Consider the following 72,089-nt stretch of genomic DNA (forward strand, 5'->3'; position numbering starts at 1 on the left):
TCAAAGGGAAGTAATGATGTTGTACCATAATCCAGTATCCACCAACCTATTACTAAGAAACATGGATAATATCAACATCCCAATTGCCATAAGATCCAAACTGATGGCGAGAAAGAAGAGAACTGTCAGATCCAAGGAACAGTGACTTTATGATGACTCTCACAAGAATAAAGAAACATTCTAAGGTATGATTCTGAAATTCACATTTCTACTTATCTGTAAGGATAGTTTTTTAAAACCTACAGTCTTTACAATAAAAACCAAGACACTGGCATCAAATTTCTCACATTATTCACACATTAAATCTTATCCATACTTAAATGAAATTGTCACTATTTGAGAAATTTCTTCATTAAACTGCCAAATTCCCAACTTTGGTAGTGGCTTTAATGAAGTAGAATATGTAATACAGTTTGCTCTCCCACTCACACCAATGTGGGCAGCATTTTTTATCCACTGATTACTGTTCACTGGCAACATAATGATAATGTCTACTACATAAACCAGCAAATCTCTAGGCAGCACTGGTCCAATAGAACTTTCTGTAATGGGGATTGCATTAAATTTGTAAATTGCTTTGGGTAATATGGACATTTTAACAATGTTGATTCTTCCTAGCCATGAGCATATATGTTTTTCCATTTGTTAACATCTCCAGCTACTTCTTTTCTCAGAGTTTCATAATTCTCTTTAGAGAGATCTTTCATGTCCTTTATTAGGTAAATTCCCAAATATTTCATCTTCTTTGGCACAACTATAAAGGGAATAGAGTCCTTGATGTTTTTTCAGCTTGACTGTCATTGGTATATATAAAAGCTATTGATTTGTGGGTATTGATTTTGTATCCTGAGACGCTACTATATTTCTTGATCACTTCTAAGAGTTTTGTGGTTGAGTCCCTGGGGTTTTCCGGGTATAAAAATATATCATCTGCGAAGAGTGAAAAAGTTTGATCTCTTCTGACCCTATTTGTATATACCCTTGATTGCCTTCTCTTGCCTGATTACGATGGCTAAGACTTCCATTACAATGCTAAAAAGCAGTGGAGACAATGGGCAACCTTGTTTGGTTCCTGATCTTGGTGGAAATGTACTATTATGAAACCAATTTACAATCACTCACACTTTCATATGAAGAACAGATCACAACTATGGCCCAAGATGAAGGAGGGAATGGGAGAGATGGGGGGAAAGGGGAGGGCAGATCGAGGGAGGGTGAATGGTGGGATCACACCTATGGTGTATAATGCAAGGGTACATGTCGGATCTATTAGTATAGAATATAAATGTCTTAACACAATAATTAAGTAAACGAGATGAGGTATATATTAACCAGTGTAATATAGGCGTTCCTAATTCTATATGAAATAAGCATGTTGTACCCCATAAATGCATTAATGTATACATGATCTATGTGCTTATTATTTAATAAAAAAATAATAAAAAAAGAACTTTCTGTGATGAAAATGTTCTATATCCTGTGCTTTCCAATAGTAAGTAGCCTCTAGCCACATAGTGGCTATTGTGTACTTCAAGTATTGCTAATGCGACTAAAGAACTAAACTTTACATCTTATTTAAGTCATTTAAATAGTCCTGTGTGGCTAATAGACAGTACAGCTCTTGCATACCTAAGAAGAAAAACACACATACACATGTTTCACTTAATATCTAACTCACATTTATTAAAAATTGAAGATTACAGAAAAGCATAAGATCTGAACAAGTGTAATTAGCTTACCTTTGACTAATAAATGAAAGTATTTAATACCACAAAAGGAATTTTGAGAATGACTATTACAACCTCTGAAATAAAAGCAGCTATTTTTCAAAGAGAGCAACCACACACCTCCCTCTAGTGGCAAGAGATAAAGTTGCTGCTGAAAAGCTGAATTGCTCCTTTATACATAAAATTGCTCACAGGTATTTCTTTTAGAAAATTATAACTTACAAAGATTCTAGATCAATATATAAGGAAAATAGATCTTATTTTTTTGTCAAAAAATAGATCTAATTTTCACTTACTATGAATGCTAATCCTCTAGAAAGATGATCTCTCCAGAAAAAAATATTTTGCCAATGACATTTGGGAAACTGAAGCCTTCACAAAACAAGTTTAGAGTCTTAACTAAACTGTGAGAAAAGAAAGCAATTCTTCTCTGGTGGTAAATGTTCTTGGATAGAGCATGAAAGGAGATGACTCAGAAGTATGAAGTAGTGAGCAGCAGTAGGGTTTGTAAAAACTCAGGTATATCAAAAGAAACAATAAAAAATGGTATTATTACAAGGGTTCTTAATAACCAAAAATCTTTTCATTCTGATATTCAGTTTCAGAAGACAGCTCTGCCACATTGCCAGTTTTAATTACAACCATACATACTCATTTAGATTTAACTACTGAACTACTTTCAAGTACAAGGAGGAACTCAAAATAGAAACAGCTTGTTTTACAGCTTTGTTATTCCCTCACAGCTTCAGGAAAAACAAGCTTTTATATACACTATAGTAAGTACAGAATGTACAGAAGACAGTGATATATACAAAAGTGCATTAATATAGCAATACATTGAGCATGAATATAGGAAAAAAAAATCCCGATTAACATTCTGATACATTATTGTATTTAAGACTACTTGAAGATTCTCCAAACCAGTCAACTTCCTACTTGCTTTGGTTATGATATTGATGCTACATAATTAATCTCTGAAACTAAAAAACAAAAACAAAACCCCACATTTTGAAATTTTTAACCATCTGTGCAATGTTTTATATATACTTGTGTTTATCATTAATAGCTTTTGACAACAGGCCTATTATTACAACAAAAAGACTGAGTGAATAATACTTACATCTAAGAGTACCCGAATAGGAAATTAAATTGATACACTATAGGAACAGCCATTATCTGCTCCATTCCTAGAAGCCTCAGCTAGATAACCTAACTGCAAGTCTTAATCGAAATCCAATAGGTCAGCTACTGTTAAAGAGCAATCAGATCCACAAAACAAGTCATGGCTTCAGGCCACTGTTCCTTAGAACAATTTAGAAAAGTGATAACTTGTCATTTATACATATTAATTCTACAACTACCTTTACACAGTCAAAATGTATATGTATAATTAGAGCAATTTTCCTCTTTTTTCATTTCTATCCCTCACACCACAAAAATGAACACAGATTTTCACAGGTTTCATTGACCACAAAGATGTAACAAAGTAACATGACAATAAAGAAAAAAGTACTACCTGCTGAATTCAGAGAATACCAAACCATTTTTTTTGAGTTCAAAATGAATGTCAGATTAAAATTTAATTTACCATTATGTGAATCTATGTTAAACACTAATAATAATAACCTTAATTTAAAAAGATAATTGGAGGGAGAGCTGAAAACAAATAGTTTTAATATTAGGAAAAATAGGAAAATAAAATTTTAGTCAGATCTTCAGCTACACCGTGCAACTTCCTTATCACTCTTAATAGCCAGTCAGAAGAATTTTCAGAGTTCTTTCTAAGCCTTTGGAGTAAGTAGATTATTTTCTAAGAAATAAGACTCAAACATTCGAAGGAGTTATGTTCCAAATACTATGATGACAGAAATGACTAGATCAAAGTATCTCTTTAGAGGGTTCTCACCCACTTAACATGATTTCATTTTTAAGATAAAATTTATCTTACTTTAGTAGACTTAAAACGAATCCAAAGTTACCACAGTACATGTGTATACAAACACTTATTTTTTAACTAACAGTCCTTTTCAGGATTAAAATTACTTCTAGTTTAAATCTGTTGAATGTCAGGGCACTCAACACTGACATTATTATTATTTGAACACAACTGGGGATTTTCCTATCAACTGCCTCAAACTGTACACTGACTTAAAGTAACCTCTCCTCCTTGATTCTGAACAAACATTTTTCTTGAAGACAGTTGTACTAAAAGGTCATTTGTTAAAAGGGGAAGGTAGTGTTCCAGCTATTTACACAAATGAATTCAAAGAATACATAATGTAACTAAGAGATTCAACTTGCTATATAATCTCTGTGTAAGTACTTTTGTCTATACCTTGAAAATTATCACTCCAGATCTAAAAGTTATTTGGTTTTAAAAAATATCCTGGCCTGTGACCCTCTTCAAGAAAAAAAAATATATTAAGACATACTTTAGATAATTTTCGAGGTTTTTCAATGATCTAGGTGGGCCAAAAATAAAGTTAAGCAAACGAAATTTAAGATCTGCAGGTTTTTGCTTTGTTTTACAATCTATTACCATTGATTGGCGCAATTTAATGGCTTTGTTTACTGATATCTGACACCATGGGCACTATATAAAATGAATTATAACATTTAGATTGTTTTTGAGTTTGGAAAAAGCCTGATATTGACAAAAAGTACAGAGTTCACCACCCTTAAGGCACATGAGGTTATACAGAGTAACCTATGAACAAAATGTCTCTGCTAGAGAACCTGGAAACAAACATGACTTCTATATTGGTTATGTATGTCCTAACATTTTTGGCTTAACTATGAAAATATTTGATAAATTTTACAATTTTTAAAGCTCATCAGAATCTATATACCTTTATACAGCTGTTTCTTGTAATTTTTCTTTTATGAGGATAAGATTTAGCACTTTTAAAAGCTAAATAAAATGGGACATCCACCCAATCTATAGAATCATTATTTTAGAAGTCAATTTCTGGGATTAATTCAGCCATTATCTAATTTGTGCAAAGAATGGAGGAAACTGGACAAAACTGTTATAGCCTAACAAAAAATCAAGATGAAGAAGTCCTACGGATAAAAAAAAAAGTATTTTCCTAAGTTCTTATTTTGGGACAGAATGAACTAGTCCTATTTACCCCACTACATATTATAGTATACTGCCTTTCTTTAATTTTTGCAAGACCATGGAAAATACATGCCATCTTGTTTAAGTCAAGGTTCATCCTTTAAAAAGCTATGGTAGGGACTGACACACTACAAGATCTCTAATAAAATGTATTTGGATGAATCCGGAGGCAATTTATCATACCTTCAGTTAATAAGGTTTATTTTTAAAAAGGGAGAGAATTACTGGCTCCAATGTCAGCTCCCTTACAGATGAGAACCAACAATGGAGCAAATAAATATTGCCTTTTTATTAACTGGTAAATTAGGGTTTATATATAAAAAGAAATATTGAGTTGGATTTATTTTAAGCTAGAATCAGAGATATTCCTGATTAAATAATTTATTAAATTCCAAAAATGAGATTATTCAAACTTGAATTACCTACATGAGGCTTTAAAACAGAAAAAAAGTATAGCATGTTAACAAAGACAAAAGAACTTTTTGTTTATGTCTTCCTTTTTCGGGGTTGGCTTCTTGTTGGGAGAGGGATAAAGACTTTTTAATCTCCCTCTTGGATCATAAGCAAGCCCAAGTCGTTTAATGTTTTTTCTTTCAATCAAAGGAAATATTTTCAATCTCTTCCAGACTGACTTTATGGGCTATCTCTAATTTATAGTATTATAAGAACAGTGCATCAGACTTACACAAAATTTCACGATGTAATTCGTGTTTGTGCAAACCTTTACAAAGTAAAAATTGGTGCTGTGATACTTTGGTAAACTTGTTTAATAGTATCTTAAATTAAATCTAAAGTAATAAGACTATTTGATTGTTGGAGGAATAGAGGAATTGTTTTGAAATTACATCAGACTTTAAGATTTTCTTTTACTGTCAAGTAAACAGTTTGTAAGTATTTGACAGATAAATACTGCTCTATGGTCTCTAAAAGGGGCCTATTTTCCTTTAAAAATAGGTAAAGAAGGTAGGCAATCATTCTGTTGGATTCTGCTTCTGCTAAGAGCAGTAAAGAAATATATTTGCTCTTCCTACACTTGGCAAGGAAAATAACAAGATTGACTCCACCTTCTGAAGAGTATTCTGGAGTCTATCCCCAAACTCTTCTTGGGCCCTCTAAGCTCATTAAGAGTATCAAAGAGCAGATAGCGGGAAAGTCAGGATTGTTCCAATTGAAAACAATAGACATTTACCTTTATTTTAGTAAAAATTTAAATTATGACCTTAGTAGTCTTCAAAATGTTACAACCATACCACAGACCTCAGCAAAGCTGCAATGCATCAATTTTTATCCTCAGTTTTCATTCTTTAGTATTTAGGAAACCAGAATGAAATAAAAAAATTTAATACACTTGATTATAAGCAAAGTTTAAGCCTTTATATCAACTAAGAATTAAAGTTATTAATCTTTTTCTGAACAAGCTACTCAATATAACTAAAATTAAAAAGTAGAAATCCTATTAACTTCTGGATTCCAGAGTTTAACAAATATTGACTAAAACTCTTCCTACAGAACCATGATTACCTACAATACAAAGAATATTATCAAAGTCAGAAAGCAGCTTGATTGTCAGTAGTATTAGTTTTCATCTTCTTTAACCCATGTGAATGTTCAAGACGTAGGAGAAGAAAAGGAACCACAAAATTCCCAATGTTCATAACAACAAACTCTCTACAAAAACATGTAAAGATACTCTATGATTTCACATTTAAAATTAGGGTTCTATTAATAACCAACAACCTAAAGTTTCTATATCTTATTACTCTGTATATATCTAATTTACAGAGATTAGCAGAACTGTAAGGGTTTCCATTAGATAATTTTGAATATTAACCAGGTCACATGCCAGAAGCTATTATTCCAAATATTTAAAAATTAGAGCTGTGCTGGAAAAAAAATAAACCAACAAAAAATTGAGAGAGATAAAGAGACTTATTTTTTGCCTCTGAGACAATTTTACAACTTAAAATTTCAGTAAGCAATGGAAAAGCAGAACTGGTTCTTTTGCCTAATTGCTTTTCCATTTGAATATTAATCAACATAACATCAAGTCTAAAATTCAGCTACTAGTAACATTTCCTCAGTAGTCATAAGTTACAAAAAGAATACTGAATTTACATAATGTGAAAAAAATAAATCTAACAGGAAAAAGATTAGGGCCTGTTATTATACCTTTGAGTTAAGAATGAATGAAAATAGAACTAAACCTAATGAAGGCACTATTGTAAACAGCAATCCACACCTTGCCCACTCCCACACCTCAAAAAAAGATTTCTACCAGTTATCAAGAATTATGCTATGGCCCCTTAGAAAAAGTAAACTAAGAAATTATAACATTAAGAAGGGAACAGAGTTATCTTCAAACATGTATGTATGCTGACACAATAAACTATTTGTCAGCAGTACTTTGAAATCTTCTAAACTGTAAAAGTACTAAGGTCTTTGAAAAAGCCTGCTTAACCACCATAATGTTTAAATAGTCAAAACACTTACCCAAGTCAGTGGTTCTTAAACTAGAATGTGCCTAAGAATAACCTGGCACTTGTTAAAACACATTGTTGGGCCCCTTCACTCAGGTTTGTTTCACTAGGTCAGGGGTGGGCCCAATAGTAGGCATCCTAACAACTTCTCAACTTCTCAGGTAATGCTGAAGCTGCAGGTCCCTGGACCACCCACTAAGAACAACTGGCTTAAATTATTAATGGTATATCAGCACAGCCCTAACCAAAATTTTGGTCAAGATGCATGTAAACCAATAAGGATAGAATACTTTAGTGCTTAGAAAGAACGCTGATCAATTCATCCTTACTACATCAAAACGTCAACATCTGCTTCATGGTCTTCCTCAGTCACTTTCAAGGACAGCACCTCTTCATTAAGGAACAGCCCGCTTAGCCTCTCCTTCCGGGCCTGCCTCTGCTCTTTCAGCTGCCTTTTACGGAAGGCCTTCTGCTGTAACTTTCGCTGTTTGGATCGCTTCTGTCAAAATAAAAATTTCTAAATCAGTAAGGTTTGAGTTCTTTGTATATTTACCCCCAAATGTTTTATGAACCAATTTCTCCATTTTCTAAATTTTAAGAGCTGTTAGTATGATCCTTGTTCCAATTAAGTAAGCCACTGGCTTAGACTTGAAAATAATTCTTCAATATTCTACTTTTATGGTATTTGACCAGTACCTTCTGATTAGGAAGGGTTAAAACTTGATAATTTTTGTTAGTTATAAATAACTAGATATTTCAAAGACTTACTTTTTAAAAAAATCCAATTACGGTACATTGGTGTCAGTGCATGGTGAACATACCAATCAATACTAGGGAACACTACTGAAAACCAGTGTAGAGAACATGGCCCAAATCACTAATGATTATGATTCTCAAGTACCTTTCATCTAAGAACACTAGCAATTTTACAATGGCTGGGGAAAAAAGTCATGCCTGTTTCATACTGGGAAAATACCATCTAAAAAGTCCATTAGAAACCCTGAGAGTACTCCAACCCTTGTCACTGGTGAACTGATGCCAAAAAGGAATGATCACATGTCCAGAGAAATCCCTTGGCAACCAACAAAGCTAGCTATGTTTCTGCTACTTCACTAAGAACCAGAGAAGGAATCTTCAAGTCACCACTGGGTTCCCAGAGAATTAAACATTCTCTTATCATCCTTAAAATGGCTCTCTAGACTCTTACCACTGCAAGGAACTAAACTGCCCTGCTAAGCCACAGCACCATTTTATATATGGTTACATTTTCCCTTTTTTAGTGTCTGACAATATATTTTTTTCAATAGTGAAAGAATAGATGGAAATTACAGAAAGCATTATTACATTTTAAAATTAGCTAAGAAGAAACATTCAAGATTAAAACATTAAGAAAACAGACACACACAAAACATACAGGACATTCTTAGGAGCTAATAGACAGCATCAGCAACATAGTGAGATTCGCTCAGTAGTGAGTTGCAGTCAATATTGCAATCTTGAGAATAACTCCTTATTTCCACCAATTTATCTTACTTAAAACAGAAACAAAAATCAGGTTAAATTGAATGTAACAATATGGTTGTGGGTCAAAACAGCATGTTAAAGCACTCAGGCTAGAGTGCTTAGTTCAATAGCAGAGCATCCTGCTTGCACAATTAAAACCAAAACCCACAGGCATCAAGACAGCAGGATCACTTTAACTCTTTAAGAAATTTATGTGAAGGAGTACTAATGTTAGTACTGAAAGGTAAAGTTTTGTATTGATTAGACTTTTTACTTTTGAATCCCGAATCCGCTCTGCTGCACTTGCAGACAGGTTGCTGTCACTGTGTGCTCGACTCATGTTGGCACTGGAGTTTGAAGCAGAGTTTCCAACACTGGACCCACTGCTGCTTGCAGAACTGACCATGCTGGCACTGCTGCTGCTGGCGCTGGCACTGGCACCGCTCACTCCACTGGTGCTTGCACAACTAAAGTTGCTTCTCTTCCAGGCCTCTCTTGCAGGCCGTTGGCGAGGGCTATGCTCCTTGATATAGTTTCTGACCTTGGGATACACAGACAAAAATTGGTTAGTGTTTTACCCTTTCTACCCTCAAAATTCTGGGAGGGAAAAATTACATTGTACTTAATCAAAAGTGCTGTAGATTCATAAATAAGAAAGAACAGAAGGGCAAATGAAATCTCTAAATTTAGAAATAAGTACCAGAAAAATGGACAATATTCAAAATTCTAGAAAACATGAGCTAGATTTTAAAAGCATATAAAATATGGGCGGCTCAGTCAGTAAGGCGCTGGCCCAATATACCAAGGGTGGTGGGTTCAAACCCGGCCCCAGCCAAACTGCAACAAAAAAATAGCTGGGCCTTATGGCAGGCGCCTATAGTGCCAGCTACTTGGGAGGCTGAAGCAAGAGAATTGCCTAAGTTCAGGAGTTGGAGGTTGCTGTGAGCTGTGACGCCACAGCACTCTACCGAGGGCGATAAAGTGAGACTCTGTCTCTTAAAAAAAAAAAAAAAGCATATAAAATATAATCAGTAACTGGAAGGCTACCGGCCTTCATAATTTAAGATTGCAAGAAAATAACACAATAGAAACTAGCAACAATACAACATAGATGAGATAAGGTGGAGATAAAGGTCTCCACTTCAGATGATTAAAGTAAATTTCAGATTATATCTAAGATCAGAGTGTTTCCTAAATCTTAGCTAAGGGCCAACAGTACTTGTCTTCAAATACAAGATATCAATTTACCATACTAATGAAAAATGAGCTGGAATGTAGAAAATTATACTACGTTGTGAGAAATATTGAAATGTGAGAAATTTTTCATAAATAATGACAAATGCAAAATAAACAAACAAACCAAAAGTAGAACTTAAGGAAAAAAATATTCGTTCAATCATGTACTAGAGAAAAAGAGCAGCAAAGCAGCTTTTAATAATTGGTATTTGGATAGTCAATTAGTCTCCTGTAAGTTGAATTAGAATAAATCTATCTTAGCCTAATCACCCCTTATGTGGTAACATTAAGTTTCAAAGCCTATATAACTGAAGAGCAGGTTCTAGATCCACAGTGATCCCAGAAAGGTACTGCCAGATGTGATGTTCGCAAGTCCTCTTAAATCTACATGTTCTCTAATATTACTGTGATTTTTGCTAATATTACATTTTATAGCAGTAATTTTAACCTTGTTTATCTATGCACTTACAATGATTACTCAAGTCTACATTTTAGAAGATGGTGGTATTTTCAATAGGTAAACAATCTATATTTTCTTTACATACCTGCTTCAGTTTTTCATCTGTGAGACAGTTAAGTTCAATAATAAACTCACTGTCTGTTGGGGAGATTTGAGCAGAAGGATCAATGATTTTAATAATGTCAAGTTGCTCCCGAAGACCCATCTCAGTACTGACTTTACGACTCAGATATTCAATATATTCCACCTATGTGATAAAAAATTACAACAAACAATATCATTGCTAAAACCTCTGATCCTTTACAATGTCAATTATGATGTGTTTTATATATTAGAAGCACTTAAGATTATACCCCAAAATACAGTTAAATTACTAAATCTAAATTTGAGACACATTTACTCAATAACTTTAAATAGGCAATAAACTGAGCCTCATATATTCTCCACATACATGCTTTTAATTAAGAATGTGGAGATATTTACCTGCTCATCATTTGTCATTGCACTCCAAGGAAGTTCATCTAAATTCCGGTGCTTGTTTTTCTTTTTAGGAAGCAGGCAAGGTGAACTTGGAATACTGGGTATGACATCAGAAAGCACATCACTCCCACTGGCAATGTCGCTGCCTGGTAACTTTATAAAAATAAGGAGGGAGGGGGTAGGGAAAGCAAAATGTTGTAAAACTACATTTTAAACATCACAATATATCACATGTTGATTAAATCAAACAATAATGATTAAAAGGTACTTTACTATAAGACTCACGGCAGATACAGAATCATTAATTCTGACCTAAGCCTATTTTATACAAAGCTGCAACATCAATATACTTTGTATATATTGACTTTTTCACTGAAAGATGTTTTCCAAAAGCTTAAAATCATAATCAAGACTTGTTAAAATGGTAAGAGTCCATGATCATCATCAAGGCTTTTAATTTATACTGTGAATGTGACTAGAGCCCAGACAACTTAACGAATAACCAGCTTTGGTCACCATTTCAGGATACCTCTGTGATCTGCCACTAACTGGATTTGTGTCAGTGACCGTGCTAGACATATGGCCAACATAAAGACAAATAAATCATGGTCCTTGTCCTCAAGTTTGTATGAACTTCAAGGCATTAAAATTAATTTAATATATGCTGCAAACCAGGGGTCCTCAAACTTTTTAAAAAGGGGACCAGTTTACTGTCCCTCAGACCGTTGGAGGGCCGGACTATAGTTTAAAAAAAAAACAAAATCCTATGAACAAATCCCTGTGTACACTGCACATATCTTAGTTTGAAGTAAAAAAACAAAAACGGGAACAAATACAATCACACCGCCTCATGTGGCCCGCGGGCTGCAGTTTGAGGACCCCTGCATAAACACTTTAAGGACCAGAAGTATCATTAACGAAAAATTAAAAAGAAAACGGTTGAAGACAAAGTATAGACAAAGGAGAAATAAAACCAAGCTAAATGCACAGAAAAATCAATTTAAAGTGAGATAAACAGCAAAAATATCTTCTATAATATATTGCCCATTAAACACAGTGGATATAATTTTTAACAGCTTAATTGATATATAATTTTATACACAGAAATGCACATATTTAGTTGTATAATGTATACAATTTGATGAGTTTGCACATACCCAAATGCCCATATACCCATTTACCATTATCAAGGTAATAAACATACCTGTCACCTTCAAAAGTTCCAATGGATTTAATTTTAAATAAATGCATTTAAGTTATTCATCAAAAACAAAGTATTTTCTTCTACAAAGTACATAACAATGTTCAGAAATACTGGTTTCATTTTTACAAGGTACAAAACAGCATCTTTTTAAGTTGCATCTATAGAGTTTGCAATCGTATCTGAACTCTGGTAGGGTTTTGAAACTACAAAAAGAGAAGAGTTACTTTATGAAAACTATTATAATCACATGTACTTGATCTCCTATTGTATACACAGCAGTATAGTAGGTACAGAGGATTCAAAGGAATTTAAGTCTTTACACAAAAACTTTATACTCTATTTGAGAAGGTACTACAGTAACACAAACACGCAATTATAAACATAGTACATAATGAATACTAAGGTTGAGATGGCCTGTCATCAATGGAAATATCGAGCAGCCAGTTAAAGCTGCAGGATTAAAGTTGGGAGAGCTACAAGGGACTGTAGGCAGGGATGGGAAGTCAATCCTATAGAAAAGAAGAGTGAAGCCACAAAGACGGGGTCAATCACCACGTAAGATGACTATGACATTCAGAATGAAAAGTAAGTTGAGAGAGACCATTCTTTTTTTTATTATTATTTTTTATTAAATCATAACTGTATACATTGATATGATCATGGGGCATCATACACTCGCTTCATAGACCATTTGACACATTTTTGTCACAGTGGTTAACACAGCCTTTCCGGCGTTATCTCAGTTACTGTGCCAAAACATTTACATTCTACATTTACCAAGTTTCGCAAATACCCCTGTAATATGCACCACAGGTGTGATCCCACCAATCCCCCTCCCTCTACCCCCTCCCCCCCTTTCCCACTTCCCCCTATCGTTAAGTTGTAGCTGGGTTATAGCTTACATGTGAGAGTCCCAAATTAGTTTCATAGTAGGGCTGTGTACATTGGGTACTTTTTCTTCCATTCTTGGGATACTTTACTAAGAAGAATATGTTCCAGCTCCATCCATGTAAACATGAAAGAGGTAAAGTCTCCATCTTTCTTTAAGGCTGCATAGTATTCCATGGTATACATATACCACAATTTATTAATCCATTCGTGGATCAATGGGCACTTGGGCTTTTTCCATGACTTAGCTATTATGAATTGGGCTGCAATAAACATTCTGGTACAAATATCTTTGTTATGTTGTGATTTTTGGTCTTCTGGGTATATGCCCAGCAGAGGAATTACAGGATTGAATGGCAGATCTATTTTTAGATCTCTGAGTGTTCTCCATATATCTTTCCAAAAGGAATGTATTAATTTGCATTCCCACCAGCAGTGCAGAAGTGTTCCCTTTTCTCCGCATCCACGCCAACATCACTGGTCTTGAGATTTTGTGCTATAGGCTAGTCTCATTGGAGTTAGATGATATCTCAAAGTAGTTTTGATTTGCATTTCTCTGATGATTAAAGATGATGAGCATTTTTTCATATGTCTGAAGGCCTTGCGCCTGTCTTCTTCAGAGAAATTTCTCTTCAAATCCCTTGCCCAGCCTGCGATGGGATCCCTTGTTTTTTTCTTGCTGATGCGTTTGAGTTCTCTGTGGATTCTGGTTATTAAACCTTTGTCAGACATCCCTGCAAATATCTTCTCCCATTCTGAGGGCTGTCTGCTTGCTCTGCTTACTGTGTTCTTAGCTGTGCAGAAGCTTTTTAGTTTGATCAAGTCCCAGTAGTGTATTTTTGAAGCTGCATCAATTGCCCGGGGGGTTCTCCTCATGAAATACTCACCCAGACCAATTTCTTCAAGGGTTTTCCCTGCATTCTCCTCTAGTATTTTTATAGTTTCATGTTTTAAGTTTAAATCTTTACTCCAATGAGAGTCTATCTTAGTTAATGGTGAAAGGTGTGGGTCCAATTTCAGTCTTCTGCAGGTTGCCAGCCAGTTCACCCAGCACCATTTGTTAAATAGGGAATCTTTTCCCCACTGAATGTTTTTAATTGGCTTGCCAAAAATCAAATAGCAGTAAGTAGCTGGATTCATCTCTTGGTTCTCTATTCTGTTCCAGATATCTACTTCTCTGTTTTTGTGCCAATACCATGCTGTTTTGATCACTATCGATTTGTAGTAAAGTCTGAGGTCTGGTAGTGTGATTCCTCCTGTTTTGTTCTTATTTCTGAGTACTGTCTTGGCTATTCGAGGTTTTTTCTGATTCCATATAAAACGAAGTAATGTTTTTTCAAGATCTTTAAAATATGACAGTGGAGCTTTAATAGGGAGTGCGTTGAAATTATATATTGCTTTGGGTAGTATGGACATTTTGATAATGTTGATTCTTCCCAGCCATGAGCATGGTATGTTTTTCCATTTGTTAACATTTTCAGCTATTTCTTTTCTTAGAGTTTCATAGTTCTCTTTATAGAGATCTTTCACGTCTTTTGTTAGGTAAATTCCCAAATATTTCAACTTCTTTGGCACTATTGTGAATGGGATAGAGTCCTTAACTGCTTTTTCAATTTGACTGTTGTTGGTGTATATAAAGGCTACCGATTTATGAATGTTGATTTTGTAACCTGAGACGCTGCTCTATTCCTTGATCACTTCTAGGAGTTTTGTAGTAGAGTCCCTAGTTTTTTCCAGATACACAATCATATCATCTGCGAAGAGTGAGAGTTTGATGTCTTCTGACCCTATATGGATACCCTTGATCGCCTTTTCTTCCCTAATTGCGGTGGCTAAAACTTCCATTACAATGTTGAAAAGCAATGGAGACAATGGGCAGCCTTGTCTGGTTCCTGATCTGAGTGGAAATGATTCCAATTTAACTCCATTCAATATGATATTGGCTGTGGGTTTGCTGTATCAGTTTGCCTCTATCAGTTTAAGGAAAGTCCCTTCTAGACCAATTTTCTTGAGTGTTCTCATCATGAAGGGATGCTGGATATTATCAAAAGTTTTTCTGCATCAATTGAGAGAATCATATGGTCTTTGTTTTTTAATTTGTTTATGTGCTGAATTACATTTATAGATTCACGTATATTGAACCAGCCTTGAGACTCTGGGATAAAACCAACTTGGTCATGATGTATAATTTGTTTGATGTGTTGCTGGATTCTGTTTGTTAGGATCTTGTTGAATATTTTTGCATCTATATTCATTAGTGATATTGGTCTATAATTTTCTTTTCTTGTTGGGTCTTTTCCTGGTTTGGGGATCAGGGTGATGTTTGCTTCATAGAACGTGTTGGGTAGTCTTCCTTCTTTTTCTACATTTTGGAACAGGTTGAGTAATATAGGTATTAATTCCTCTTTAAACGTTTGGTAGAATTCTGACGTGAAACCATCTGGTCCCGGGCTTTTCTTTTTAGGGAGGTTTTGTATAGTTGATGCTATTTCTGAACTTGATATGGGTCTGTTCAACATTTCTACTTGATTCTGGTTAAGTCTTGGAAGGTGGCGTGCTTCCAAGTATCGGTCTATTTCCTTCAGATTTTCATATTTCTGAGAATAAAGTTTCTTGTAATATTCATTAAGGATTTTTTTGATTTCTGATGAGTCTGTGGTTATTTTGTCTTTGTTGTTTCTGTTTGATGATATTAGAGATTTTACTCTTTTTTTCCTGATTAGGTTGGCCAGAGGTTTATCTATTTTATTGACCTTTTCAAAAAACCAGCTTTTTGATTTATTGATCTGTTGTATTATTCTTTTGTTTTCAATTTCGTTTAATTCTGCTCTAATTTTGGTTATTTCTTTTCTTCTACTGGGTTTGGAGTTGGAATGTTCTTCCTTTTCCAGTTGCGTGAGATGTCCCATTAAGTTGTTAACTTCCTCTCTTTCCGTTCTCTTGAGGAAGGCTTGCAGTGCTATAAATTTCCCTCTTAGAACTGCCTTTGCAGTGTCCCAGAGGTTCTGAAAGTTTGTGTCTTCATTGTCATTTTGTTCCAAAAAATTGGCGATTTCTTTCTTAATCTCATCTCTGACCCAGCTATCATTCAGCATAAGGTTATTTAACTTCCATGTTTTTGTATGGGTATGCAGATTCCTGTTGTTACTCAATTCGAGTTTTATTCCATGATGGTCCGAAAAGATGCATGGAATAATTTCTATTCCTTTAAATTTACTGAGGTTAGACTTGTGACCTAAAATGTGGTCAATTTTGGAGTAAGTTCTGTGGGCTGATGAGAAGTATGTGTATTCAGTTTTGTTGGGATGAAATGTTCTGTAGATGTCTGCTAAATCTAAATATTGGATGGTTAGGTTTAAATCTAAGATTTCTTTGCTCAGCTTCTTTCTGGAGGATTGATCCAACACTGCCAAGGGAGTGTTGAAATCTCCGACGATTATGGAGCTGGAGGAAATCAAGTTACTCATGTCTGTTAGAGTTTCTCTTATAAATTGAGGTGCATTCTGGTTGGGTGCATAGATATTAATAATTGAGATCTCATCATATTGAGTATTACCCTTAACAAATATGAAGTGACCTTTCTTGTCCTTCCTTACTTTTGATGGTTTAAAGCCTGCTGTATCTGCAAATAAAATTGCAACACCTGCTTTTTTCTGATTACCATTTGGCTGAAATATGGATGACCATCCTTTCACCCTGAGTCTGTATTTGTCTTTTAAGTTGAGATGTGACTCTTGTATGCAGCAAATATCTGGCTTGAGTTTTTGTGTCCAGTCAGCTAACCTATGCCTCTTTAGAGGACAGTTTAAGCCATTCACATTGATGGAGGGTATTGATAAGTCTGGTGGAATTTGGGGTATCGAGTTTTTCAAAGGTCCAGTGGACATTTTTAATCCTTTCGCCAGTGTGGAAGTTGGAGTTTGATCCGAAGTTTCTGAGTGAGTTTACTTTTGTGGTATAGGATTGGGTTGGTCATTGTGGAGGATAGGTCTGAGAACATCCTGAAGAGCTGGTTTACTTATGGCAAATTTTTTCAACATATGAATGTCATTGAAGTATTTAATTTCTCCATCATAGATGAAACTCAGTTTAGCTGGATACAAGATCCTGGGTTGAAAGTTTTTTTGCTTTAGGAGATTAAAAGTTGATGACCAGCCTCTTCTGGCTTGAAAAGTTTCAGCAGAGAGATCTGCAGTTATTCTAATATTCTTACCTTTGTACGTTATAGTTTTCTTTCGCCGGGCTGCTTTGAGAATCTTCTCTTTCATGTTAACTTTAGTGAAGCTAATTATGATATGTCTGGGGGATGACTTATTGGGGTTGAATCGTGCTGGGGTTCTGAAGCTGTCTGCTATCTGAATTTCAGATTCTCTAGGCATGTCTGGAAAATTTTCTTTCATAATTTCATGCAGAAGGGCCTCTGTGCCCTCGGAGGCCACTTCATCGTTCTCAGAAATTCCTATAATTCTTATGTTGCTTTTTTTCGAATTATCTGAGAGTTCTCTGAGTGAGTGATCCGTTTTTGCTCTCCATTTCTCTTCCTCTTTGAGAGATTGGGAATGTTCGAAGACTTTATCTTCAATGTCAGAAATCCTTTCTTCTGCTTGCTCCATTCTGTTACTGAGGGATTCTACTGTATTTTTCGTATCTTTGAGGGCTGTAAGTTCTTGCTTCAGTGTGTCTAAGTCTTTGGTGGTTTTGTCTTTAAATTCATTAAATTCTTGAGACAATTTTTGAATTTCTCCTCGAATTCCTAATTCCATTTTATTAATCTTGTCTGCAATCCAAATTCTGAATTCGATTTCTGACATCTCAGCCAGTTGTTTATGAATGGGATCTTCAATCACATCTGCCGTATCTTTTCTTGGGGGTGTTGATCTATTCTGGTTATTCATGTTACCAGAGTTTTTCCGCTGATTCCGCCCCATGGTTATTTTACTCCCTTTGGTTTTTCCCCTGGGGTTTTATCGAGGGCCCGTACAGTGTTGTGGCCTGAGAAACTGGGGCCCTGTCTGGTGTGGTGGAGCAAAGTGGTTCTCTCTTGTTTTCAGCTGGTTTCTGTTCGATCCTATTGCAACTTCTACTCTGGCTTGAAGTCTCCGCTGTGTGGAAAAATCAGCAATTAAGTCACTCCGCCCGCCCACCTCTGGCCCCAGTTGGAAAAGGAGAATCAAACCTTCCTACAATCGCACACCCAGGGCACCGCCTGAAAAGTCCTCAGTCTATTAGCCCATTTCAAAAGGTCCAAATCAACTGTCTCAATCGGCACTTGTCTCAGGTGGGAGAGTTCAAGAGGTCTCTGGGAACTGGATCACAGGGGCCTGGTGACTCCTCTGACACGGCTCACCCCAGTGCAGCGTGGAGTCAGGAGGAGCCACCCAGCAAACAGAGCTGTCTGGGAAGGTTGACGTCTCCTTCCCCACTTTGCCCCTTCGTCGGACCCAGTCACTGGTATCTCTGCAGATGGCTAACCCAGTTGCCTGTAGTGAACAGACACTCCAGGGGTTTGCACCTGCCTGAATCGCAAGGAAGTCTGCCAGGCCCCCGCAGACTGCCGCTATCTAGCAGGAGGAGATGGGGCCTGACATCTTTGAGTGTTTGATGCAGGTGATGGGAAGGAGGTGTTCACTCAGGCTTAGCCCCGTCCCTGATGGATGCTGCTAACAGAACAGAACAGAACAGACAACTTTGCGGTTCTGTCTCTGTTCCTGTAGTCGCCTACAGAAGACGGGCTGTTTTGAGTTCAAACGTCTTTGCTGCTGGAGATTTGTGTCTGAACACCTCTCTGGGTTGGCCCACCCTGGTAGCTTCCCGGGTTTGTGAGCCGTGTCAGGAAATCCCCCGCTCACCGGTGGCCTCCTCTGGTTGCCCAGGGAGACAGGGGGTGTGGCCTCAGAATATCCAGAAGTGAGCGCTCTTTTGTTTGCGTCCTTGTGATCACAACTTGCCTCAGCAGTGTTGATGTGCATTCTTCAACCTTCTCTCTTGGTGAGGCTCAAGTCCATCAGGATACTTACTAAATTCCTGTCCCTTAACTCTCCTTCTGGACGGGAGCCTCTGTTGAAAGCTGGCTTCAGTCTGCCATCTTGTCTCCCTCCTCGAGAGAGACCATTCTTTCTGTAAGTAGCTGCTCCTCTTTAAAAATCCACATTTTCACAATGACAGTCATTGACAAATACAAGTACATAAGTCACTTCCAACAATTTGACTTCTTTTAAAATCTCATTAACGAACATTGCTTGAATTGTTCACCACTGGTCCTAATCTTATCTTGTCAATGTTATGGAAGTATGATTGCTGAATACCAACAGGAAAGCTATCTCTTTTTCAGACTTTAATGGGAAAAAATAAAATGCTTTCGTATTTTCCCTTTGACTTCAAATCTCATTAGCAATCTCCTTGGGGTCCCTAAAACAAAATGAGACACTCCTTACCATATGAAAGGCCTCCCATACGTCAAGATCCTTTGATAAATAAGGTAAAAAATGGAACTCTTAAAATACCTGCATTTCAAAATTGAAGAAAAACTGTCATCTGAATCTTTAGTGAGTATCTGCTAGGTGCCAGACCATATGCTAAGCACTTATAATTGTATCTTTAATTCTGTTTATGTGTTTGTTGAGGGAGGTGGTGTAAAAAGGCAATTAATGGTTCTTTGACCATTTAAGTTTTTTCAGGGAGAAGTAAAAAGATGCCAGAGTTCCAATCCCAGCTCCACTGCTCACTAGCAGTGTGAACTTCTGTCAGTTTTTCTTTGAGGCCGGGTGCAGTGGCTCATGCCTGTAATCCTAGCACTCTGGGAGGCCGAGGCAGGTGGATTGCCTGAGCTCATGAATTTGAGACCAGCCTGAGCCAGAGGGACCTTGTCTCTAAAAAACTAGCCAGGTATTGTGGTGGGCACCTGTAGTCTCAGCTACTTGGGAGGCTGAGGCAAGAAAATTGCTTAAGCCCAAGAGTTTGAGGTTGCTGTGAGCTGTGACGCCGTAGGACTCTACCAGTTTGACAAAGTGAGACTCTGTCTCAAAGAAAAAAAAAAAAAAAAGATGTTTTTCTTTGAGCCTCAGAGTTCATAGTAAAATGTGGTTAATACTATCAATCTCTTGGCTCGGCTCCCATAGGTCAGTGGTTAGGGCACCAGCCACATACACCGAGTCTGGCAGGTTCAAAACCTGGCTGCAGCCTGCTAAACAATGACAACTGCAACAAAAAATAGCCGGGCGTTGTGGCAAGTGCCTGTAGTCCCAGCTACTCAGGAGGCTAAGGCAAGGGAATCACTTAAGCCCAAGAGTTGGAGGTTGATGTGAGCTGTGACGCCACTGCACTCTACCAAGGGTGACATAGTAAGACTCTGTCCCCCCCCCCAAAAAAAATACTATCAATCTCAAATGATTATTGAGAGGTTTATGAGATTAACATGCCTGATACAGAGATGAAACTCAGTAGAAGACATTTTTCTTTTCTTGCCCCTTGCCATTATTTTGGATTCTTAGAAAAGGTAGCATAGGTCAGACAGGGTAGTTCATGTCTGTAATCCTAGCACTCTGGGAGACTGAGGTGGGTGGATTGCTTGAGCTCATGACTTTGAGACCAGCCTGAGCAAGAGTAAGAGCCGTCTCTACTTAAATACAAAAAAACTAGCTGGGCATCATGGTGGGTGCCTGTAGTCCCAGCTGCTCAGGAGGCTAAGGCAAGAGGACTGCTTAAGCCCGAGAGTTTGAGGTTGCTGTGAGGTATGATACCATGGCATTCTACCCAGGGTGACAGGGTGAGGCTGTCTCAAAAAAAAAAAAAAAAAAAGAAGAAGAAAAAGAAAGAAAGAAAAGGAGGCATCAACCCTCAGAGAATGCCACGTGTTGCTAAACTGGCTAGGTTAAGTTTAACAAGGCAGTGTTTCAGAAGAATAGAAGGGGAAAAAGAAAAAGGCATTTAGATAAGGAATCATAGATGGGGAAAAAAAAAACCAAAAAACAACAAAACACAGGCCGAGGAAACATATCATAAATTAAAACAGAAAATCAGTGCTAGGGATTTACAAGTTCAACAGAAGACCCAGAAGCTGTTATACGATATGTAGAAGAGGGCTGATAACCTATTTTCTAAGAAGTAACTTGATGAAAATGGTCTTTAGGGAAGATTAATTTAAAAGCACTATGGGCATAAAATACAGTGAAGTAAGATTAGAACTAAACAGAAAGCTCTTGTAATCTAAGCCTGGACTAAGACAAGCAAAAATGGAAAGAAAAATCAAAGATGTGAAGATGTGAAAAATTTCACACGAGAGACAATTTACAAAGCTATTTGACAACTGAATGGATAAGAGTAATAAAGAGACAGATGTTGAGACCAGAAGAAAACTGCTGACAGGTCATACAACCCATCCAGAGTGGTATCTCAATTTTTACAAAAATTCAGCAAAAGAACTGAAGCAAGTTTACAGATCTAATCCAAAACCCTCAACTTTACAAAACTAAGGAAAAATGATGTCCAGAGGGGGTTATACAATTAAATGGAAGAATCCCAAAGTAGGACACAAGTCCAGGGCTTTCAACTATGCCAGACATTCTTGCCTTGAAGACAGTTTGGAATGAGAGAAGAAGGCAAGTTGGGATATAGAGAGCATATAGTAATAATGGGAGAAGTAAGCACAAGTGTCCTTTAGACAGAAAATAGTCATTTTCCACTATGATACATGTCACAAAGGAGAGATTTTTTTTCCATGGAAACATTGTAATTGGAAGTTGCATCACTGTCTAAGAACTCATCATCAGATAATAGGTTAGTATTAAATAATAAGGTCATCCAAGTGGAAATGTCAAGTAGTCAATTGGAGATATGGGACTATAGTAGCAGTTATACAGTAGAGTTAATTGTATGGGCTCCTATATATTTATTAGACCAGCAATTTTTCACTTTATAACTGATAATGTATCTCAGAATAAAAATGATTAATAACTCCCATTCCATATTTTTCATGGACAGTATCTGGCATATTTATATTATAATCAGTAATTGTGATACTCAGAAAGAATTAAATCAAATCTCTGCCATATTTTCTGCAGGAAGCTACAGAATTTTATGACTAAGCTCATTTCTGTAACAGCTAATGTGTAATTTCGGACTGCACCTCTAGGTTTCAAGTATGACAGAATTACTCACTCTTTAAATTTTCTAACATTTCCTGCTCAACAACAGAAATAATTTCTTAAGCTCTGAGTCTGGTCAAATATACCCTTAATAATGAAAGAATTGCAAGGAGAGAAAACTATCAACAAAATAGAATGCTAAGATGCTACTTCATTCTAAGATTAAGATCTCTGATCAAGTAGTTAGTATTTCTCTTCCCAGAGAATCTATAAATCATTTATATTTCTATTACTTAGTAGTACTAGAACATCTGTTAAAAGTTTTAAACATATGTAGTTTTCAATCACAACATAATACAAATTTTTAAACTATAGTAAATTATTTTTAGTCTGTATTAATCCTAACATATAATTTGTAATTTTCTTCTCAAATATTTATTGCTCATCATTATAAGGTCCCACAAAACAACATTTTAAACCTTTAAATATTTAAATAGCAAATATCCATGATAACAGAGTACCTATACTCCAATTTCAGAAGTGAGAAAACACATCACTAAGGCAAGATTTTTGTTCCAATGTCATAGTCACTCAAGTACATTAACAGTGAGTGGTTGGGGATGGTTTTTTACTCTACTCATGAAATGACTAAAGAAGCCATCAACCACAATTTAAAATTGCCTGCCATCTTGCAACATTATGGATAAGACTAACTAAATCACATGACACAGAAAAAATATCTCAGCATTATCAGCATTCAATCTGATTATGTTTTACTAAGAATCCTTACAGTGACTTTCTTTTCTGTTATTTTTTTCTTTTTCCTTTTTGAGACAGGGTCTTGCTATGTTGCCTGACTAGCATACAGTCACAGTTCACTGCAACCTCAAACTCCTGGGCTCAAGCAAGCCTCCAAACACAGCCTCCCAAGTAGGTGGGACTATGAGTGTATGCCACCATGCTCTGCTAATTTTTTTTAAGGTCTTGTTGAGATGGAGGTCTCACTATGTTGCCCAGGCTAGTCTTGAACTCCTGACCTCAAGCAATCCTCGCACCTTGACTTCTCAAAGTGCTATGCTTACAGGCATGAGTCACTGCACCTGGCCTGATTTTAAATACAAAGCATGCACTTAGATAAAAGTGACACTGAATAATAAAATATCTGTATAAAGGTGGTCACTGTTGTGATATTTTTATATTTTATATATTATTATTTATAATAGAAAGAATATAAAACAAATGTAAATACAGGAATGGTTTCACAAGTTCTACTACATCTAATTGTAAGAATATTATGTAGCCACTAAAAAATTCATTATGAATATCATGAAAAAGTTTATGATATATTAAAAGAAAAAATTTTATTATAAAGTTATCCAGAAGAGGAGAGAACATTTCCTGACTCCTATGAAGCCATTATTACCCTGATACTAAAGCCAGGCAAAGACACAAGAAAACTACTGACCAATAACCCTTATGAATATAGATGCAAAAATCATTAACAAAATACTATAAAACTATATTCAGAAGCAGAATGAAAGTTCTCCCATAAGATCGAGAAAAAGAAGCAGGCTCAATTTCAGTACTTCTATTCAATATTGTACTTGAAATTTAGCCAGGGCCATTAAGAAAGAAGTAAATGGAAGGTAAAATATTGGGGGCAGAGCAAGATGGTGGACTAAAAGCATCTCCCTACTAGCCACTTGCTGCAAGGCAGGGAAAGAAAACTCCAGCTACCTTTGGCCAGGGTAATGTACCTGGAGACATCACTCCAGGGGCACATTAAAGCAGTAATGGACCACAGAAGCCAATGAGGAGGTCTGGATATGAGGAAAACTAGCACAGAAGGCAAGTATATGGGAATGGGTGGCCTGCCCCCCAAGAACTGGGGACAGGCAGGAGCTGTCCTACAGTTTTTTGATTTTGGGCCAAATTGCTTGCTGGAGCTGCCTTGGAAGGCATAAATGAGTGGACAGACTTGAACAGTGCCGAGCAGCTGGGTTTAAATACTGGGTGGGGTGGATCTCCCATCTGCTAGCGGGGCTGCCATTGAGAAGGCTGTGTGGGAGAAATGGTCAGCTGGGTCCTGGTGCAGGGCCAGCTCTGGTGTACCTACTGAAATTGGGAATCCACTCTTGCATTCAGCTGAGCAGCTCCGGCACCACGGAGGATTGTTGTCATGGGACACTGTGAAATGTACCTCGTAAGGAATCTGGTGAGAGCTTTAAGACCCAACCACCAGGGGACTGAATGCTGACGAAAAAACCAGGCCCTGCCTGAGGGCAACTAAGTCAAGAAGACAGGACCCTATCTCCTTAGCAACTAGAGACTGGTTTCCAGCACTCATTGTTCACAACAAAATCAGTGGTTTGTTCCCCATCTCCTAACACCACAGTGCCACCTGATATCCAGACAATATATTGCTATATACATGTATACATAGCTATATCTACATATAATATACATACATATATAAATATATACACACACATACAGTTATACATATTTTTCCCCCATTTCTCTTTTTTATTGTTGTGGTTGTTACTGTTTTTTGTTGTTTGTTTAGCTTTGGTTTGGTTGGTTGTATTCTGATTTTTTCATTGTTACTTTCTTTAATAGCAAGGGCTCCCTCATTTTTGTTAGGGTTTTTAACCCCTTTTACAAACTTTCTTTTTTATTTCCCTTCTCTTTTTCTCTTTTGGCATAGATTTTTATACTTTTCTCATCTTTCCCACATACATTTTTCATATGACAGCTAAGAGATCCCCTTTTCCTTTATCTTATATATGTTTAATTTTCTTTATCTATTCTCATTTCTTTTTTTTACTTTCCTTGTGTCTGAGGGCTAGGGGTCACAGCCTGGGTCTGACTCAAGGAAGTCACAAGCTTATCATAGTCCAGGGTGTCCTTCTAACTTTGGATTTTGGAAAGACAGTATTGCCAGGTGCCACTGTGACATACTGCTGAACTTCTCATTTGTTTTTTTCTTTTCTTTCTCTTTCTATATTTGGCAGAGGTGAGGTCTTGCTTTTTTGCCAAGGCTGGTGAGGAGCTCCTGGCACAAAGCGACCTGATCAGCACCCCCCACCCCACCAAAGTACTGGTGCTGTGGGTGTGGCCACAGCACCCTGGTCCAACACTATTTTTCCTGTTGCTCTCTTTCTGTCCTTCTTCTCTCCTTTTCTCCAATTCTATACTTTCACTCCTCCTTTTTTTTCCTCTTTCTCCCTGCTTGCTCTTTACCATTCTATTCCTTTTAGCCTTATATCAAGAGGGCACTTCAGCACCTAAGCTGAGACAAGGTAATTCGAAAGAAAAGGAGGCAGTGAAAAGGAAAAATAGGGGAAGGAAGTGAATGAGAAGAAAACACACATGAGAAGAAAGCAACAGAAAAATTCTGGCAACATCAAAAACCAAGAGAGTATATATAGAAAAAACTAATAGAACTGCAAAAAACAAATAGACAAATTATAGTCAAAGATTTCAACACTCTACTCTGATAACTGATACAAATAAACAGAAAATTGGTAGGAATGCAGAAGATTAAGAACACTATCATAAAACTTGCCTTAATTGACATTTATGTAAAAATCCCATAAAACAATAGCATTTTTAAAAAATGTATGTAGAATATTTTTTTTAAACAGTTCCAGCTATAGGTCATAAAGTAAGCCTCATAAATTTAAAAGGATTCAGGTTATACAGAGTTTTGTTCCACCACTGTTATGCAACAGTGGAATTAAATTACAAATCAATAACAGAAAGATCTACAAGAAAATTCTCAAGTATTTGCAAAATAAATACCACAATCCCAAATAACACTGGGTCAGAAAAAGAAATCAAGAAGAAAACTAAAGTGTTTTAAACTGTATAAAAATAAAAATACAACACTCATAATTTGTGGGTTGTAGATAAAGCAGTATTTAGAAAGAATGTATAGTATTAACCAACTATATTAATAAGAATTGTCTCTACTTTTACCTTAAGAAACTAGAAAAAGAAGAATAAACTAAATCCAAAGTTAAGTAGAAAAAAAGGAAAATCAGAGAAAATTAAAGAAATACACAACAGAAAAAATAAATAAAACCAAAATCTTGTTCTTTAAAAAGATCAATAAAATAGATAAACCTCTAGTCAATAGATGAGAGAGGAAAAAAGAGAATACACAAATTATCAGTATCTGTTATGAATGTGTGTTATCACTACAAATTATATAGCTATTAAAAGACTAATAAGGAAATATTATGCAGAATACTTAGCCATGAGTTCAACAACATACATTCCTTGAAAAGATAAAAATTATAAAGTTGACTGAAGAAACAGATAACCAGAACAGTCCTATATCTTATGAAGAAGTTAAATTTCTAATTTAAAAGCAATCTCAAAGAAAAAACTTTTGGTCCAGATAGCTTCCCTGGTGACTTCAACTAAAAATATTTAGGCAAAAAATAATGTCCATTCTACAGTATTTCAAAAACTGGAGCAAAGAAAATATTTCTCAACTAATTCCGCAAACATCACATTAAATATAGAGAAACTACAGATCACTATCTCTCATGAACACAGGTGTAAAAATTCTAAACTATAGTTTAGCAAACTAAATCTAATGATATAGTGAGAAGATAATACATCATGACCAAGTGTGATTTATCTCAAGAATGCACAGTTAGTTGGGCTAACATTAAAAAATTAACCAATGTAATCCACCGCATTAATAGATTTAAAAAAGAAATGATATTAACATCTAAATTGTTGTAAAAAAAAAAAAATAAGCCTTGAAAAAAATCCAGTCTTTTCTTGATCAAAGTTTCAGCAACCTAGGGATAGAAGGAACTTCCCTACCTTGAAGAACATCCACAAAGCATATTACAGCTAAAACATACTTAATGGTGAAAGACTGAATGTCCACTATGGATTTCTAGTTAAGGTCATCCCAGAGGTCCTAGCCAAGGTAAAAAGGCAAGGAAAAATCAAACAAACAAATAATCCAGATTGAAAAAAAAGAAGAAAACCTGTTTCCATTTGAAGATGAGGAGATCAACTATTTAGAAGATCTGATTAAATCTATAAAAAACCTAGTAGAACCAACAAATAGTTTAACAATGTTGCATGATTCAAGATTGATTTAAAAATATTAATTGCATTTATATGTACTAGTAAAGAGCAATCTGAAGTTGAAAGAAAACCATATAATTTGCAATATGATCAAAATAATGAGATAGGGACAAATCTGACAAAGATTTATAAGATCTGTATGTCAAAAACTACAAACCTCACTAAAAAAAAAAAAACAACAAAAATAAGCCCTAAAAAGATGAAGTATAAATGCATAGAGGAAATTACACCATATTCAGTATTTTTAAGATATCAGTTTTCTCCAAATTAATCTGTAAAATCAAGGCAATCCCAATTCTAATCAGCAGCAGGCTGATTAGCAGGCATTGCTTTTAAACTGACAAACTGGTTCTAAGATTCATATGAAAATGGAAAGGACCTGTAATACCTAAGACAACTATGAGAAGAATTAAGTTGGAGAAATTACCCTATGTGACTTAAAGAATTATAGATTTGCAGTAATCAAGACACTATGTTATTGCTTTATAGTTCAGCATAAAGAGACCACAATGGAATAAAATATAAAAAGTAGAAATACACCTATATAAATACGGTCAGATGATTTTCAACAAAGTTACAAAGGCAATTCAGTAGAAAAAGACAGTCTTCAAAAAACAGTGTGGTAGGGCGGTGCCTGTGGCTCGACAGAGTAGGGCACTGGCCCCATATGCCAGAGGTGGTGAGTTCAAACCCGGCCCAGGCCAAAAAATGCAAAACAAACAAACAAAGAAAAACAAACAAACAAACAAAAAAAAAAAAAAAACCCACAGTGTGGTAACTATTAGATACCAAAATGCAAAAACATGAATTCTCTCCATACTTCATACCATACATAAACTTAACACAAAATGGATAAGAGACTTAAATGTAAAATGTAAAACTTAAAACTAAAAAACTTCAAGAAAAAAAAAAGAGAAAAACTTTATAACCTTGGATTAGGCAAAATTTCTTAAAGGTAACAGTAAAATTATTATCCATAAAATAAAAATTAATAAATTGGGGTTTATTAAAATTAAGAACTTCTGCTTTTCCAAAGACTTTTAAGAAAAGGAAAGTACATGCCACAGATTGAGTGGAAACATTGGCAAATCACATATAATAAAGGAATGAAAGAGCGCAGGAAAAAACAAAAACACATATTGCTTAATTCCATTATGTCAAATTCTAGAAAATGCAAATTAATCTATAGTCACAGAAACAGATCGGATTACCAATAGGTAAAAGGAAACTTTTTGGGGTGAGAAATATGTTCAACACCTTGACTGTAGAGATGGTTTCATAGGTATAAACTAAAACTTATCAAAATTGTACACATCAAACTTTTGTAATTTATTGTATATAAATTATACTTCAATGAAGCTTTTTAAAAGACAAAACACAGAAAATATGTTCTAGAGCTACGTCTGAGAATAAAAAAAAGTATGAAAATATGTATACAAGAAAATATAAATAAATACAGAGGGTGCCAAAAAACAAAACAGGTCAGACATGGTAGCTCACGCCAGTAATCCTAGCACTCTGTATTGCTTAAGCTCAGGAGTTCAAGACCAGCCTGAGCAAAGGAAGACCCCATCTCTACTAAAAATAGAAAAACTAGCTGGGCGTTGTGGCCTATGTCTTCTAGTCCCAACTACTTAGGAGGCTGAGGCAATAGGATCACTCACACCCAGGAGTCAGAGGTTGCTGTGAGCTATGATGCCATGGCATTCTGCCCAGGGTGGTACAGTGAGACTCTTGTCACAAAAAAATAAAAAATAAAACAAAAACAGAACAACCACTCCAAGGGACCAGGAGACAGCTACTGCAGAGGACTCAAACTCTAAAGAAGTAATGGAAACAATGGAAAGAGAATTTAAAACATGGATGGTAAAAGGCAATAAAGGGAATTTATGAGAAAGTGGAAAAACAGAACCAAAAAAAACAAATGAAAGATATGAAGAAAATAGAAAGGATATGGTAGATCTTAAGGAAATGAAGGATTCAATTAGGGAACTTAAATAAGCAGTAGAGGCTTGGCACCTACCTGTAGCTCGGCAGCTAGGGCACCGGCCACAAACACTAGGGCTAGTGGGTTCGTACCAGTTCTGGCCTGCCAAACAGTGACAACTACAACAACAAAAAAATAGCTGGGCATTGTGGCAGGCACCTGTAGTCCCAACTACTTGGGAGGCTAAAGCAAGAAAATCGCTTAAGCCCAAGAGTTTGTGGTTGCTGTGAGCTGTGATGACACAGCACTCTATGGAGGGTGACATAATGAGACTCTGTCTAAAAGAAAAGAAAAAGAAGCAGTAGAAAGTATCAATAACAGATTAGACCATGGAAAAGAAAGAATCTCAGAGCTAGAGAATAAAGTTCATGAGCTCACCCAGGGTAGTGGGCGAAAAAAAAAACAAGAGAAAGCAGAACAGCTTATGTGACTTCAAGAAGTGTTCAAACATACAAATTATAGGAATCCCGAAAGAGGAAGAAGATGTCCTAAAGGAACGGAAGCCCTACTGGAGGATATTGTCAATTAAAATTTCCCAAGTTTCACAAAAGATTCTAAAACATTCCTTTTAGAGGGATATCAAAACCCAGATTGTTTCAACACAAACAGAGCATCTCCAAGACACACTGTAATGAACCTTTCCAAAGTCAAGACAAAAGAGAAAATTCTGTAAGTAGTCAGGAGTAAGCACCAACTGATCTACAGGGGCAGATGCATCAGGTAACAGTAGATTTTCCAGCTGAAATTTCCTAAGACAGAGGAGAACGGTCATCTACTTTTAACTTAAAATAATTTTCAGCCCAGAATTCTGTATTCTGTTAAACTAAGCTTTAAAAATAGATGGAAAATTCAAATATTTTACTGACATACAAACACTGAGGAAATTCACCACAAGACCACAATACAGGAAATACTTACACCTATTCTGGACAGTGACCATCACGATAGACTACCAGCAAACTAAATACCCAGAAACTAAAGGACAAAACTTAGTTTCCACAATGGTGCAAAGGACAAAACTAAGCAATGGTTTGTCACAAAATAAGATGACTAGAACTCCACACTTATCAATTTGCTCAATAAATGTAAATGGCTTGAATTCCCTACTAAGAGGCACAGGCTGGCCAAATGGATAAAAAATCCCAAGTCATCCATATGTTCTCTCCAGGCAACACAACTAACCTTGAAGGACAAACCAATACTCAGAATAAAGGAATGGAAAATAGTATTTCAGGCAAATAAAAATCAGAAGAAAGGAAGGGTCACAATTTTATTTTTAGATACAAGTAGACTTAAAGCAACTAAAATTAAGCAAGACAAAGATGGTCATTTCATACTGGTCAGTCAAAGGAACAATACAAAAGGACATTTCAATTCTAAATATTTATGTACCCAACATAAATGCTCCCAGATTTATGAAACAGACCTTGATTGGTATGAGCAATATGACATCCCATAATGTCATAATACCTGGTGACTTTAACACCCCTCTGACAGAACTGGACAGATCCTCTAAACAGAAACTAAACAACGATACAAAGGTCTTAAATGTGGCCCTAGAACAAATAGATTTAATAGACATACAGAACATACTACCCCACAGCTAAGAAATATACACTCTTCTCACCAGCCCTTGGAACATACCTCAAAATAGATTATATCCTAGGATACAAATTAAACCTCAACAAAATTAAAAGAATTAAAATTATACCTTATATCTTCTCAGACCACAAGGTAATAAAGGTGAAACTCAACTCCAACAAAATCTTTCATCCCCACACAGAGGCATGGAAGTTAAACAACCTTATGCTGAATGACAGTTGATTCAGAGGAGATTAAAGGAGGAAACTGTTAAATTCCTTAAATACAACAACAATGAAGCTACAAGTTACCAAAACCTGTGGGATATTGAAAAAGCAGTCCTAAGAGGGAAGTTTATTGCATTAGATGCTTACATCTGAAAAAGAGAGAAAGAGAGCACATCAATAAACAAATGAAGCATCTTAAGGAAATGGAAAAGGAAGTACAATATTATCTCAAACCTAGCAGAAGAAATAAACAACATTAAATCAGAAATAAATGAAACTTAAAACAAAAGAATCATTTACAAAATTAATGAAACAAAAAGTTGGTTCTTCTAAAACAAAATCAATAAACTTTTGACCAGATTAACTAGAAATAGAAAAGTAAAATCTCTAATAACCTCAATCTGAAAGGATAAAGGGGAAATAACATATCAGAGAAATATAAGAGATTATCTTTGACTACTACAAAAAACTCTATTTGACAATGTGGAGGAAATGGACCAATACCTGGAATCACACTCTCTCCCTAGCCTTAACCAAGAAGAAGCAGATCTCTTGAAAAGACCAATATCAAGCACTGAGATCAAAAAACAATAAAAAATATTCCAATAACAACAAAAAAGCCCTGGACCAGATAGCTTCACAGCACAATTCTATCAAATCTTCAAAGAAGAGTTTATACCCATCCTGCAGAAACTATTCCAAAACTTTGAGAAGGAAAGAACCCTCCCTAACATGTTCTATGAAGCAAACATCACCCTGATATCAAAACCAGGAAAAGACCCGACTAAAAAGGAGAATTTCAGACCAATTTCACCAATGAATGTAGATGCAAAAATACTCAACAAAATGTTAGCTATTAGATTACAGTTCCACATTAAAAAATTGTACATCACAATCAAGTAGGCTTCATCCCAAGGATCCAAGCATTAACATACACAAATCCGTAAGTATAATTCACCATATAAACAGAAGCAAAAACAAAGACCATATGATCCTCTCAATAGATGTAGAAAAAGCATTCAACAAAATTCAGCATCGTTTTCTAATAAGAACACTTAAGAAAATAGGCATAAATAGCATATTTGTTAAACTGATTGAAGCAATCTATGACATACCTACAGCTAATACCATACTGAATGGAATAAAACCGAAAGCTTTTCCACTTAGAAATGGAACAAGGATGTCCACTGTGGCCACTACTGTTCAACACAGTATTGGAAGTTTAAGCCAATGCAATCAGTCAAGAGAAGGATATAAAGGGCATCCAGATGGAGACAGAGGAGGTCAAACTCTCTTTATGGCTGACAACATGATATTATACTTAGAGAACCCCAGAGACTCAACCACAAGACTCCTGGAAGTAATCAAGAAATACAGTAATGCCTCAGGATATAAAATCAATGTCCAATTCCTTTCACAGTACCTTCAAAGAAAAAAATACCTAGGAATATACCTAACAAAAGAGGGGAAGGACCTCTATAAAGAGTATTATGAAACCCTAAGAAAAGAAAAGGCACAAGACATTAAGAAATGGAAGAGCATATCATGCTCCTGGCTGGGAATAATCAACACTGTTAAAATATCTATACTTCTCAAAGCAATCTATAGATTTAATGCTATCCCCATTAAAATACCAACTTCATACTTTGAAGAACTGGAAAGAACAGTTTTTTTTTTTTTTTTTTTTTGGTATGGAACCAGAAAAAATCCATATAGCCAAGTCAATTTTTAGTGATAAAAACAAAGCTGGAGGCATCACCCTACCAGACCTTAGGCTATATTACAAGTCCCCAGCGATAAAACCAGCATGATATTGGCACAAAAATAGAGACATATTCATCACAATGGTTAACATAGCCTTCCTGGCATTATCTCAGTTACTGTGCCAAAACATTTACATTCTACATTTACCAAGTTTCGCAAATACCCCTGTAAGATGCACCATTATGAAGCGAGTGTATGATGCCCCATGATCATATCAACATATACAGTTACGATTTAATAAAAAAAACAAAAAAAATAATAAAAAAATAAAAAATAAAAATAGAGACATAGACATTTGGAACGGAATAGAAAACCAAGAGATGAAACCAGTCTCTTATTGCCCTCTGATCTTTGTTAAACCAAACAAAAGCAAACACTGGGGAAAAGAATCGTTATTCATTAAATGATGCTGGGAGAACTTGATAACCACATGTAAAAGACTGAAACTAGATCTGTACCTTTTACTACGTACACAAATTGATTCAAGATAGATAAAATATTTAAATCTAAGGAATGAAACGATAAAAATCCTAGAAGTGTGGGGAAAACTCTTGAGGATGTTGGCCTGATGAAAGATTTTATGAAGACGACTTCCATGGCAATTGCAACAAAAACAAAAATAAACAAATGGGACTTAATTAAATTGAAAAGCTTCTGCACAGCTAAGAACAATCAAAGCAAACAGACAACCTTCAGAATGGGAAAAGATACTTGCAGGGTATGAATCTGACAAAGGGTTGATAATTAGGATCTATAGAAAACGCAGATTACTCAACAAAAAAAGAGCAACAATCCCATCTATCACTAGGCAAGAAATATGAACGGAACTTTCTCTGAGGATAACATACAAATGGCTAACAAACATATGAAAAAATGCTCATTGCCCCCAGTCATCAGATAAATGGAAATCAAAATCACCCTGAGACATCAACTAACCCCAGTAATACTAGCCCACATCACGAAGTCCCAAAGTTGCAGATGCTGGCATGGATGTGGACTGAGGGAAACATTTTTACACTGTTTGTGAAAATGCAAACTAATACAGACTCTTTGGAAAGAAGTATGGAGTATCCTCAAAGAACTCAAATTAGATTTCCCATTCTACCCCACAATCCCACTATTAGGCATCTATCCAGAAGAAAAAAAATCCTTTTATCAAAAGACATTTGCACTAGATTGTTTATCACAGCTCCATTTACAATCACCAAGACATGAAAACAACCGAAGTGCCCATTAATTCTTAAATGGATTTACATATTGTGGTATATGGATATCATGGAATACTATTCAGCCATAAAAAGTATGGTGACTTTATATCTTTTGTATTAACTTGGATGGAGCTGAAACACATTCTCAGTAAAGTATCACAATAATGGAAAAGCAAATATCCAATGCATTCAATACTAATATGAAGCCAGTAGACAATCTAATTCACCCCCATAAAGGAGAAAAACTCATTTCAATTCAAGTTGGGGGGAGTGGGAATGAGGGAAGGGGGAAATGGGGAGGCTTTTGGGTACTCCCACTTAATGGGCACAATAAGATGTGTATGGCACACCTTTGGGGTGTAGGACACAACTACAAAAGGGACTCTACCCAAGAAATTCAAATATTGTGACCTGGTTGGTTATATCCTTACATTAACCTAAAAAAAAAAAAAAAGAAAAAAAAGAAAGAAAGAAAGAAGTAAATGGCATTGTATCAACCTGGATACCTTGGAGAACATTCTCTTTAGTAAAGTATCACAAGAATGAAAAAGCAAATACCCAATGTACTCAATACTAATATGAAGCCAGTAGACGAACTAATACATGCCCACAGAAGAGAAAAAGTCATTCAATTCAGGTTGGGGAGGGGGGAGGAGGAAGAGGATTGGTGTACTCCCACCTAATGGGCACAATGTAAGGATATATGGTACCCTCCACTTTACCTAACAAACAAAAACAATGTAACCTAATCGTTTGTACCTTCATATTAATTGGAAATAAAAAAGAAGTAAATGGCATTCAGATCAGAATAAAAGAGAAACTATTTCTAGTCATAGATGACATGATCTTAAATATAGAAAACCTGAAATAATCCACACAGGGAAACAACTATTAAAGCCAAAAAATGAGTTCAGCAAAGCTACAGGATACAAAATCAATACGTAAAAATCAATTGCATTTTTATATATATACCAGCAATGAATCCAAAAATGAAACATAAAAATACCATTTACAACAGCATCAAAAAATAATATACTTAGGAATAAATTTAACCCAGCAAATACAAGATTTAGACACTGAAAAACTATAAAACATCATTGAAAGAAATTAAAGAAGCTCTAAATAATGATATTGTATCCCAAATTCACACACTGAAATTCTTGGTGTTTTTTTTCAGTTTTTGGCTGGGGCCAGTTTTGAACCCACCATCTGGTATATGGGGTCAGTGCCCTACTCCTTGAGCCACGGGTGCCGCCTGAAATTCTTGGGGTTTTTTGGGACAAGAGTCTCACTCTGTATCCTTTGGTTTCAGTGCTGTGCAGTCATAGCTCACAGAAACCTCAACCTCTTGGGTTCAAGTGATCCTCCTACTTCATCCTCCCGAGTAGCTGGAACTACAGGCATTTACCACAAGGCCAAGCTAGCTTTTCTATTATTAGTAGAAAGAGGGTTGTGCTCTTACTTAGGCTGGTCTCCATCAAACTCCTGAGCTCAAGCAGTCCATCCGCTTTGGCCTCCCAGAGTGCTAGGATTATAGGCATTAGCTACTTCTAATATTAATATTCTATTTATTATTAATATTATATTAATATTGAATTAAATAGAATATTTAATATTGCTAAAATGGCAAAACTCCCCAAAGCAATCTACAGATTCAACACAATCTCTACCAAAATTCCACTTGCTCTTTTTGCAGTAATGAACAATCTGATCTAAATTTGTATGTAATTACCAGAGATCCCAAATAGCTTAAATCAGCAGGCCCCAACCTTTCTGTCACCAGGGACCAGTTTCATGGAAGACAATTTTTCCACAGTCAGGGCATGGTGATTAAGTGTGCAGTTTGGGGATGATTCAAGCACATTACATTTATTTTGTACTTTATTATTATTACATTATATTATATAATGAAATAATTATACAACTCACCATAATGCAGAATCAGAGGGAGCCCTGAGCTTATTTTCCTGCAACTAAATGGTTCCATCTGGGAGTGATGGGATACAGTGAAAGATGAAGCTCTGTTCCATAGCTCACCACTCACCTCCTACTGAGCAGCCTAGTTCCTAACAGGTCATGGACCAGTCAGTACCAGTCCACAGTCCAGGGGTTGGGGACCACAGGCTTAAATAATATTTGTTTTTCCTTTAAGAGATATGGCCTTGCTATGTAACCCAGGCTGGACTCAAACTCCTGGGTTCAAGCCATCTTCCGACTTCAGCCTCCCCAGTAAGCTAGGACTATAGGTACATGCCACTGTGCCTGGCTTAAACAATCTTTATAAAGAACAAAGTGGGAGAACCCTCATAGCCCAATTTCAAAACTTACCACAAGGCTATTGTAATTAAAACAGCATAAAGGTAAATATATACATCAATGGAATAGAATTGAGAACCCCAAAGCCATACATCTACGACCAATTCATTTTGACAGGGTACCAAGACCATTAAATGAGCAAAGAATAGTCTTTTCAGCAAAAGGCAATGGGACAACTAGACATCCACATGCAAAAGAATGAATCTGGGAGCCATCCACAGTGATGTGCATCTGTAGTCCCAGCTACTCAGGAGGGTGAGGAAGGAGGGTCACTAGGAGTTTAAGTCCAGCTTGGCCAACAGCAAGACCCCATCTCTTTATTTTATTTTATTTTTCTAAGACAGTCTCAAGCTGTCACCCTGGGTAGAGGGCCATGGCGTCACTCACAGCTCACAGCAACCTCAAACTTTGGGGCTTAAGCGATTTTCTTGCCTCAGCCTCCCAAGTAGCTGGGACCACAGGCGCCTGCCACAACACCCGGTTTTTTTATTTTTTTTTTGCAGTTGTCATTGTTGTTTTAGCTGGTCTGGACTGGGTTTGTACTTGCCAGCCTCGGTGTTTGTGGCTGGGACCCTATCCACTGAGCTACAGGTGCCACCCAACCCCATCTCTTAAAAAAAAAAAAGAATAAATTTGGACCCCTATCTTACACCATATACAAAAAGTAAGTAAAGATGAATCAAAGATCTGAATGTAAAGATTAAAACTGTAAATCTCGGAAGAAGAAATAGGTGAAAATCTTCATGATCCTGGATTAGGCAATAGCTTTAAAAAAATTACATCATATGTCTGTAGTCCCAGCTACTTGGGAGGCTTAGGCAAGAGAATTGCTTGATCCCAAGAGTCCGAGGTTGCTGTGAGCTACAATGCCATAGCACTCTACCAAGGGTGAAAAAGTGAGACTCTGTCTCAAAAAAAATGTCAAAAACACAGCAAACAAAAATCAGATAAAATGGATTTAAAACTTCACTTGATAATGTCCTTTGACATTATCCCATAGACTGGGAAAACATTTTTGCAAATCATCTATCTGATAAGAGTCTAGTAGCCAGAATTTAGAAGTAGCTCTCACAACTAAACGATAAAAAGACAAATATAATTTTAAAAGGAATAAAGGATCTGAATAGATGTTTCTTCAAAGAAGACATACATTGCCCCATGATCATACTAATGTACACAGCTATGATTTAATAAAAATAAATAAAAAAAATAAAAAAAAAACAAAACAAGACATACAAATGGCCAATAAGCAAATAAAAAGATGCCCGACAGCATTGGTCATTAGGGAAAATGAGGACAAAACCACAATGAGGTACCACTTTATACTCAGAAGGATAGCTATAACCAAAAAAGACAGCCAGTGCCAAGTGTGGACAAGGATGTGGAGAAATTGAACCTTTTATACAGGTGGTATAAATGAAAAATGGTGTAGCCACTCTACAAAACATTTAGCAGTTCCTTGAAAAGTTAAACATAAAGTTATCATATGACCCAGCAATTCCATTCCTCAGGGTATATCAAAGAAAATTAAAAATATACATCCATATTAAAACTAGTACCTAAATGTTAATAGCAGTATTATTTATAAAAGACCCAAAAGGTATAAAACAGCCCAAATGTCCAACAGCTGATGAACAGATAAACAAAATGTGGTACTGTATACTCACTCAATAGAGTATTATTCAGCCATAGAAAGGAATGAAGTACTGTTAGATGCTACAACACAGAGAAACCTTGAAACATTATGGTTAGTGAAAGAGGCCAGATACAAAAGGCCATGTATTATATGAGTCCATTCATATGAAATATCGAGAAAGGTAAATCAGAAAAGAAAGTAGATTGGTGGTTGCCAGGTGACAGGAGCAGGGGAGAATTGGGACTATGTGCTAATGGGTATGGGATTTCTTTTGGAGGTGATAGAGATGTACTAGAATTAGATAGTAGAGATGGCTATACAATACTGTAGGCATATTAACAATCATTGAATTGTACATCTTAAAATGATTAAAATGGTGAATTTTATCTCAATTTTTTAAAAAATTAAAACAATTTTATAATTTTTTTACCTAATCATATTTATAACTATATATAACAAAAGCTGAATATAAAAAATGGAAGTTATGAATTATTTTTATTTAAAATATCTCTTGATTTTCAGTGTAGCATTGTTTATAACAAAAAACTGAAACCAACCCAAATAGTTATTAGGAAACTGACTAAATTATGATCTAGTTATGAAAAATGAGATATATTAGTTGGAAAAAAGCATGAGGCCAAACAGTAGATGAAGTATGATCTTATTAGTGTGTTTTTAACAGTATGCAAACCTATTTGTTTATGCATAACCCCCTAACAATAGTACCCACAGCAGAGTGGAACTTGGAGACTTTTATTTTTAATTTGATACCATTCTGTATTATTTGAAAACTGTCTGAAATGAAATAATCTTCAAGCCCTCTTTTGGATTACAACTTCAAGTATTTAGATGGCTTTCAAGCATAGTAGGCATTTAAGTTTATCTAGTGAATAAAACCTTTGCTGTATATCAGGAAAGTGTGTTTAAGTGTTACTGTCTTTTACAACCAGAAAATAGATGTGGCAATTACATGATCAACGTTTTCTGACAGACTGCCCACATTATGAGGCAGCTTTTTCAACAATTTGCCACAAAGTCGTTTCACATGGTATATATGCCATGAGAAGAAAAAGTGTCAGCTCTAAATACACAGAAAATACAAATTAAGAAGTTATGTATTTCTGATAACAGAACAAAAAATTATATATACATGGGTAATAGTGATTTATGATGTTAGATATATAATATGACCCTGATGTGTATCCTACAAGGACATAAAAGCAATTCATAAGGCAGGAAGCGTAAATGTTCTTAGATTCATGAATAAGGTATTGATGATATATGATAATGGTAATATTATACAAGTATTAAATTACATGAAAATCTCCAAAAGGATACCTGTAGCATCAGAAGCCTAAAAGGTATGTTAGCAAAAATAAAGGATACATATTCCATTTAGTTCTTAACCTTAAAACATGTTATCAAAGAATATCCAGGATTAGATAAAACACTAGAGAAATTAACTCTATTCTGAAGTAGAGATGAAAATATCAAAAGAAAAATTCATACTTCTTTTGTGTAGTACAGACAATCCCCAAGTTACAACTATCCAACTTAGTAACAACTTGCACTTACCAACCAAAGGAGGCTAACACAGTAAGTCCCTGCGTAACATCTGACTGACACATGACTCACACTTATAAATTGAGGCTATTACGGGTAATACATAAATGTTCCTGTTCCAACCTACATATAAATTCAATTTAAGAATAAAATCTACAGAACCTATCTCATTCCTAACCCAGGGACCCCTGGTAATGATGGCAATAAAATTAAAAAACCTACCTGCCATTCAAACTCACTATCTGACCAATCCCAGTAAGTGCTAATAGAAGAAGACACATCACTGCAGACACTCCCCTCAGGGAATAAATCAAAGGAAGTGAACTCTTGATCATCTAACAGGGAATAGCAATCATCTTGATCTCCAACAGAAACGGATGAAAACAGCTCCTCACTGCATTCTGAGCTCGCAACACTTGTTCCACAGGAAGTCAGGTTCCACCTTCAAAAACACAACACAAAGAAATCACAATAAGAACTACAGAATCCACACAATTTTAAAGTATTAGAGTAATTTTTATATTTCTAAAAGAGGCTTTACATCTTAAGGGAATATACTAAAATATTTATGAATATATCTAGGATTTGCCTCAAAATAATAAGGACTGGACTGGGGTATAGATGAAGCATGATGCCGTATGTGAATAATTATCAAAGCTGTGTGGTAAAAACATGAGGTTTATTACACTATTCTCCTTGGTAGCTATCTGAAAATTTTTGTAATAAAATATTTAAATTAGGAATGAAGTAAAATTTTTATCCATAAACAAAACATATAGTGGTTATGAGTAAGCTCTGGACTCAGACTGAGTTCAAACTTGCTCTGTCCCTTGCTAGCTATTTGATCTTAAGTAAATTACAACCTCTCCGAGCCTGTATCCCCATCTTTAAAATGGAGTTACTGTAATGACTGCATGAGAATGCATACACAGCAGTTAGCACACATAATAAATGCTCAATATATGACAACTATTATTATTAAATTAAAGGAAGAGGAAAGCCATTACAGCACAGAGAAAAGCAGCACCAAAGCACACAGGTAGTTCAATGTTTGTTAAATAACTTTTACATATTAATGTTATATAGGCTCACTGCAAAAATGTTAGAGGAAGAAATTTTGTTTTGAGACAGAATCTCACTTTGTCACCCTCATTAGAGTGCTATGGCATCATAGCTCACAGCAATCTCAAACTCTCGGGCTCAAGAGATCCTCCTGCCTCAGCCACCCAAGTAGCTGGGACCACTGGCACCCACCACAACACCTGGCTATTTTTAGAGATGAGGTCTCACTCTGGCTCAGGCTGGTCTCGAACATGTGAGCTCAGACAATCCACCCACCTCAGCCTTCCAGAGTGCTAGGACTACAGGCATGAGCCACTGTGCCCGGTTTTTTTTTTTTTTTTTTTTGAGACAGTCTCATGACTGCTATGGAGTGCTGTGGTGGCGTCAGCCTACCTCACAGCAACCTGAAACTCCTGAGGGCTCAAGCAATCCTTCTGCCTCAGCTTCCTGAGTAGCTGAGACTACAGGCACCTGCCACCCCAGCTGGCTAGTTTTTCTATTTTTAGTAGAGACAGGGTCTCTCCTTCTTGTTCAGGCTGGTCTCGAACTCCTGAGCTAAAGCAATCTTCCTGCCTCAGCTTCCCAGCGATTCCTCAGCTTCCCTGGGATTACAGGGCTCAGACACCATGCCCAACCTAGAAATGAAAGAATAAAATGACCAATAATTCTATTATCCAGGAATAATTCATAATATTTTGGTACTGTATGTCTAGGTACATGTATGTTTTTTTACAGAATTAGTAATCATTCCGTGTATATTTTAGTATCCTGCTTTTTCACTTAACATTATATAATGAACATTTTCCTAAATGTATTACTTGAAAACAATATAATGCCTATATAATATTGTACTGATTGAATGCATCGTAATTTATTTAACCTTATTCCACCAATAATGGATACATAGCCTGCTTCCAACTTTCTTTTCTATTAACAAGTAATTTTGAGATAGGCCTTTTTGTTTATAATTATTAATCAAAACATATATTCTCTTAGGATAGACTGCCTGAATGTTAAGTTCTATGTCAAAGGGTCATGATACATATAGTCAAATATCTTTCTGAAAAGCTGTATCAATTTATACTCCCCAAGGCAATGGTGTTCATCTCACTACAACTGTAACAGTACTGGAATTTTTATTTTTTTTTTTGAGGCAGAGCCTCAAGCTGTCACACTGGGTAGAGTGCTGTGACATCACAGCTCACAGCAACCTCCAACTCCTGGGCTCAAGCAATTCTCTTGCTCGGCCTCCCAAGTAGCTGGGACTACAGGCAACCGCCACAACGTCTGGCTGGGTTTTTTTTTTTTTTTTTTTTTTTGCTTGCAGCCGTTATTGTTGTTTGGCGGGCCCAGGCTGGATTCAAACCCACCAGCTCAGGTGTATGTGGCTGGCGCCTTAGCCGCTTGAGCCACTGGCGCTGAGCCTGAAATTTTTATTTATAATTTTTTTTTACACATCTTATAGGACAGAAACACTTTTATAATAATTTTTATTTCTTTGATTACTAGCAAGATCAAAATTTTAAATATTAGTTAGCTATGTTGTTTTTCTGTGTGTTGTTTTCATTATTGATTTTGAACAAGTTCTTTATGCATTAAGTATATTAACATTTTTTAAGTATGTTAAAATTTTGTCTGCCATGTTTGTTTCAGTTTTCTTGGTTTCTTTTTTGGGGTCTTTAAATCTACCAATCTGTTTTCTGTTGTAAATTTCCACTAGTTTGATACTATTAATAAGATAATCTTCATTGCTTTGGCAGTAACATAGGTAATTAATCCTTAATATAATGACTTAGTATTCCCAATACTAACAAGCTCCTGAAATAATGACTTCCTAAAGAAAAGCCTATTATTTACCTATTATTAGGTTTTCATCCTTCATTTAATCCAATTTTTCTTAATTATTTTTTTTTAAAAACTTCCTCCTCTATTTTGTATGACTAATCTTGAATTTAGATGCTCTTGATTTACAAAACTTGGGTTTAACTTGAAAGACTTTCCTGTACTTTTTCTTTGGAGTTGAAGGTAGTACATTTTAAAAGCATTGAAACACCAACTATTATATTACAGTTCAGTAAATAAAAAGCAGATGTCAATAAATTTTTATAAATCTGAAATTCATCTAAAAATCTGAAAATACCTCACAATATTTAGTTTCATTACATGCTTGCTAGGTGGGCAGTATCCTCAAACTAACAAACCTAGTATAATTAATCACATTGTCTAGATCTTGCAATAAAAGTCAAGAACAGCTATCACAAGTTTTGCCTTAGACACAGTAAACTCTATCTACATTGAGTCCTGAACAAATTATTTTTTTCTATTGTGTCTTCAAATTACATGTGACTTTTTTCCCCTTTATTCATTTACCCATTCAACATTTAGTCAGTAACTTCTGCGTGCCAAATACTAATTTAAGTGCTAGGAAAAACTGTTAGATGATTGTTTTTTAATTAGAATTTCTTTTCAGCTTGCAAAAATTTTGTAGAAATATACTTCCCTCTGTAAGTAACAATGGCATTCCTTTTTTAAAAGCCATGCCATATTTAATAATCTAACCACTAGATCACTGATGAAGGACTCAGGAATTTGCTTGGTTTTGTGCTCTCACCTCAGGACAAAATCAGTGTGTTCCTCTGTTTTCTGGATTCATGACTATAGAACAAGGTTCTAAATATTCTCAGAAACTTTTCCCTTTTGTTTTCAATTATCAGTGGCAAGTAAACCTGGCTCATAGTTGAAACAAATCATTTACAAAAAAGAAAAATAATAATGTTTTACAAATGAAGATTTTTAAAAAATATTTATCTTCTAATTTGCAAATATTTTTATTATTATTTTAAGGTAATATGGATTCAAAGTGTGAAGTACTTCTAATAATTGCTACTGGGAGTGTAAGTTGACATAATCTTTCTGAAAAGCAATTTGGTGGTTCAAACTGGGCGTGGTTCCTGTAGCTCAAGCGGCTAAGGCGATAGGCACATACACCTGAGCTGGCATTTTCAAATCCAGCCCAGGTCTGCCAAACAACAATGACAACTACGATCAAAAAATAGCCGGGGCATTGTGGCAGGTGCCTATAGTTCCAGATACTTGGGAGGCTGAGGCAAGAGAATCGCTTAAGCCTAGGAGTTAGAGGTTGCTGTGAGCTGTGATGCCACGCCCTCTACCCAGGGTGACAGCTTGAGGCTCTGTCTCAAAAAAGAAAAAAAAAAAGGAGCTGGGTGGTGCCTGTGGCTCAAAGGGGTAGGGCACGGGGCCCCCCCCCGTATGCCGGAGGTGGCGGGTTCAAACCCAGCCCCAGCCAAAAACTGCAAAACACCCCCCCAAAACCCAAACACCTTCACAATGGTTCATTCCTTTCGAATCAGTATTCCCTTTCCAGGATTCTATCCTCTTCTCTAAATAGAAATTTGGGAAAAAGATGTCTGTACAAACATGTCCAAACAATATCATTTACAATAGCCAAAAAGAGAAAATAAATGCTATCAAAACATAGGGAATCATTGATATATCTGAATGGTATTCTTATGATCTTCAAAAATCATATTTTCAGGCTATTTATTGAAAAGGAAAACAAGCAACAATATAAGTGTAAATGAGAAGGTCACAAATTGTATATACAGCCTGATCTTGACTTTTAAAAATTATATACATACATAGAAACAATATTAAATGGAACATTAAAATGCTGATAGTTGTTTGTTTCCTTTGGGAAAAGGGATCATGAGTGGTCTTTATAGTTTTTATATGCCCACAATTTCATATAAGATTTTATAATAAAAATTTAAGTGTGATTCTTTTAGATAGTTCTGTCAGTTTCAAACTTGTAATGAACGCCTATTGTGTGCTCAGTGCAAAAAACACTCAAATTTACAGGCACTTATATTTTATTCCACTAAGAGAAAGCTACCTAACACTAAGATTCTAGCTATAACCCTAACATTACTCTCAATGACGTTCTCTAAAATCTTAAAAGAAATATGTTGAAAAAAATTCCAATGAAATGGTGTTTAACTCAATAACTAGGCTTGCTGCTCAAATTTTAATTAAAAAAATGTAAAGCCAAGAGCATTTATACAATAGTTCATTTCATATCCTGCCAACAGGGTGTACAAAAAGTAAGGCACTGTCCTCCCACACACTTTTCACAATTGTTCAGTGTCAAGGTACTGATGCACTCCTGAAAGATGGCAAGAATAACACATCTGGTAGTTCACATTAGCCTCCTTCATCTTACAATTTAATCATAGGATCTACCAACATCATTATAATTTTTTCCCATTTGTTAAATGACAGTCTTTTTTGGTGGTGGTGGTAGTAGTTGTAGTAGACAGGGGTAATGTACAATACAACCCCTGGCAGAAGTACTAAGAGAAAATCCCCATTTACGTCAGAAAATGTCTTAAACACTATATATATATTCCACTGCCATTTCTGATTTTTTAAAGTTCATTTTTTTGACTTTTTGGAATTTATTCTATTTCCCCAAAATTCTAGACAAACCCATCTAGATCGTAAAATACTAAGACACTCCAAGGAAAATGTGGACTCTTAGGAAACTGGTTGTGTCTATGTAATTTATTTTCTATACACCAACCAACCTACATCATAGGCGACTCCTATCTAAACATCACATGCTTTCAACCTCAGGGACCATTAGTGCCATGACACTCTTGGTTAATGAATATTGCAAATATAACCAGGGACCACTAAATGAGTAGGCACAAAACTGTCATCATCATAAGGCTCTTATCAAGGATATTACTTAAATAATCTGTGTAGTTTTCTTATCAGGTAATAAGAATGAAGCCAAACACAGGTAAGCCAAATTTCTACCCACTACCAAGCTTTCTACTTCTAATGAAATTTGTTTTACAATGACTAAAACCAAAGCAGAATTTCAGTATTCAACCTTCAGATACGATTTCTGCATTGTTGCCTGAATTGACAAATGACGTGATATGAAGGGGAAAAAATGAAACATACAATTCCAAAATAAAAGAACTCCCTAAACTTTGCCCAAATACAGGGTGGCCACAAAGTTACAACTATTTAAATTGCACAGGAAGTTTACGGCCACTTTGTATAATTTAGTTATAGCATACGGTCCTCTCAAATGCTATCCTGAAGAGGGGTAAGAAGGCAAAACATTCCAGAAGAAGAAAAGATTTAAAAAGGAAGGTACCCTAAGGGCAGAAACATCATCTGATCATTACTAATTCTGTTTCCCCTGCTCTCCTACTTTCTGCTAAAAAGGATACAAATCATTAGACCTCCTGGCAACATTTCAATTCTTGTAAAAAGTAGAGTAAGAGAGGGAGGTTAAAAAAAAAAAAACAACAAATAAAAACAGCAGTAACCAGGAAAAATGCTTGACTTGGAAAATCTGGGGCCCTGACAAGAACCTCTTCCTCCCCCCCCCCCACTGTCTCTTTGTGAAAAACAACCATGACCTCCCCAATCTTTAAGAGAACGGGAAGGAAACAATGGGGAGGAAGAAGAATAGAACAAGCTGTAAGAAAAATTCTCATTGCTTTACTCCCCATCATCAATTTTGGCAGTGCTTAGCCTCAACCTCTGTCTGCCCTTACTCCCTTGGCCTCATCATCACAACAGGCTCATTCTGAAATCATGTAACTTTCTTGTGTTAGGTGACTTGTTCCAAGGCTGCAAAACTTAAATAGCAAATATATGGAAAGTATTCTTTTATATTATTTTCCAAGGCAAATAACCCTAAACACACTTGATTTCATAAATGTCACATTTATGTTACTGTTACATTAAAGGTTAAATAGGCTTCTGTGAGTTAATCCAGGAAACTGTAACAACATTCGTAAGTCAATCCATTACTTCTTTTCCAAGTTTCATCACTGCCCTGCCCCCCAAATAATCTCGGCTTTGCCCCACTAGGTTTTACGACCTTGAACTCAGTCTTTTCCATCTGGCCTGTTTCTTCATTTTTGTGATGATGATTTGGAACAATCATAACTCATTTACTATCACTTTCTTTTAAAATGTGTTATAATGATCATTTAGCTAGAACACCTTGTTTCCACAGACTACAACTTTCCTTTAGATAAAGGAAGCAAACCAAAGGATGTGTTATATGAAGGAATCTTCTAGATGTATTAAGCTTATACATTTTGGCAGGGATGCTAAGGCAAACAGTTCATAAAAGGGGGGCAAAAAGGAATTAGTAGTGATCCACTAAAAATGGGATGGGGTGGGAATAGAAGGAATAGAATATGAGACAGGTCAAAAATCGGAAAAAGGGAGATTCTAGTTTTAAAAGTGCCACCTTTAGAAAGATCTATGGATTGATTCTGGGCCATCTAAAATCCACTCTATGGCGTACCGGAAATGGAAGGGGTTAAACTTTTGCAGATGGATGGAAACAGATGAGTATCTAGAAATCCAGGGTGAGGGATTTGAGATTCACTAGCCACAGATAAGGGGTGGAAAGAGGAGGGCAGGAAGAAAGTAAGAAGGGAGGAGTCGCTTCAGCCACAAGATGAATGGGGAAAAGGAGAGTGAAATGCCGGTCAGAAGAAAAAATCGGAGGGCAGGAGTGAAAACAGGGAGGGGGAGCAGGGAAGGAGCCCGGGAATAAGCGCCCATCAAGGGAAGGTGGGGGAGGGGTGACTGGAATCGCAGCCTGGGGGAAGAAAACAGGAGCCAAGGGGGCGACCCCGCCTTTCTCGCCGGAGAGGCAGGGGGGTGGGAACTCCACCTCTGCCCTCTACTGCAGTTTGTACCTGTTGGTGTGGAAGCGGTGGAGCGGGTCCGTGCGATGGCAGGAGGACAGCTGGCAGCCGAAGTCGCTGATGTCCAAGCAGCCCGGCTCTTCGCTTGGGCAGGTACCCACCCCGCGGGGCGGTCCCAGGAGCGGGAAGGGCTCCTCGGGGGTTAGAAACTTCTCGTATGAAGTGGTGGCCGATGTCTCGTCGGACATGGTTGAAGATGGGCTGGCTGGCTCGAGCTCCCTCTCTGGCCCCGGGCTGCTCCCGCGTCCGCCCCTGCCCCCACTCTAACCTGTCCTCAGGCACCGCCGCTCCGGGGTGTGCCCGCTGCAGCTCACTGGCAGGCTGAGCGTCGCGGCTCGCCGCTACCCAGGGAATGCAGGACCGCGCCAACAGGGTGCTGAAGGCCACAACGACCCTCCGGCCACCAACTCAGCGCCTCGGTGGCCTCTGCAGCAGCATCCGTCGTCGCCGCCGCCGCCGCAATTGCTGGGCCCAGCCCCTCAGCGCAGCGCCGCCGCCGCAATTGCTCGGCCCAGCCCCTCAGCGCAGCGCCGCCGCCGCCGGGCCGGCCCGCTCCGCCCACTGCGCTCGCCGCTAGCGACTGCTGCAGTCCAACCAGCGCCCGCCAGGAGGGGAAGGGCGGCGAGGAGCTGCTCTCCGTGCCCCCTGCTGGAGCGGAGGAGAAACTGAACCTCCGGCCGCCGCACCCCACCCGCCACTCGGCGAATTAGGGATTCCGGACGCTGAGCAGCCCGACGCCTTAGGCCAACCTCCTCCTCTGCTTTCTCACTCGCTCTTGATTACTAAGCAGCAACTGCAGCCTCTGGAAAATATTTCAGATTGTATACGAAACCAGCACATTGTACCCCCTGATTGCACTAATGTACACAGCTATGGTTTAACAATAAAAGGAAAAAAAAATAAATTCCCATCCACCTTAAAAAAAAGAACAATGTTTTTAATAAATTTAGTACAGCCTAAAAAAGAAAAAAAGAAAAGAGACTTGGCCAAGGTCACCCTGCGGGTGCGTGAGAAAGAATCCAGATGCCCTGGTTCCCAGCACACTCGATCACCCTGTCCCAGTTCAACAATTTTTTTTTTTTTTTTGGCCGGGGATGGGTTTGAACCCGCCACCTCCGCCATATGGGGCCGGCGCCCTACTCCTTTGAGCCACAGGCGCTGCCCAACAAGTTTTAATTGAGCTTCTGCAGTGCATGTGCTCAACACTGCAATGAGCTGTAAGGAAAATAATCCAAACAGACAAAATAGTCCCTGCCTCATCCCTGATCACCTAACTCCAAGAACTCTCCGGTTCCGCTGATCGCCAAACTCCAAGAATTCTCCGGTTCCGCCGCCAGGCTGCTTAGAGCTGCTGGACACGTAGTAAGCTTTTGTGCTCTGTGCTTTCTTTCGCATTATGCACTCTGCTTGGAATGCCCTGCCATTTCTCCTTTTCCTCTGCTAATTCTTAAAGCTCTAGCTCAAATGTTACCTCCTCTGTGAAGCCTTCCCTGACTTCCAACGGAGACTTAGTCACTCTGGGTAATGGTCTCCCCCCCATAGAAAATTTTATGGATCTTAACTTGTTCAACTTAAATCAATTTTACTAGATGTCACATACTCTTCTTTCCCCTTATCCAGTGTTTTTTCTCTGTGTTCTGGACAAGTGGCTCCAGATCTTGGATACATAAAACTTTTTAAAAATATGGTGCCTGGGCTCAAAGGAGTAGGGTGCCGGACCCATATACCGGAGGTGGCGGGTTCAAACCCAGCCCCCGCCAAAAACTGCAAAAAAAAAAAAAATATATATATATATATATACACACACACACACACACACACACATACATATATAGAGGAAAACCCAAAGTTGCCAATTTCTCGTTTTGCCAAATGAAGGCAATTTTTAAAACAACCTAATACTGTTTTAAAGGAAGCACATCTTTATATAAAATAAGAGCATAATTTTTCAAAAAAAATTGCGTGAAACATAGCTAACTTTATGGAAAAACTCAATACATTAATCCTTGAGAAAAGCATAGGATGAAAATAGGTGGAAAGGAGGAGAAAGGTGTAAGAAGATGGCAGAAGGAAAAAGAGAAAGAAGGCAAGAGAAGTGGGGAGTTGTAACACAAACAAGCCCCACTTGGTGTTAAAGTCTGTGCTTTGGTCTCCCTTGTTTAAAATTTGTCTCTTGGCTCGGAGCCCGTAGCACAGCGGCTAAGGCACCAGCCACAGACACCCTGGGTGGCGGGTTCGAACCCTGCCCGGGCCAGTTAAGCAACAATGACAACTGCAACAAAAAATAGCCGGAGGCAGTTCCTATGGCTCAAAGGAGTAGGGCGCCGGCTCCATATACCGGAGGTGGCAGGTTCAAACCTGGCCCCGGCCCAAAACTGCAAAAATAAAATAAAAATAAATAAATAAATAAATAAAAATAGCCGGGTGTTGTGGCGGGCGCCTGTGGTCCCGGATACTTGAGAGGCTGAGGCAAGAGAATCGCTTAAGCCCAAGAGCTGGAGGTTGCTGTGAGCTGTGACGCCACAGCACTTCTACTTGAGGGCGACATAGTGAAACTCTTGTCTCAAAAAAAAAAAATAAAATTTATTGTCTTGCTTTAGCTAATTGGTTACGTCTCTGTTCAGCATGCTTGTTTGTTTCACTGAGATTGCAAGAAGGTATGTTGCATTGTGTATGTGGCTTTCAAAATCAATCATTCATTAATATCTAATGAGCCTGGCTAGTTTAAAAATTGTTGAAATGTGGGTGGTGATGGTTTGGCCTATGGTCCCCAACACACCAATCCCCAGAGGTCTGAGGCTAGTGTGCTGAATGGGCCATAGCTTAGTCTGCACAAACTAGAGACTTGATTGTCTAAATAAAAAAAAAGAGTCAAGTGCTGCGTGATAATCTAGTAACTCAGGTAATAGTACCAGGAACTCTTTAAACATGTATAATTTTTGCACATATTTAAGAGGTGGGTGTTTTTCAAACTGGAGTCTAATGATAGACTCTGTAAGTTTTCTACAAGTATGTTTTATTTTTACATTTATTTTTAAGCATATGCTGTAGTATCTGTATGGGCATATGATAACTAAGTGAAGCCACATAATTAGGAAAAGTATTTGAGTCGGTTTTCACAATCTAGTTGGCACAAGTTAATAGTACTTTGTTAGGAGCTACTGAGAAAATGAATGAGGTGAAATCCATATTTTAATAAAATTCCATTTGTAAGTTGATGTGCATCCCCAAATGAAAACCACTGGCCTGGCTCGGTGCCTGTGGCTCAAGCCGCTAAGGCGCCAGCCACATACACCTGAGCTAGTGGGTTCGAATCCAGCCCGGGGCCATCAAACGACAATGACAGCTGCAACCAAAAATCAGCCAGGCGTTGTGGCAGGCGCCTGTAGTCCTAGCTACTTGGGAGGCAGAGGCAGGAGAATTGCTTGAGCTCAGGAGTTTGAGGTTGCTGTGCCCTGTGATGCCACAGCACTCTACCCAGGGCAACAGCTTGAGGCTCTGTCTCTAAATAAATAAATAAATAAAAGAAAACCACTGGCCTGGGCAACGCCTGTGGCTCAGTGAGTAGGGCGCTGGCCCCATAAACTGAGGGTGGCGGGTTCAAACCCAGCCACAGCCAGACTGCAACAAAAAATAGCTGGGCATTGTGGCAGGCGTCTGTGGTCCCAGCTACTGGGGAGGCTGAGGCAAGAGAATCGCCTAAGCCCAGGAGGTTGCTGTGAGCTGTGATAGTACAGCACTCTACAGAGGGTGACAAAGTGAGATTCTGTCTCTTAAAAAAAAAAAAAAGAGTGAGAGAGAGAAAGAAAACCACTGGCCTAAAAGATGTTAGATTTATATTAATAAGAACTAAGATTGTGGCCAAGTAAACATTTGAAATAATGGATAATGGGCTCAGCACCTGTAACTCAAGCGGCTAAGGCACCAGCCACACACTGGAGCTGGCGGGTTCCAATCCAGCCTGGGCCCGCCAAACAACAATGACAACTATAACCAAAAAATAGCCGGGCATTGTGGCGGGTGCCTGTAGTCCTAGCTACTGGGGAGGTTGAGGCAAGAGAATCTAAGTCCAAGAGCTGGAGGTTGCTGTGAGCTGTGACGCCAGACACTCTACCTAGAGGGCGACAGGGTAAGACTCTGTCTCAAAAAAACAAACAAACAAAAAAAAAACAAAACACAAAAAAAAATTGAAATAATGTCTGAAGTTATGATATCAATCTACTGCTGTTGCCTAATATCCTCAGGCAAAGCACCACCAGGATTCAGATAAACAGCAACATCTTGGGGAATGAAGACATTGACAAATTTCTAGGTACCTCCTATATAGCACATAATTTCCGAACTTTATGCATTAATAACATTTTGTCCATACAAATTTAATCCAGGGAAGGTTGATCTGACAACTCTTCCCATGTAGTTATCAATAGTAACATCAAATAAATATAATTTCTAGCATCTCTCTTTTTTAGGGTAAAAGTAAGTCTTTGGTTGTTTAAGGACCCTCTGGAAAATATCAAAAATAGTTTTAGTTGTAAAAGATATTCTGAAAGTTATATTATTTCTTTTTAAATTTAAAATTGCATCTTAGGAAGGAAAAAGCAGATCTGAATACTTAAAACAGGATAGTTGGTGAGAAATAATAGTTGGCTATTCATTTGAAAGCAACTTAAAACATTTCAAAATAAACATGATTATAAGAACCATAGCTCTTTCATGAGAAAACATTTTCTTAAACAGTCAAGGACATAATGAAATCAACAATTATATATAATATAATACATTAATATATAATCAACAATTACATGCATTATATATAATATGTTGATTTCATTATGTCCTTGACTGTTTAAGAAAATGTTTTCTCATGAAAGAGCTATTGTTGATTATATATGTATTATATATATAATCAACAATTATATTGGTAAATCATGGAATCTTTTCTATCCAGATTACACAAAATAACTTTCATGAAGTAGGTGAAGGAAAAAAAATCAGTAAACCACTATGTGTCTTGTAGTGTGCTAGGTCCTGGAAATGCAAAATGAATGTGACATCCTGTAAACCTACCAGGATATTATAATCTAGGTAAAGGAAAAGATACGGTTAAAAAGTGGCAGAGATTTCTAGTTGTCTATTATATACCCTTTCCCCCTATTCTTCCTAAGTAACAAAAGCCTATACCTAGATTTTATAAACTTAATTTTTAGCTTTCCTTTCACATAGGTGTACTCATGTGACTAAATATAGGCCAATGACACTATGTGGGTAGCTGTTGTTGGGTGGGGCTTCCTAGAAAGCTTTGTCTGTGCATGTGTGTGCGTGCATGCATGCCTAGTGGGGGCAAGGAGATAAGTGGTGTGTATGAGGATGCTAAGCTGGAAGGCAATTTTGCATTGACTTCTTACTCATCCTCGCCTAGGACGTGAATGTGATATTACAATGAACATAATGTTACACTGAGGAAATTTTTTTTTTTTTTTTGAGACAGAGCCTCAAGCTGTTGCCTTGGGTAGAGTGTCGTGGCATCACAGATCACAGCAACCTCAAACTCCTGGGCTCAAGCGAGTCTCCTGCTTCCGCCTCCCAAGTAGCTGGGACTACAGGTGCTTGCCACAACACCCGGGCTATTTTTTGGTTACAGCCATCATTGTTGTTTGGCGGGCCTAGGCTGGATTCAAACCCGCCAGCTCAGGTGTATGTGGCTGGCACTTTAGCCGCTTGAGCCACAGGCGCCAAGCCACACTGAGGAAATCTTAAGCTAAGAAAGCAGAGTGTGAACTTGAAAGACAAAATGAAAGGAGCCATCATAACACTATTAAATTTCATTCCTTTCCATTTCTTTTATGTGACAGAAAAATAATGGATCTCTTAATGATAGCCAAACACAGTTGCTACCTGATGCAAAAAATAATTACAGCACAATGAGATACAAGGTCTAAAAGAAGTTATGTATGGAGACTTATAATGCACAGTTTAGAAAAGGATGAATACAGCTTAGGAGAAGGAAGATTAGCAAAACGTCACTTCACTGGGAGTGACATTTGGACTAGGCTTCTTGGAAGAGTAGCTATGCCCTAGGCCAGGAAAGATGGGCATTTTAGATTAAATTGTGTAACACAAATTACGGATCATTTCTATAGTAAAACTGGTGAAGGCTGGAAGACAGACGATGGACTTAGAAAATCTGTTTGTGTAGAAATGATGTGACATTAATCATATGCAATCACTGGAAACTCTTAAGAGCTGATGGTGAAAAAAATTATTATTTTTTAAAATTTCAGAATGTTAGGGGGTACACGTGTTTTGTTTACATACTTAGTGTATTTTTATTCACAAATTGAGTTAAGGTTATATGTGTGCCTCTCACCCAGACATGACAAAAAAACTGTGAGAAATACAAATCAAAGGGGACTGTTAACAGTAACATTTATATACTTTTCCTCATATAATTTTCTTTTTATTTTTGAAAAGGAAATAAATTGTTCCCCTGTATAATTCTAACCATTGTCATGTTTAAGTACTTTAAACTTTTTTTTGAGACAGAGTTTCACTGTGTTGCCCTTGGTAGAGTGCTATGGTGTCACAGCTCACAGCAACCTCCAACTCTTGAGCTTAAGCGATTCTCTTGCCTCAGCCTCCCAAGTAGCTGGGACTACAGGCGCCCACCATAGCGCCAGGCTACTTTTTGGTTGTAGTTGTCATTGTCATTTGGCAGGCTAGGGCTGGGTTTGAAACCCCCAGCTCCAGTGTATGTGGCTGGCGCCCTAGCCACTAAGCTACAGGCGCTGAGCCAAGTACTTTAAACTTTAAACAAATGAAGTAATTCACCATTCTTTGATTGCTCTTGGCAAACCTTCATTTAACCACTGTTACAGATAAGTTAGGAAAAGTTATATCTCTTCTTCAGTATATGTGTGTAAGCTAGTAAGTATAATATTCCTTCCTATGCTATAATGAAAATCTTGTATGCAACTACACTGCACAAGACCTATAAATATTGTAATTTATTTGACTAATGTAGAAAGGACTTTTCAGAAACAACCAATATTTCTCATATCGGTAGGAATTTTTAATTTAATTATATTCTTCTTATAAAAAATAATGTTTATTTCAATTACGAAATCAAAAGCAACTACTTAAAAGACCCTCTAGAATCTGTTTTCGGAGGGGGCGATGACCAATATATTTTGCTAAATAACAAATAAAAATGAATTAAAATAAATTATGTAAATATATGTAAATAAATAAACAATAATATAAAAGAATTAATTACAAGAGGTCATAGCAAAAGGATTTATCCAAATACACCCCAAAATAGGTTTTCAGGCCAGGCTGGTCACTCATACTTGTAATCCTAGCACTTCAGGAGGCTGAGGCAGAATTGCTTGAAGTCAGGAGTTTGAGACCAGCCTGAGCAAGAGCAAAACTCTGTCTTTACAAAAAACAGAAAAATTATCCAATCAAGGTAGCATGCACCTGTAGTCCCAACTACTCAGGAAGCTGAGGCAAGAGGATCACTTGAGCCCAGGGGTTTGAGGTTGCGGTGAGCTAAAACCCTGTTTCAAAAAAATAGGTTTTCAGATATGACTGGGTTTTTATTTAGGTGGAAGTTATTTTATAGAATAGTCCCAATGAAAATTACTGTCTTGGCTCTTTTATTTTAGCCAGAAGAATGGATTTAGTCAACTGAGATTAGTATGGATGGCTGCACAGGACCTTCCTATATGTCATATATGTGTATGTGTGTGTGTGTGTATGTAAAACACTGAATGCGAGGCCAGTTAGGAAATTTTCATCTTTGCAAATGTCCATTTTAAAAATATGTTCATTTTCAACCTGAACATTTTTTCAGTTTGAATATTACTCTTAACCAGTACCTGTACACTATTATGATTGAAATTTGTAATGATGATCTGTTATGTCTTCTGAATCATAGCAAAATCATTAAAGGATATATTTTTAATATTTTCAAGCAGATAATCTTGTCTGTTTTATTTTTAAATATTTCTAGATTAACCAGAGCATCCTTATTAGGTATCCCAGCTTAGGCTCATTCTTTGACCATCTTTGATAAAAGAGAGTTTATAGTTAACAGAAATAAAAAAAATAATAGGTGATAAATAAATTTAAGATTCATGCTAAATACCCAAATATGGAGGTTTGGGGGGAAAAAAGAAAAAAAATCATGCTATCATATCAAGAATATCACAGAATAATTGTAATCTAACCAAAATTTTAACAAATTGCACACAACTTTCTAATAAATAAGTTTTTTCATATTCTATAGTGGGAAAGAATTACAATGAAATATGAACAAATATATCTTCATTTATAATTTGATAGAATGTGGTTCTCTTGGTGTCAGCAAGACAGAAGATGTTAGGAGGGGATAATACATTTAAGAACCAGCTTAAGGTTATTGTGAGGATTAAATAACAACAAAATGGATTTAAATCATTTATCATAGAGTCTGGTCCATAGATACCCAACCATTGGCCATTTTATCATTTATTAACCAGAAGATCTTTGGTGAGAAGACGTTTTTATCAAAGTAAAGGATTATAATTTCTATTTCAATATACTGCTTAACTATGCCTAGCAACGTTCTAGGTGCATCTCTCATGTGAAATTTTAATATTCTTACTGCAACCCTGGAAGTAGGTACTATTATTATACCCATTTTACAGATGAGAAAGCCAAGGGATAGCATGCTTGAATCATTTGCCCAAATTCACATGGTTAGATAGTGGTAGAGTGGGGATTCAAACCCAGAAAACTAAGCTTTCTATGTGCTCTTTATGTATATAGTTAAAGAGTCAAACAAGAACCAAAAAGAGATGGGGAAGGGAGGGTAGAAAAGGCACAGATTCAAGGTGAACTGGTCTGAAACTGGAAATTGAGCGTTTGGGTTTAGCAGCTTAAAGGCATATGAACTGTTTACCCAACCAACAAATTAAGCTTCTGTTTTTAAATAATTGACGAGCTTTTAAAGAAACTTACAAGCAGGGTAGCACCTGTGGCTCAGTGAGTAGGGCGCTGGCCCCATATACCAAGGGTGGCGGGTTCGAACTCGGCCCCGGCCAAACTGCAACAAAAAATAGCCAGGCGTTGTGGCGGGCGTCTGTGGTCCCAGCCACTTGGGAGGCTGAGGTAGGAGGATCGCCTGAGCCCCAAGAGCTGGAGGTTGCTGTGAGCTGTGACGGTACAGCACTCTACCGAGGGTGACAAAGTGAGAACCTTGTCTCTAAAAAAAAAAAAGAAAGAAACTTACAAGCAAATTAGAAAAATGTTCGACAGATGAATGCGTGGACAGGACTGGTCTTCTGTCTTTACCAGATTAGCCATGTAGCTCTCCCAACCAGACACTCCGCGCGCAAAAGAGAGTCACGACAACAAAGGTGGACGCGAAGAGGTTAAATACCGGGCCAGGGGGTGAGGTGGGGAGAGCGGAGGCGAAAAGGGTTATGGGAGCGCCGTTGTAGCCCCGTTGGCCCGTGGGAAACGTCCAGTACGTCTTTATCATGGCCAATCCTAAGTGAGGGCGGCGGGTGGGTGAGTTTAGCCATTGCCGCTGCTCAAGGAAGCTGTAGGGCAAGGGGCTATCGACCGCCGCTGAGAGAGCTAACGAGGCAGAGGTTTGTAGCAATTACCGGCTGAGGCAAAGCCATGTCCTGCTTGCAGCCACGCAGATAGACAGGAACGAAAGTGAAGGCGGATGAGGAGTAGGGGGAACTGATAGGCGGACGGACTTGGCGGCGCGAGTTGATTGCGTAGCTATAGGTTTAAGGGCGTGTACTATGTGTCTGTTTACGTTGAGATGTGTGAATATTCTTGTTATTTGTAGCTGGGGACAGGAGGGTTCTTTAGGGGAGTCGGCGAACAGAAGAAGAAAAGATAAAATAGGGGAGAAAATGTGTTGTTGGCCAGACACGAATACATCTGAGTCGCACTAATACGGGATGAAAGAATGATTTTTATTGGAGTGATTTGAATCCCCCGGTTTCAGATTCTGCTGTTAATGGGTTGATTGATTTCCTTTAACAAGTTACCAAGTACCTGATATGTACTGGGTAGAGAGGCTGTGGATGAGGAAATCGACTTTTACAACCTACTAGTTGCTATCTGCATTTGGAGACAGGCAATTAACAATACACGGGATAGAAATAGATACGTAATATACTGTAAAAACCTACTGAGGGCCACCGAACTCGCCTGGGTGTAGGATCTGAAACGGCTCTTTGATATGATTTAACATTATGTATTTTGAAGATTAATGGGGCAAAACTACGTGCAGTTTTCCTCCAGGCTTGTTCCCTCCTTGCTTAGCTCCAGTGCAGCTACTTGGAGAACTGAGTAGTACTTACAGTCCAAACTAGAGAGTTAAGGTCTCACTTATTCTTAGTGAGAGCATTTGCTCATCATTATGCCACTTCCAGGCCTCCCTGCTGAGTGTTGGTCTTACCTGAGAGCAAGGCCTCCAAGCTCTGGGTAGGACTACAATGCAGAATGCACAGGCTCTGTGGCCTAAGCATTTGAAACATTCCTGTGCCAGTTACGTGGTTTTCCAGCAAAGTCCGTTCACAGCAGGGAATTGTGGACCCATGAGAGATCCTAAGCAATCTTTTAAAGCTCACAAATCATCAAACCCCGCTGCTTTGTTTACCAGAGAAATAACAGTGTAGCAGACTAAGTCAATTCTCAAACTTTTGTGTGAATCAGAATCAGCTGGAGGGCTTATTAAAACAGATTTCCAGTCCTGTCCACAGAGTTGCCTATACAATTGGTCAGGGGTGGGCCCCTGAATTTATGTCTCTAACAAGTTCCTAGGAGATGCAGATATTGATGGTCTAAACAGAGCTATTAATGACATTAGTAAACCTGAAAGGATATCTCCTATAGACAAGGCTAGGCACATACCTAATGGTCAGGCGTATCTGAATTAAGTTACAGTGGGTATGAAGTAGAATGGATTTTTTTGACACTGCATAGAAAATCTTTTATTTATTTTTATATTCGCATTATTTTATTGTTATTGACAAATTGTAATTATATATATTTATAGGTTACAAAATGTTATGGAATACATATACAAGGTAGGATTATTAATCAAGCAAATTAACATATCCATCACCAAAATATTTTTAATTTATTGAGGTGCTAACATTTGAAATTACTATTTTAACTGTTTTGAAATATTTCATCCATTCTATTCTCTGTTTCTGTGAGTTCTATTATTGTAGATTCCACATATTTTAGATTCCACACTGACTTGTTTTTTCTGGCTTATTTCACTTAGTATAATGTCCTCCAAGTTCATTCATGTTGTCACAAATGACAGAATTTCCTTTCTTTTTAAGGTTGAATAATATTCACTTGTGTGAATGTTATCCCTTTATCCACTGATGGACACTTAGGTAGATTTCACAAAACTTGGCTATTGTGAATAATCCTGCAATGAATATGGGAGTGTGATTTCAAATCCTTTGGCTACATACCCAGAAGCGGGATTGCTGGATTCTAGGGTAATCCTACTTTTAGTTTTTTGTTTTTGTCTTTTTTTTTTTTTTTTTTTTTTTGGGACAGAGTCTCACTATGTCACCCTCGGTAGAGTACCATGATGTCACAGTTCACAGCAACCTCAAACTCTTGAGGATTCTCTTGCCTTAGCCTCCCACGTAGCTGGGAGTACAGGTGCCCGCCACAACACCGGCTATTTTTTTGTTGCTTTTGTCGTTGTTGTGTAGCTGGCCTGGGCTGGGTTTGAACATGTGGCCAGCGCCGTAACCACTGTACTATGGACACTGAGCCCTACTTTTGTTTTTTGAGGGAACCTCCATTCAGTTTTCCATAATGGCTGTACTAATTTACATTCTCACTAAAAGTGTACAAGGGTTTCCTTTTCTCCACAATCTCACCAACACTTGTCTTTTTTTTGGTACTAACCATTCTGACAGGTGTGAGGTGATATATCATTATAGTTTTAATTTGCGTTTCCCTAACTATTAGTGATACTGAATATTTTTTCATGTCTGTTGGCCATGTATGTCTTCTTTCAAGAAATGTCTGTTCAAGTCTTTTGCCCATTTTAAAATCAGGTTATTTGTTTTCTTGCTGTTGAGTTGTGAGTGTTCCTTATATGTTTTGGATATTAACCCTTTGTCAGATATATGAATTGCAAATATTTTCTCCCAATCTATAGGTTGTCTCTTCACTCTGTTAGTTGTTTTCTTTGTTGTACAGAAGTTTTTAGTTTAATATAACCTCATTTTTCTGTATTTGATTTTGTTGTCTGAGCTGTGGGGCCAAACAAAAAATCATTGCCCAGACCAATGTTCCATAGTCTTTTCCCCTATGTTTTCTTCTGATAGTTGTAAATTTTCAGGTCATATGCTTAAGTATTTAATAAAATGAATTTTTTGTTGTTTATGTGTTTTGGATAATTGAGCAAACATCATATTCCTGAACTAAACAAAGTAAATCTTTTTTTTTTTTTCAGTTGTAGGTGTCAGAATGTCTTGTACCATAGATTGTTTAAAAGCACAATGTAGTGGGCAGCGCCTGTGGCTCAAAGGAGTAGGACGCTGGCCCCATATACCGGAGGTGGCAGGTTCAAACCCAGCCCTGGCCAAAAACTGCAAAAAAAAAGCACAATGTACCTATTTTCTATTTATACCCCTTGCTGATTTTTATACAAATAACTTGTTACTGACAATGAAACTCACACTCCCCACTTAATGTCATCAACAAAAGTATTGAGGTGTGGCTAATCTCTGGTTATAAATTATGTTTAAAGTTTTTTAAAAAATAGAAATACAGGGCTAGGCTAGGCCAAGGTGGAAGGATCATTTGAGCTCAGGAGTTTAAGACCATACTAAGCAAGAGCAAGACCTTGTTTCTCTACCAAAAATAAAAAAAAAAAATCAGCTGGGCATGGTGGCTATGCTTGTAGTCCCATACTTAGGAGGCTGAGACAGGAGGACTGCTTGAGCCCAGAAGTTGGAGGCTACATTTAGCCTTGATGATCCCACTATACTCTAGCCCAGGCAATAAGAGTGAGACCCTGTCTCAACAACAACAATAATAACAAGACAGTTGTGACAATCTAATTGACAGAGAAATATTAGTATAAAAAGTCATAATTGAGACAGTAAGGTAGGTAGTTTCTTCAACCACTGTCAATAACCCCCCTCTTAGAAGAAAGACATTCATGGACTGCATAATAACATTTCAGTCAATGATGGACCACATATATGATGGCTAGCCCATGAGATTATAATAAAGCATATATATTAATAGAAACCTGGTATATGGTACTCAATATTGGCATTGCAGATAAAGTAGGGGAAATGACTGGTATTCAGTAGTGGTGCTAGAACACTTGGTTTTCTATACGATAAAATATACACAAATAAAAATGTATATACCATTAGGTTTGTGTAAGTTTATGATGTTCATAGAATGGTAAATTGCCTAATGATGCATTTCTCAGATCATATTCCTATAGTTAAGCCTTGCATTACTGTAATCATTTATTTATTCTAGAACCCAGAATCAGAAATCCTATTGTGCTAAAGCAAAATTTGAGCCTTCCTTTAGGGATTTGTCCTAAACAGTCTCCCTGAGGGTCGCAGTCCACAGTTATACCTATTCTTCAAACCCCTCCCCATGAGCCTGAAAAACGCCAGGACATGTTTTTTAACATGTTTCTTATCATCCTAGACTTCTATCAATGGTTCATCACCAAGTCTCCCAAAGCTGGTTACGAAACAAAATAAATTAAACCTGAACCAAATATGCAGACATGCAAAACAACAACAAAAAGTCCAAATGAACCGGCCTGAGTCTATTATGAGTCTTTGTAGAGGCCAGCAAGATACTGGGATGGCCAGTACCCTGGCTGTTTCAGAAATACGTTATCTATCATACACATATTCCAAGGGAGTTGGCAGGATACTCACACACATGACTCTTGAAAATTAACCAAATTTCACACATTGGTAAGCCTGCCGTTTATTCTAATGCATGTATTCCTTCCTCCACACTATTCTTCATCTCTACTTACTCCATACCTAGTTTTACAGGCATATAATTTTCCATGACATGTGAGGAGAGGAAACAAACCTACATAAGTTTGAACTGTGAAGCTCTATGTCTTAAATGATTCCTAAGTAGGAATGATTTAGTTTTGTTTCATAAATATTCAATATCTCAGGGATCCTGAAAGTAGACAGATTGTTGCTAAGGAGAATTTGGGGCCGTGTGTGTCAAGGCAACAAACACATGATTACTCCAGAATTCAAGTTCATATGGGATTATATTCAGTCCAAATTTTCTGCTTGCTACAGCTAATTCCTTAGACAGCTTTAAATCATTATGTGTCTCTGAACTGAAGTGAGGTGGGCACTGAACTGCCACGCCGTGGAGGTCAGTAGTGAGTGAGAACTGTAAAGAAGACGGAAAGGGTAATTAACGAAATTAATGTCACTTTTTTGTTGCAAAATAAGATTAAAAGGAAGAATTTTAATGAATTTGCAAAATAAGAAAACTACTCAGAGGAGGCAGAAGTATATTCTAGAAGCTAGTATCTGCAACTGATGAGCCAGATGTCCTTTGTACACCCATTGCTTTCCTCATGGCAGAGGCTTAAGCACTCCGTGTGTCTGAAGCCAGGTTGCCTTTAGGTCTTGAGACTGTGCTGCAAACAGGCCAGCTGTTGCCCTGTTTTTTTTTTTTTTATTGTTGGGGATTCATTGAGGGTACAATAAGCCAGTTACACTGATTGCAATTGTTAGGTAAAGTCCCTCTTGCAATCATGTCTTGCCCCCATAAAGTGTGACACACACTAAGGCCCCACCCCCTCCCTCCATCCCTCTTTCTGCTCCCCCGCCATAACCTTAATTGTCATTAATTGTCCTCATATCAAAATTGAGTACATAGGATTCATGCTTCTCCATTCTTGTGATGCTTTATTGAGAATAATGTTTGTTTGTTTTTTGACACAGAGTCTCACCATGTCATAGCTCACAGCAACCTCAAACTCCTGGGCTTAAGCGATTCTCCTGCTTCAGCCTCCCAAGTAGCTGGGACTACAGGCGCCTGCCACAATGCCATCTATTTTTTGGTGGCTGTTGTTATTGTTATTGTTGCTGCTACAGTTGTCATTGTTGTCCAGCTGGCCCAGGCTGGGTTCGAACCTGCCACTCTCAGTGCATGTGGCCGGAATGGTAACTACTGTGCCACGGGCGCTGAACCTGTTGCCCTGTTATTGAGATAACCTTTCTACACTTGATAAAGTGGTGAGGAAGAAACCTGGGGGCCAGGTGTGGTGGATCAAACCTGTAATCCTAGCACTCTAGGAAGTGGGTGGATTGCCTGGCTCATGAGTTCAAGACCAGCCTGAGCAAGAGTGAGACCCTGTCTCTAAAACTAGCTGGACATTGTGGTGGGCACCTGTAGTCCCAGCTACATGGGAGGCTGAGGCAAGAGAATTGCTTGAGCCTGAGAGTTGGAGGTTGCTGTGAGCTATGACACCAAGGAACTCTACCAAGGGCAACAAAGTGAGACTCTGTCTTAAACAAACAAACAAACAAACAAACAAACAAAAAACACTGGCTCGGCGCCTGTGGCTCAAGTGGCTAAGGCACCAGCCACATATATCTGAGCTGGCGGGTTCAAATCCAGCTCGGCCTGCCAACCAACAATGATGGCTGCAACCAAAAAAATAGCCGGGCATTGTGGCAGGCGCCTGTAGTCCCAGCTACTTGGGAGGCAGAGGCAGGAGAATCGCTTGAGCCCAGGAGTTGGAGGTTGCTGTGAGCTGTGATGCCACAGCACTCTGCCCAGGTTGATAGCTTGAGGCTCTGTCTCAAAAAACAAACAAACAAACAAACAAACAAACAAACATAACTGTGTACATGAATGCATTTATGGTGTACAATGTGCTGATTTGATACATAATGTGGAATGCTTACATCTAACTGATTAACATAACCGTCTCCTTGCTTGCTTACTTGCTGTGGCAAAAACATTCATACTCTATGATTTCAAAAATGCCAACTATAACAAAAAATAATGACGTAGTTTGGAATGGAATATGAGTATTTATGAAATGGAAGTATGTTTCAGGGGGGTAATCAAAAAAGCTACAAAGCTCAGCACAGTATGTGTATTCCAATGTGTCATTTCCAAACAGAAATTTACACACACACACAAAAACCCCTGGGAGACTAGATATTTCACATATATATATATATATATATATATATATATGTATATATATACACACACATTTATATACATTTATGTATATATATACATTTATGTATATATACACTTTTTGTTTTTTACTACAGGGCATTTTAATAGCTTCTGGAAGTCTAAGGTATTTTACATATTTTCCCAAACTGCAGTGTAAAAGAGTCAGATCCAAAGTCTGACTGAAATCTGGAGTTCATAGGATTGGAAATGACCTCAGTCAGAAATATGTTCCCTAATTCAAGGTCCTTAGAAAAGTTGTTGGTGTCCTCTACCCAGATCACCAGGAACACACATCTGGGTGGATGAGTTGGGTTGATTACTCCATGCATCACATGAAGGGAGAATGGGGACTGTAGAACCTGGGGGAGGGTGTCAGAAAGGACTTTTTATGGGATTTGAACACAGGCTCAAATCCTGTAGGAGGGTTTAAGGAAGTGAGGCTTTGCTTCGGATTGGACTTTGTTAGGAAATGTGGGTAATTCTCTGGGTAGCTTGATGAATTTTATTCAGAAGGAAAAGAGACTGGACGGAAACTAATTGGTAAAGAAGCAGCAGTCACTGTTACCCAGGATAGGAGGATATTTGATCATTTTTGTAGTTTGGCCAAAGTCCTTGTTTTTGCATTTTTCTTGGTCACAATGGTCATGTAATGGCCTTGTCTGATGTTGGTGGTATATGAAATTGTTTATGTTCTTCAGGAGAACACTGAGGCCTAATTGTGAGGACCAGGTCAGCTGCGCTATGCCCCTGGCTGCTTGCTTTCTCCTCAGAGTGATCAGTGCTGGGTCCAGCAGCCTGTAAGAGACTAAATTCCCTTTCTGCCAGGAGCCATTTATGGCAGAAAGCACCTAGTTACCTTCTAACAGAACTTAAGAGCCTCAGTTAAAATGTTAATCTCCTGTAGTGTTTTTTCCTTAAAAATTCAGATCAGAGAAGTACATGTGAGAATGTGGCAGATTGCATAATATTTTTCAAAGATGGCCACAGCAGTGCCTCCCATTCCACACTCTCTTCTATAAGGTGACCTTGCCACCCTTCTTTTGAGAAGTAAGGTAAGATGTTCCTCTGCTTTGAATCCATGCAGACTTTGATTGAACTAACCGATAGAATAGAGGAAAATGAGACTATGTCTTCTGAACCTAGCTCATAAGAGACAATACAGCTTCTGCCTTAACTGCAGGGACATTCACCCTTAAGTCCCATGTAAGAAGTCCCACTACTCTGTATTTGCCAGGCTCTGAGAAGGCCCAGGCCTAAGGTGAGGTCCTCTGATCAACAGCCCTCACTGAGGTTCCAGCTAATAGCTAACATCAATCAGCAGCCTGTACAAGACTCCTATAGATGATTATAGCCTTCAGCCATTCAGTCTTTCCAGCTCAGGCCCCTAGTCATGGAACAGAAAGAAGCCATTTCTGCTGTGCCCTGTCTTGGTTCTTGATCCACAGGATTCAAGAACAAAATAAAATGATCGCTTTATGCCACCCAGTGTTGAATTGGTTTATTACAAAGCAAAGTATAGAAACCCAAACAGAGGTAGGAAGTTTTGTGAACATAAAAGGATCGGAGTAAAAGGAACAAGGGGCAAGGAAGGGAAAATAGCTGGTAGACAAAGCATTTAGCTTTGCTGCTGCCAAAGGGCTCTTTGGTCCCAGAAACTTCAGAGTGGGCAAAAGTGGATGGTAGAAAGAAAAATCACCCAGCATGTTACATGAAACTTCTGCAGGTTATTGTACCTCCTTTTCTTTTTTTTTTTTTTTGAGACAGAGTCTCACCACATCACCCTTGGTAGAGGGCTATGGCATCACAGCTCACAGCAACCTCAAATTCTTGGGCTTAAGCGATTCTCTTGCCTCAGCCTCCCGAGTAGCTGGGACTGCAGACAACTGCCACAACACCCAGCTATTTTGTTGTTGTTGTTGTTGTTGCAGTTGTCATTGTTGTTTTAGCTGGCCCAGGCTGGGTTCGAACCTGCCAGTCTCAGTGTATGTGGCTGGCGCTCTACCCACTGAGCCACAGGCGCAGCTTGTACCTCCTTTTCAAATGAAATCTGTTAACCAATATTCTCTGAAATTGAACATCTTAATTAAAATTAATAGAAGTCTGGAGTTTTTTATAAGTAAAAAGTAGTAATAATATTAACATCATCAATATTGAATATTATAGTTGCCTATGCTGATAAGTCTTTCAAGAAATCCCATTAATGATTTTCAGTCAATTATCTTGAGTTAGTTATAAAAAAATAATTCCTACTTTGATGTGGTTATGTGAACGCTTGTTTCGGTATACTTCATTTGAGGAGTTTAAATATGACACTTTGATGGTATTAGTGTTGAAACTCTCTGAAAAAACTTTTTTAGCTCTTCAAGCTTCCTTGATAACAATACTTAGTTACCAGAAGCTAAAGGGACATTTGCTTACTTCTGTCTCATTGTATCAGAGGAAAGCACAAATACTATTTCCGATGACATGTATGAGAGTTTCATTCTTTTAATCTGGCAGAATCCAGTTCACTTTTAAAGTTTCCATATATGTTTACATTTTATTAATATATGCTTCAATGGCTTTTTCTGGGTAAATCATTTTATCTGTAGGTAAGAAGTCCTAGTACTACTGGGATTGTTTAATTAGTAAGCATTCAAAAATATTAGTTAGGCCAGGCATGGTGGCTCATGCCTGTAATCGAAGCACTGTGGGAAGCCAAGGCTGGTGGATCAACTGAGTTCAGTAATTTGAGACCAGCCTGGGTCTCAAAGAGTAAGACCCCATCTTTACTAAAAATAGAAAAACTAGCCAGGTGTTTTGGCGGGCACCTGTAGTCACAGGTACTTGGGAAGCTGAGGCAGGAGGATCACCTAAACCCAGGAGTTTGAGGTTGCTCTGAGTTATAACACACCACACTCTACCCAGGACAATGGAATGAGACTTTGTCTCAAAAAAACAAAACAAAACAAAGATATTGGTTATAATTGTTGAATACAACCACCAAATGACTTCATGGTTATAGGTGGAATTACAAAATGCCTTGGTTTCTTGTTCCATTTTAAAAATTCACGTGAATTTCTAAGGTTTTGAAGGTTTACACTTGTGTTTTATATTTTTATCTCTTACGTTTATGTCTTTGTTCTGTGTTCAGGTAAGTTTGGCATATGGTGTGAAGTATGAGCTCAGCTTTCTTGGTGTCAATCTAGTCCCAGGAGCTGTTTTTTGCAGATTACTGTGATTGCAAGGCTTCTACTTTTCCAGATTATTACTGAGCAGAGAGGGGGGATGGAATTGGGTGAGTTAAAAGGCTACAAAGTGTTCTTACCAAGATCCAGTTGTTTTCTTGAATAAATGTGCCTCAGATTGCTTCAAGCTTTGGGATAATTTCCAGAGTATTGAAAAAGTTGATTTTAACACACTTTTCCCCAGTGTTCTTGAGGAGTAGATTTTTGGAGGTTCTTACTCTGCCATTCTGAAAGATAGTTTTTTTTTTTTTCCAATTTTGAGTGTACTCAGTTCTCCATATGAAATAATAATCTTGACATATGCAGATATTTGGGTCAGAACTTCTTAGTAGTGGGCAGGATTTAGACAGACAAATAAAATACTTGAGGTGGCCTTTTCCATGTCTTCAGGATTCTGAAAGATTATCCCTGGGGCTGAGGCTTTGTGTGGTTATGAGCAGGCCAGTGGGTGAGAACTATGGGCAGCTAGTGAGACCAAGTTGTTTTGCCTCTGCCAGATGGTTTCTGTGCAATTTGACATGTGAAGATATCCAGAGATATGTTTGACCTAATTTTGTTCCCCAGAAATGGACCACCAACTCTACTTACTGTTGGCTATATTCCCCAGTAGGTTTATTGGATTTATTGGGCTTAGACCTATCCTTTAAAAGGATTTGGGAGGGACCAATATTAAAAGGTGAAAAATGGAAAGACCACGGAAGGCTTCCTGCAGGAGGCATGAATTTTGATCTGGTCCTATAAGAGTGGGTGAGAGTTGATTAAATGAAGAAAATGAGTAGCGAGTAGGAAGCAGTTAAATTTAACACACACCATTGAGATATCTGTAATTAATTCCCCCTCACTGAGCCACTGCAAGAATAAAACCAAGGATTATTCCTGGAAGAAAGCCAGACACAATGAAATAATTTTAAAAAATGAGGGAATAGAAGCATATCATAGTGGTCAAAAACTCAAGACCTATGGTCACACAACTTAAATTCAAATCCCAGATCTTTTGTTTATTAGTTGTATGTCCCTGGCCAACTTAATCACTTTGGTCCTATTGTCTTTATCTGCAAAATGGGAATACCTAACTGCCTCACAGATTTGGTGAGAAAATAAAATGAGGTAATGCATTAATGGTGCAGAGAACAATGCCTTGCACAGATTAAGTGTTCACCAAAAGGCAGCCACATTTTTTTTGTTGTTGTTGCAGTTTTTGGCCAGGACGGGGTTTGAACCTGCCACCTCCGGTATGTGGGGCCAGTGCCCTACTCCTTTGAGCCACAGGCACCACCCAAAGGCAGCCACATTTTTAATGTATGAACACAGCAACAAATCCAGATATCAAATGCACAAAGCCTGAAAACCATGTACATGTGGTCAAAATGGAAACTTTTCACATGCTTCCTTCAACTGCTTTATTTCTGTTCACCTTTAAAATTTGGCAGTATCTTCTTGAAAATGCAAGCATATCTTTACATATTAGGAGGAACCATATGGAGTATTTTATTGTCTGTATTTAAGGCAGGACATTAAGGAACAGCACTCACGTTGGGGTATAAAGGGTGCAGAGCTACAGTAGTGGCAGAAATTCTGCAGGGTGTAACCCTAAGGGCTAAGGGAGAGAGATTCGCAGGGATGGAATCAAATTCTTGATCAGCTTAGCCTCCTACTGGGAGATTCTACTCCCTGAGCTTTTCTCTTCAGGTTTGGGAGGTTCATGGTTCTTATTTATTGAATCATCAAACAGGCATTGGGGCAGGATTACAGGTGCTGTAGTTTGTTTTTTTAAAACTAGAGCATGAGTTCCCAGGCCAGGCTTGTATCTGGGCTCTAACAATTCCTAGTTCTGTGACCATGAGCATTTAACCTAAACTTTACATTTTTCTGTTGCTTAATCTGAAACATAAGGATAATATTAATAATATTATTTATCTCATAGAGTTGTAAACATTAAAGGAGATAATGCAGGTATATACGTAAAGGTCTCAGGGTTCTTGGCATATAGTATTAAGTGCTCAATGAAATTATACATCATACTATTTTATAATGGGTGGAAAAGTGGCTATTTTAATTCTCTGTTGACATATTTAATTCTTTGTTTACATGCTCACTTTTTTCCCCACCATTATGTCTCCTATGTCTGTCTGTTATGGGCATGGTAGTTATGAAGTAATTTTGTTAGGTGAATCAATTACAATACAGTGAAACGTTCTATGACAGGGCACTTTGCAGTACATAAAGAGGGATGTGATTGCTCATGAGCAGTCAGAGAACATTTCACTAAGGGAAGCTGTTCCCTTCTATAACATTCACAGTGCAGTCAGCTCTCAGAGCAAACCTCACTGAGGAATTAAGTAGAATGCTAGGTGGCCACCAGGTGGCAACATTGCAGAAGGATTCAAGCAGCAGGGGAAAAGACCAGGCCTGTTCCAGCCGGGAGTCCATGTTTCTGTCTAAGTCAGTTTTTCTCTCCTGTTCACAAAAGTCTGTGATTTCTTTTCCTTTATTCTACTGGTCCTAGAGCATTTTCACCCATGCCAAAAGCTGTTTTGGGAGACGTTTGGTGCTCTAACCATTCTGGTCATTACCAGAGGACAGAAATGATGTTGAGTGTTTCCAGTTCTTCAGATGGTGGGCTTCTTTTTTTTTTAATTTTTTTTTATTATTAAATCATAGCTGTGTACATTAATGCAATCGTGGGGCACCATACACGGGTTTTATAAACAGTTTGACACATTTTCATCACACTGGTCAACATAGCCTTCCTGGCATTTTCTTAGTTATTGCGTTAAGACATTTATATACTACATTTACTAAGTTTCACATGTACCCTTGTAAGATGCACCACAGGTGTAATCCCACCAATCACCGTCCCCTCTCCTTCCCTTCCCTCTCCCCCTTCCCCATATTCTTAGGTTATAACTGGGTACAGCTTTCATATGAAAGCCATAAATTAGTTTCATAGTAGGGCTGAGTACATTGAATACCTTTTGTTCCATTCTTGAGATACTTTACTAAGAAGAATATGTTCCAGCTCCATCCATGTAAACATGAAAGAGGTAAAGTCTCCATCTTTCTTTAAGGCTGCATAATATTCCATGGTGTACATATACCACCATTTACTAATCCATTCGTGGATTGATGGGCACTTGGGCTATTTCCATGACTTAGCAATTATGAATTGGGCTGCAATAAACATTCTGGTACAAATATCTTTGTCATAATGTGATTTTTGGTCTTCAGGGTATATAACTAGTAGAGGAATTATAGTATTGAATGGCAGATCTATTTTTAGATCTCTAAGTGTTCTCCATACATCTTTCCAAAAGGAATGTGTTAATTTGCATTCCCACCAGCAGTGTAGAAGTGTTCCCTTTTGTTCACATCCACGCCAACATCTCTGGTCTTGGGATTTTGTGAATTGGGCTAATCTTACTGAAGTTAGATGGTATCTTAAGATAGTTTTGATTTGCATTTCTCTGATGATTAAAGATGATGAGCATTTTTTCTTTTTTTCCCCATTTATAAATAGGTTTTTTATATTTATTTATTTTTTTATTAAATCATAGCTGTGTACATTGATATGATCATGGGGCATCATACACTCGCTTCATAGACCATTTGACACATTTACATCACAATGGTTAACATAGCCTTCCAATGCCAGGAAGGCATTATCTCAGTTACTGTGCCAAGACATTTACATTCTACATTTACCAAGTTTCGCAAATACCCCTGTAAGATGCACCGCAGGTATAATCCCACCAATCCCCCTCCCTTTACCCACCACCCCCCTCCCTCCCCTCCCTTTCCCACTTCCCCCTATTCTTACGTTGTAACTGGGTTATAGCTTTCATGTGAAAGCCCCAAATTAGTTTCATAGTAGGGCTGAGTACATTGGGTACTTTTTCTTCCATTCTTGAGATACTTTACTAAGAAGAATATGTTCCAGCTCCATCCATGTAAACATGAAAGAGGTAAAGTCTCCATCTTTCTTTAAAGCTGCATAATATTCCATGGTGTACATATACCACAATTTATTAATCCATTCGTGGATCGATGGGCACTTGGGCTTTTTCCATGACTTAGCAATTATGAATTGGGCTGCAATAAACATTCTGGTACAAATATCTTTTTTATGTTGTGATTTTTGGTCTTCTGGGTATATGCCCAGCAGAGGAATTACAGGATTGAATGGCAGATCTATTTTTAGATCTCTGAGTGTTCTCCATATATCTTTCCAAAAGGAATGTATTAATTTGCATTCCCACCAGCAGTGTAGAAGTGTTCCCTTTTCTCCACATCCACGCCAACATCTCTGGTCTTGAGATTTTGTGATATAGGCTAGTCTCACTGGAGTTAGATGATATCTCAAAGTAGTTTTGATTTGCATTTCTCTGATGATTAAAGATGATGAGCATTTTTTCATATGTCTGAAGGCCGTGCACCTGTCTTCTTCAGAGAAGTTTCTCTTCAAATCCCTTGCCCAGCCTGAGATGGGATCCCTTGTTTTTTTCTTGCTAATGCCTTTGAGTTCTCCTTGGATTCTGATTATTAAACCTTTGTTGGAGATATAACCTGCAAATAGCTTTTCCAATTCTGAGGGCTGTTTGCTTGCTTTACTTACTGTGTTCTTGGCTGTGCAGAAGCTTTTTAGTTTGATCAAGTCCTGGTAGTGTATTTTTGAAGCTGCTTCAATTGCCCGGGGGGTCCTCCTTATAAAATACTCGCCCAGACCGATATCTTCAAGGGTTTTCCCTGCACTCTCCTCTAGTATTTTTATAGTTTCATGTCTTAACTTTAAATCTTTAATCCAGTTAGAGTCTATCTTAGTTAATGTTGAAAGGTGTGGGTCCAATTTCAGTCTTCTGCAGGTTGCCAGGCAGTTCACCCAGCACCTTTTGTTAAATAGGGAATCTTTCCCCCACTGAATGTTTTTAATTGGCTTGTCAAAGATTAAATAATGGTAAGTAGCTGGATTCATCTCTTGGTTCTCTATTCTGTTCCAGATATCTACTTCTCTGTTTTTGTGCCAATACCATGCTGTTTTGATCACTATCGATTTGTAGTAAAGTCTGAGGTCTAGTAGCGTGATTCCTCCTGTTTTGTTTTTATTTCTGAGTACTGTCTTGGCTATTCGAGGTTTTTTCTGATTCCATATAAAATGAAGTATTGTTTTTTCAAGATCTTTAAAGTATGACAGCGGAGCTTTAAT

General features: G+C 37.6%; 1 protein-coding gene across 2 annotated transcripts; it reads right to left on the reverse strand.

Moving 5' to 3' along the window:
- Nucleotides 1-6,016: 6,016 nt before the first annotated feature.
- FAM199X (family with sequence similarity 199, X-linked) lies at nt 6,017-57,577 on the reverse strand. 2 transcript variants are annotated; one of them, XM_053580235.1, is made up of 6 exons: nt 56,677-57,577; nt 39,799-40,018; nt 11,008-11,157; nt 10,610-10,771; nt 9,103-9,369; nt 6,017-7,824 (listed from the first exon to the last, which is right to left on the reverse strand). In XM_053580235.1, the coding sequence occupies exons 1-6, from the start codon at nt 56,748-56,750 to the stop codon at nt 7,654-7,656; spliced, it is 1,044 nt and encodes a 347-aa protein (XP_053436210.1). In that variant the 5' UTR covers nt 56,751-57,577; the 3' UTR covers nt 6,017-7,653. The 2 variants fall into 2 exon arrangements, with proteins under 2 accessions (XP_053436210.1, XP_053436209.1); XM_053580234.1 differs by lacking the exon at nt 56,677-57,577 and adding an exon at nt 47,397-47,870.
- Between the last annotated feature and the right edge of the window lie 14,512 nt (nt 57,578-72,089).

Source organism: Nycticebus coucang, chromosome X (assembly GCF_027406575.1).
Source record: "Nycticebus coucang isolate mNycCou1 chromosome X, mNycCou1.pri, whole genome shotgun sequence".
In the NCBI taxonomy this organism is placed as follows: Eukaryota; Metazoa; Chordata; class Mammalia; order Primates; family Lorisidae; genus Nycticebus; species Nycticebus coucang.

Bases quoted from the DNA above. Each gene is read 5' to 3' on its own strand.
- FAM199X (XM_053580234.1), bottom strand. From the start codon at position 47,593: ATGTCCGACGAGACATCGGCCACCACTTCATACGAGAAGTTTCTAACC. The intron at 11,158-39,798 runs GTAGGTTTTTTA...ATTTTTATAAAG, and splicing joins ATAGTGAGTTTGAATGGCAG to TTACCAGGCAGCGACATTGC. The intron at 7,825-9,102 runs GTAAAAAGTCTA...TTATTTTGACAG, and splicing joins AGCGGATTCGGGATTCAAAA to AAGCGATCCAAACAGCGAAA.